Below are 64,474 nucleotides of genomic sequence, written 5' to 3'. Positions count from 1 at the left end.
TAAAAAAAAAAGTGTATGCGTTCGACTAATAATTCCATCGTAAATTTCAATATCTCGGATTTTGACAAAACTACACCACCCAGAGTCTTTGCAGGGTATATTGGTTTAATAAAGTACAATATAATTGTGTAAAAAACGAATTTTAAAAAATCAGTGAGGGCGTCCTCCTCAGCAAATGTTATAATATGGCTTTAATGGTTATTCTCAAAATCAATATTCCTGACATGACATTCAATCATTTTGCTTGATCACATCGCAAATGTGTTTATTGTTGCAGTGCTGCAAATCTAGTTTTCAGTGGCATATTATCGGATGATTTGGTCATGAAAAGGCTGCTCACAGATCAGGATTTAAAGCTAGTTCAGTGTACAAAAAAATAAATAAATAAAACTGGTCCGGAATCCGGATCAGGCCGGCGCGCTGCAAACTACTTGGGTGTAGGAAGAAAAAAGTTGCAAATAAAAATATTTATCCCATACTGAAATCCAAATTGTACTTACCTCAAAATGAAAACCGTTTTTACAGCTAGCAAAGCTATTTTAACTGTTTGGCAGGCACTGATACAGAAATGAATTCTAGAAGGAGCCCAAAATTGTTGTCAAGATACCAATTTCACCAGTACAGTAGTGTACAGCAGGGAAGGGGAGCAATTGCTAATTAATATATTGTCAAAAAGCTTGTGAAGGAGCCCCAAGCTAACAGAAAAACAGGGGGTCTTTAAGGGGGTACTACACCCCTGGCCAATTTTGTGCCTATTTTTTTGCATTTCTCTCAAAAAGTATAGCACATTGGTGACAAGTAAAATATGCATATTATAGGGGCAAGGACTACAACTACTGCACTAAAAATTCAGCAACTCAAGGCAATCAGTTATTGATTTATTGATCAAATATTGGTTTTCCCTCATTTTTGACTGTAACTCCACAACTGTTGTCTGTGCTGAAATAAAAATTTCCGTTGCAGTCCTTGCCCCTATAATATACATATCTTACTTGTCGCCAATGCTCTATAATTTTTGAGAAAAATGCAATAATATGCACAAAATTGGGCAGGGGTGTAGTACAAAGAAAATGGGCTCTCAAATATTCTTCCTAATTGTCGAGCAACCAGTATTCCGGCTTGCAATAAAGCACAAGTTAAATCGTATGTTGTGGTGGATTTTCCATTTGTTGCGGAAGAATTCTGTGTTTTTTTAAAGTGAGAAAAGAAAAAAGTCAACTGGATTCAAGGAAGATAAAAATAAATTTTGGGAAAATAAGGGGGAAAGTCTATAACTGAAGCATAATAAAAATAAAATAAATAAAATAAGTTTGTCTTCCTTAAACCTCAGCTTCAGTTCCAAATCCTTGACTATACTTCCCTAGATGGCCATGCATTTTGAGTTAAGGGTTTTTGCAGGACATTGCATATTTTTGGGAAATCGCATCATTTTGTTTAGAATTAATTATTTCAGTGCCTGAACATGCTACTATTTAGTATTAGGAAAATAATACCGTACATGAAATTTCATGAGGAATCCAAACACGCAGTTGTTGTTGATGTAGGGGAGGGGTGATTCTTAAGGGTAAACATTTAAAAAAATGCCTTTACAACAAAATAGACTCCACACATCAAAAGCTTTCAGAAAATATATAGTTAACTATGCTTCCACCAGGATTTATTTTGTCTTGCCCCTCAGAAAACTTACCATGATGCACAGTTGCACCACTGATATACTTGCACCCCCAATTGGATTTTTACCAAAACCATGTGAATGTAGATATTTAAAAAGGTTATGTTTGTATCTTTAATTATTTAAAACTGACAGTGTTATCAATCAGAAATACAATCCTGATAGGTTTTCGCAAACTTCAGCGGGAAAGAGCATATCATGAGCCCGCATTTCTCGAGCTGGCATATCGTAATCGGACTCCACCCTGGCTAATTGATTTAATTAAATCCCTAAAACTAGGAAGATTACAATTCAGAATACCTAATAGTAATAGTATTCAGGTTTGTTATATTTAGGCCATATATGGTAGGGCTGCTAGGAATACGCGATTTTGGAGGGCAAAAGCTCACCACGATTTCCCCCCAACACAAAAATCCGTCCCCAAAACACAAAAATCCGTAAAAAAAAGTAAAATCTAAAAATAAACAAAATTTGATTTTTTTGGGGGGTAGGGATTTGAGAGTCCCTTGACCTAGTAGTGAAGTACTGTAATCTATCATCCACAAATGATTGCAGTACCTCGCTCTAGGTCATGGGACTCTAACAAATATCCCCAAAATTGGAGCCAAAATACACAAATTGCGCCGCCAATAATGCAATTGCGTATTCCTAGCAGCCCTACCATACAATAATTATTATTATATCACTCATACATAAATTCTAGACAGTTCATTGGTTGATTACCGTTTATCATTTTTACTATCACCCTCTCCGTGTGATAGTCTTTACCATCATGTGCTCTGCCAGTAGTGCGCCTGCGCAAAAGCCGTAAGCGCTGACTCTTGGACTCGCCGATTTAGTTATGGGGTGGACCCCAAAATGTGAAGTATTAAACAAATATTAACTGTCTTAAATTTGTGTAATGGTCAAAATATAATCACTCGGTGAAAGATGTATTGTTCGACCATCACACTCACACAGTGTAATTTACCCATTACCAACTTCAAAGTAATGCGCCATATTGCCTTAGCTCCAAAGCTGCAGCACCCATATTTATCCAACAGTCAAATATGTTGTAAAATCACTCATTAACTTTCATGTTCATTTATTTTTCAGATTCAAATTATTGTTAAATTATTCAAATGCTTATATTTACCCAATAACGTATTTGAGATTAAACATTGACTTTGTTGTATATTTTACACCCTGCTACGATTGGTACACGCAGTCAGCAGTACTAGTGTTTATGCATGCAGCGCGTGCATAGCTGAACCCCGTTCCCACACACACACACACACAGCGGCCATGCGAAAGATGGATTTTTAATGTCACAAAAAACAAAAGATCCGCCAAATTTGCAACGGATCCGCCTTACAAGCTTCAACGCTACGATAATACACGATGTTAATTTGAGATAGACAGTGACATTCATGATTACAAAAATTAAATATTTGCAATTAAAAACTCGTGATTTTGAACGATTCTGAATTTTATCAATGAAAATGCAGCGATGACGTCATTGGGTTAACGATTTTCCAACTGCTGATTGGTTGATTGCGTCACTGTCTGTGATCTGTGCATGCACGGTACGGTCCTTACGGAATGATTTTTCGTATGGGTAAAATACACTGCAACTCGTAGACAGTTAATATTTGTATACTAATTTGGGGCAAATAAGCTACATGTACAATTAGCCTTTATTCTTTGTAAAAACTGGGTCTGACAAATATTCAGTCAGGGAAGAGAGGGAACAAGAAAAGTAAGGAAAAGTACACATGACATCAGGGTCTTAATCAGGATTTGAAGGTTTGGGTGTGTAAATTCAAATCATGTTTTGATGAAGTAGTTTACTGCTGATACATGTAGGGTAAGTCCATATGATATCAAGGAGGTCCCCACCTGACCCCCTCAGATTTGCTTTATATTTTAGTCATATGTTGTACCTGTAAAAATATTAAAACCTGCAAATTTGAGGTCTGTAGCTCTTACGGATTTTCTGTGGCAGCCATTTAAAGTTGGGGTATGGGGCTTGTCGTTTTATATGAAGTCAACCTAGACAATTACTGGGACTTTGCAAAGTTGTAATTTAAGACTAGTAGTCATATAAAAAAAATGTTTTATAAATTTTGAAGGTGGACCACATCGACTTTGGACCCCCTGAAAATGTTGAATTTGCAATAAATTTCATCTTCGTGAGGGCGCTGTTCGAAATGTGAATGAGTTGTGACCTCAATTTTTTGGATACATGTATTGTATTTATCCTATATTTAGCATCAGTGACAACAAAAAATAATGAATCTGACAAAAATGTGAATTTAGAGGGGCTAAACTTGCCAGTTTACAAAAACATTACATTTTTTCTTGCATATTTAATGACCCCGTGACACAACGCGCAATTACAGATTTTTTTTTTTTTTTTTTATTTTTTTACAAATTGGGCATGCAGTTAATGTGTATACAAGGTTTCAGACCTCTCTCTTATTTTGTAAAGAAGTCACAGACTCCCAAAGATGACATTTATTTAAAGGGCAACTTTTGAATCCAAATTTAGACCCCCATACTCCAACTTTAAATGGCTGCCACAGAAAATCCGTAAGAGCTACAGACCTCAAATTTGCAGGTTTTTAATATTTTTACAGGTACAACATATGACTAAAATATAAAGCAAATCTGAGGGGGTCAGGTGGGGACCTCCTTGATATCATATGGACTTACCCTGTATTGATTAACATGTAGATAGCAACCAGCATAAAAAATTTTCCCTGTGGGTCCATTTTTGGGGGATTCCAATTGGAGAAGAATGTGGGTAAGGATGTGACAAAGCGTGGTATGGCGAGGGAATAATATAATTTTGATTTTCTGGAAGAAGAGACACCGCTAAATTTTTTAGTGTCCCGGTGCGGGTGGTGTGGGCCGATATTATTTGGGGAATGCCAAGATTGTTCAGGGTGGAAATCATCTTGCCCCGCAGGGTACACAGTAAACTGAGCTGTAGCATCCATTGGTGACATAGAAAAAAGTTGCTAGAGGCTTTTCCAAATTGGTCCTACATCAATTCTGTTGTCAAAATTCTGCTGTTTTTGTGTGTACATGAATTTGCAGTTTTTATGGTATAACCACCCATGAATCCTGACCTATAATTCTCATTGTTACAAAATTGAAAAGACATTTTTGGGTATGACTCATTGAAATTTGCACGGATCATCGAATCATTAAATGTTGAAATACTTACATTACTGGTGATCATGTGAATATTAGTCATGAAACTTAATGCACCCATCCATAGAAACCATTGAAAATACTGATTTTTACTGTATGTACAAAAAGTGTTAACCAAGAGAAGTAACTCTAGAGGGAAGTAAATGGGGTGCCCTATCCTTTACACCCAAATATGTGTCTGTCCAGGGTAGTAAAACTAAGGCTGGTATTTTTTGGTAGTGGTATTCGGCACCCGCCGAGATTACAATACCCTGCCCGGTACCAAATTTAAAATTTTTTTTTTTTTTTTTCGGTTTTGTAGTGTCCCCGGACCTAGACCTAAACGCTAGGATCATTCATGGTTGATTTAAAAATGTCATATCTATTAATGATTTCAAAATGCATTCAAATTCAATGCATTTTGAAATCATTAATAGAGTATGACATGAATACAAATTATCAATTTTCATATTAAAAATACAAAACATCTTGAAATTTTTTTTTTTTTTTTTCGCCGGGTACCCGGGTACAAAATTAGCCGAAAATGCCAGGCCTAGTAAAAACATAACTCAATTGCTGATGAGCAGAACCCATTATTTAAACATTTTGTCTGCCAAATACACGTTATTTGGGTGTAGGATATTATAGTGTGCAGCCCACGTAAACATAATTACGTAAATTTATTTTAGAAATTTGTCTCGCAAAAATATTTTATATTGTACACCCGGTGTTTACTGTACTCATTATCTAAAGACAACTTATTTTCGGACCGCTATAATAAGTGTGGGGCTCAAACCCCACATACTGCACACTGTGGATAATGCGGCAACCTTCATTTCTTTTCTTTAACCTCAAAAATAGTATGATTTAAATAGAAAATTACACTTTTTCCCCTAATATTTGAAGTAGTTTACATTGAGGTCAGGTGCATGCGTATCCACAGCGCAAGCGACATCGCATATTGGGAGAAAATTGTCCATGTGACCTTGCATGGTTGCTCTGCGCAGAATGTGCTAGATTTATTGCGTTCTATCCAATCAGAGCACAGTGCTTATATCACATGATGTATTTTGACAAATCACAGCACATGATTTTCAATAGAGGGCCGTGATTATCATTCTTGTTTGTCTTTTTGAACTTGAAGCTTTTAAAACTAGATGCAATGACAAAAAGTGTGTGTGTTTCTTTTGCAGCCGCTTTCCTAACACAGACAGTATGTTTGGACGACACAACGGTCAAGTTTGAAATTTGGGACACGGCAGGGCAAGAGCGGTATCACAGTTTGGCACCCATGTATTACAGGGGAGCACAGGCAGCAATTGTAGTCTACGATATCACAAATCAAGTAAGTGGCTGGAAATATCAGTTGAAATTAAGGTGGTACTACACCCCAGATAAATTTGTGACTAATTTTGCATCAAAAATAACAACACACTGGTAACAAAATTATGTACATTATTGGGGCAAGGAATTTCAGTGATTCAAGACAAGTGGTTCATTCAGGCTTCCCGTTAGTGTGCGTCATTGCGTCCAGACGCGTATTTTACAAATTTGGACGCAAGTTCACATGGCTAATCAAGTAGTTTGCATCCATATCACATGCACGTGGACGCAAACAAAACTTCGAAATGTAATCATTAATTGATGATAAAAATAAGACATTTTTATTCTTTTATATTTTTAAGATAATAAAAGCCCCAAAATTTTGACCACCTGCTTAAGAATTGTAGTAAATTCTGCAATATTTGTAAATGCAACGTCAGGAAATCGTGCACTTTTGCAAGCTTTCCGTGACGATCGCTGTTTGATGGGAAAGTCCCCATTGATGCTTTGTTTACAAAGCTTGCTGGACTGATGACGTGCGGCTACCGTGCAGTTGCTGTTTATTTAATTATTTATCACAAGCTGACAATATTCAGTTTTTAATCTTTTAAGTTTATTTTCTCATAAATAATCTACGTTTCCTTTATTAGTATTATTGTTACGATGAATAAAAGCAATTTTAAAGACAAAATCCAAATGATAACCTTTTTGGGGCGCCCGCTACGGCGGCATCCCCCATTATTTGGCTTGACTTTGCAAAAAGCTTCTAATTTCGGTCTTGCTAGATTTACTTCAGAACTGTTTTGCTTAAAAGTATGCTCAGCTTAGAAATAAAACCACAATATGCTTGGATTTTATTTTGTTATTGTTTTCTGATGTGCACGGGATAAAATGTTGTGCGTATATTCTTTGTTTTTAAAAATGGCCCATTTCACGGTTAGGCGCCACTTTTGGTGAAAAAAACTTGAAATTTTCAAAATGGATTAAATTTCATTTAATTGGGGTTTTCTTTTCCACATAAGACCAGATTTTCATAAAAATATCATTTCCCAGCTTAAATCTCTCTACTTCTTGAAGAAAATTATAATTTATTATCTCATGTTATGTAATTTTTTAACAAATTTGATAAATATTGAGTAGTGAATATTTATACTTTTACTGTCCAATACATATATAATAGATATTTAAAATAAACAAGTATGTCATAGGCTCTCTTCTGACCAAATTTGGGCAAATTTTGTTGTGTAATGACAAATTTATGGCCACTTACATGTAATTTTTGTGGTAAAAAAGGGAAATTGACATGAAAAGGTTTACTCAAAATTTTTAATAATCAATGAATGACTCTGATATTTCACAGCTTTGATGGTCATAATATGGGTAGTGTTCACAAATAATATCAGCCAGTTTGAAAGCACAGGTCAAATTCAAGATTCTTATGTTTGTGCAATTTTGATGTGACAGATGTCAATGTGAACGGAAACCACACATTGTAAAGCAGAGTATGTTTCAGAAAATAATGATTCAAAGAGTTTTCACACACTCAGTAAATTAAATGGGATATATTGAAACATATTAACCTGTGTTAGTGTTCATTTTAAAACATTGTTTACAATTTATAGAGGTGGATGTGACATTTTTAATTGTGAACAGAATATTTCATTATTATAAACAGTTTGCTTGTCAAAATATAAGCTTTAAAGCACTTCTAACACATATATTTTGATAGATTCTATTGAATTGAGCAATGCTAAAATGTTTTTCCTGACCCTTTATATTTTTGCCAAGCAAAATGTTTATAATACTGAAATATTCCGTTCACAATTGAAAATGTCACATCCGCTTCTGTAAATTGTATACAAAACTGTCCCCTAAAAGACAACAACAAAGCCATGAAATAATCATATGTGACATGTATGAAATAATAAACCTATTTTAGAAAGTCAAATATCATGTTGTTTAAGTATTTTGGCCTACAAACTACTAATTTTGAGGATGTGACATGTGAACGGAAATTGAAGCTTTTTGAATCTCCTGTCACAATTAAAGAAGGCATGCTGAATTAAAAACTTATTGTGCCTTTTGATCCCCTACAAACCTGTAATGAAATAACTTCAAACTGGCATTCTAGTCCCATTCCTGTCTTAGTTCTTTGAAGAAACTATTTTGGATGTGACAGGTACCATGGATGTGACACATGTGAACGGAAACTTTGAAATGACATCTGCAAGCTAAGTTGATGAAGGAGTTTTCATTAAATGGTGTCATTAGATAGCTTATAGCAGGAGATTTTTAAAATCAAGGAGAACAAATTCTGCCACTTATTTGTTAATAAATTATACTATTTGGAAAATTAATCGGATGTGACAAAATTGTGAACGGAATTTGTTGGCAAAAATTCAAAATATCGCTGTATCTACGTATTAAGAGCAACAAGTGTAATTTGTTCAACAAATAGTAACAAGACTCTGAACTTTACTAAAACACACTAGTTTGCCATTCATGTAAAGTATTAGTCGATCTATTCCACATTGAATAAGGTACATAGATGTGAACGGAAAATGTCACATCCGAATTCAGAAATTTAAATGGTTCTCATGCTAGTTTAACTGACAACTACTACTTTGTTCATGTATGGCTGTATAGTGCAACTTGTTCATTACATAAAAACAACAAAAGCAGCTGGTAGGCTCAACATAGTTAAAAGTGACAGCTTTGGAAAATAAATGTCTCTTTTTAGGTTGCTAGTAAAATGTGGTTTTTGACCACTTCTGACCCCTGTGCGCCCTGAAAGATAAAAGCAGAAAGGCCGATTAAGCTAGTGGAGGTAGGCTATACAGAGACAATGAAAAATCACCAACAGTCAATTCTGTAACCCCATTATTTTTTACACACCAGGCCAGATACGTTGAAAATCAAAAAGTGGCGCCTAACCGTGAAATGGGCCAAATACAAAACTAATGGACTTATAAAAACACCAAATACACCGTGACCTTTGTATGGTAAGGTATGGTTTAAACTGCAGTTTACCGCCTCTTAGAACCCGATAGACGGTGACATTTGACTATTCTAATTATGTATGTTTTGAACATGTTTGCACATAAACTAGTTGTTTACAGTGTGAAGAATCTACAACATGCTCATCTATCAGGGCACAGTTCTTTAACCCCAATACATTTGTGCATTCATTGAATGACCTTTGAAAATGTGAGTACAAAAACTCATACTCTGCAACTTAAGGGCGTACTACACCCATATATATTGGTTTGATTGGTCTAAAAAAATATTTTTTCATTTATAGCGAGGCGATATATGCACGGATCATGTGAAATAAAAAAAAAATTAAAAAAATAAATAAAAAAGGTGCTTTTAAACCATTGTATAGTAAGTCATTTTAGCCCTATATATTTTTTGTTTACCGTATCCTGGTAACTCAGATGCGTGTTTCATAACAAACCATAATTTATTCTTTTCAACATGTTCAAGTAGGGTACATGAATAGAATACATTAAATCCTTTGTTATACTCTCTATAGATAATCTAATGGTGCTTGCAAAATATATAACACTGAATAAATTAAATAAACACTTACACAATAGATGCATAGTCATTAGTCAATTTGATATTGATGTTGTTATTGATGTGTTGTTAGGAGAAGAAAAGGCTATTAGGTCACCGTATGTCAGGTTATAGGTCAATTGGTTCAGGTCAAATTTAAGCATCAATTTTGAATACACATGTGAGAGTCTGTGATACAAAATGTATCATAATGAGGAATAATTTTGATATTCTGTCTTTAACTGGATATATATCGAGAAGTGCAAGGTGGATATACTAATATACCTTGGGATGTAAATGGTGAGTACAATTTAGAATGCCTAGTTGAGATGGATTTCACAAATAAATATAAAATAGTTACCAAAATCACAAAAGATAAGCTTACGGAAAACTAGCCAATATGGTGGTATAGGTGACAAGAAATACAAATTTTTTCAACATTGCTGTAGTATGGTTGTGGTTACCTGTTACCTATGGCTTAATTAAGTTTCAGTGAAATAATGTCGCAAGTTAAAAATACAAAATATAGCTCAACTTTGAAAATAGAAGCATTTTAACCAGTTCCTTTTTGATAGTTGTGGAGCACCAAGTTCATGAAGTCATAAAAGAAATCAGGAACCACTTATTCCCATTTTACATATCAACTTTATTTCCCTAACGTGTTAGCAACACATATCCAAAATTTTAACGAAATCCGTTGATATTAAGCTTTCCAAAATGAAGTGAATTTAAATCATCAGTGATGTACCACCTTTTGGCTTCTACTTTTAAAAGCATGTAAGCTACGTTGATACCGATGCCACCAATAAAACGAGAAGATTTGCCCTTCATTTTGCATACCACTTTGTCCATTTTTTTTTGTAATTTCTTCACAAAATGCAAAAAAAATGCACAAAAAAAAAATCAATGGGTGTAGTACCCCTTAAGGTCAAATTTTGCATTATGATTGTTTAATTGAGGTTATTGATAATATGCCACTGGAATGAGGCCATTGTGATCCATAGTGATTGCAGTAGCAACAGGGCCGTGACCTTTGCACACCTAATCCTTCAACCAAACAAAACCAGGCGCTGGATTCAGGGGGGCCCGGGCCTGGCCCCCCCCTCCTCCCAAAAAAAAAAAAAAAAGAGAGGAAAGGAGAGAAGAGAAGAGAAAGAGGAGAAAAGGAGAAAAAAAAGAAAAAAAGGGAGAAAAGGAGAAGGGAAAAGGTTAAATTGCACGTATAGTAGGCCCATGCCTAAATCGAAGTCGGGTCAGTCTAGTGATTAGTTTGCTTGATGGCGGTCCTCTGCTTAAAAGCATGTGAAAATTACGGCGGGCCCACCGATATGTAGGGCCCGTCACACTTTGTCACCAAAGTCAGTAGGCCTATTAAAACGGACTCCGAGCCGACTTCAATTCAACACCATGCATGCTTTAATTGCGAATCTCAAGTCTTAGGCCCTATAAAGTGTTAGTGTTACATTTAAAATTGTACAAATCGAGTTCGGGCCCTTTTTTGTTTTAAAAGCAATGATAGTGTAAAATGGTCCACCAAATGGCTTCAATTAGGTCTTCATTTTGCAAAAGTTTCTCACTTCTAAGGGGGGGCATATCCCCCTCAGACACCCCCTGTGTGCCCAACTTTATGTTTACATCTAAAGCAATATCGGGTAATTTATTTATAAAGGTTAAAACTTGTCCACGAATGGCTTTAATTGGGCCTTCATTTCATAAATTTTCGCCTTTTGAAACATAAAATTTTACACAATAAATAGTGCAAAATAGTCCACCAAATGGCTTCAATTAGGCCTTCATTTTACAAAATTTTCTCACTTCTGAGGGGGAGAACATCCCCTCAGACACCCCTCTGCGCAACGTCAACTTTATTGGTACATAATTATAAAGCAATAATTCACACAATAAAAGTCAAAACTTGTCCACAAATGGCTTCAATTGGGCTGTTTTTCTCAAATTTTAGGCTTTTTCAAACTAAAATTTTACACAATAATACTGACAAAATGGTCCACCAAATGGCTTCAAATGGGTCTACATTTTCCAAAAGTTTCTAACTTCTGAGGGGGGCACATCCCCCCTCAGACACCCCCCTGCGTCGCGCACGCGCTCCGGGATGCCCGCTTCGCGGCCATTACTTACATTTTTTTTTCAAAAATTGGGCCCCCCCTCTGACTGCTCTGGATCCGCCACTGAACAAAACAACCACTGACCAATCATGAAATCACTAATTGGTTTATGCGCTTCACTGCTAACTGATTGTGACCAAAATATTAGAACACAGCTCAGTATCTTTGTGGTGACTATCTCTGATAAAAAACATTAATTAACAAATTTCAATTCTGCTCAGCAGAGAAAGGAATAAATTCGAAAGACATGATTGTGTTGAAGGTCAGAAGTGTATTTGCAACCCGAGTTGCCAACCCCGCGATATGGTAGCCCAATTAGGCGACTTTTAACTCGTGGTTCACCGTTGTTGGGCAGTTTAAAGCAATAATGTAGCAATAATTTAGGCCTACATCATTTTGTTAGTGTTTACCCAAAATGCTGAATGAAATAATATTTATTGTAATATGCCTAACTGCTGGGAAGGGTTCCTAGCAAGGTAAAGTGAAAGAAACCCCAATGGCTATTTTGTCCGCTTAAAATAGAGTTCTATGGCCGATTTAAAGTCATAATTATGACGTAATTTTGTTATTTATTAATTACTATTTTTAGCAGAATTAATAACATAAAATGGGCTGTGCCCGCTTCATGAAGAATAACGATCGATCTTACCCTTGATTCAGGCCTGTCAATTTCTTGGAATTGTTTGATATGAAAGGAGGGTATGATTTTTTTGTATTAGTTGAAGTATTTCCTAGCCTCTCTTAGCCACAGGGTTGGCTACAAAAGACACAAAGTATACCTTAGGATAAACTGGCATGAGTGCGCTGACCCCAGGTTTTCAACATTTCAGGATTGTTTGTGGACGGAGGTCGGGTGAAAAACGAAATTACGTTTACATGACTTTGTCGAAACTCGTCGTGTGACAAGAATGAGTGTATAGATAACTAGAGGGGAGCTTACTTATTTATATCTTCTATACTATCCATCATATACCCTAGGCCCTGCATAACAAAATTCAACAATATTCAATATCCAAAGCAATATCCTCACTACAATAGGACCGAAAAAAAAAGAACTCTTACCCCACATAATCGCAAATTGACACGAAAGCTTCATTCCATGAAGCATTTCTCTCGTATTTGATCATCATATCCCGTCCAGCTCACATTGGGCGCCCCATTCCTTTTTTAAAGGAATTTTTATTTTGTATTATTTGTGGCAGCGCGTGTTTTAGCTTTTATATCATCAGCAACACGTTTTAAAATTAAAGAAACCCGGAAGTAAAAGTACGAAAATTTGCGCATGTTTTTGCAGCTGTTTCTGACCACGTTTCCGACCAAAACTGACACAGAAATGAGAAAAATTATCATAGCGACTGGAGATGGAATATCACGGCGAAAATGCACTTTTATTTTATTTTACAATCAACATTTGATGAAGTGTAGACCCGGGGTACGGGTACGTGTGTTAGCAACAAGGGGCTGCCGTTCTGATCATGAAATTCCGCGGCGTTTCCCGGTATGATTGATCGTGAATTTCAGATGGACGCACAAAAATATGTCTGGACGCAAGTTTTTCAACCTTGGCAGCAAACTTGCGTCACACATGACGCACATTTTTAAATCCTTAACGGGAACCCTGGGTTCATTATATATGTTAAGAAATGAGGTACATTCTAACAGTACCTCTTTTCTTATCATAAATAACATACCCCTTGTCTTGAGTCACTGAAATTCAAGTGTAGTAACTGGATTCCTTGCCCCTATAATATACATAACTTTTGTTACCTGGTACCAGTGTTATTATTTTTGAGAAAAATGCAAAAATAGTCACAAATTTATCAAGGGGTGCAGTACCACCTTAAATGATGTAATTGCTTATAGAGAAATTCTGTAATTGCATATATTTTACACAGCCAACAACAAAAGCAAAATAGCATGTGGGAGATTGTATACTTTCCTGTATCAGTAGTTACATGTATGATTATGACATTTAATTTGCATCTTGCACAGCTGGTGTGATATTAATTTAACCACAAATATAAAGTGGAACAAAATTTGCTATTTTACAGCACTTTTCAGTTTGATATGCAGGGGTGTGTATTCTTCCAGGAAATCTAAATTATTCCCTCACCCTACCACGGTGTGTCACATCCTTCCCCAGATTCTTCCCTAACTGGAATCCCACAAAAATGGACCCGAAAGGGAACATTTAATATGCTGGTTGCTATCTACATGTACTTTTCCTCATTTTTCTTGTTACCTCCCATAGGCAGTGTTCTAAATCGGTAAGTAAAATAAACCCCTGGTATTTTACCGGGTAATTTTCAGTAAAATACTGTCATTTACCATAAAATTTGGTAAAATAAAAGACACCAAAGGAAAAGATATTGAGTACAAGCCTTAAAACATGATGCATGGTTAGAAATGTGAAGGTTTCCTTCAGAAAATATTCTGTTCAACCATGTTTACTTGGAATGCATATTAATTTATTAAACTAAATAAGATTGATCGCTACTAGTTCTCAAAAACATGATGCGTGGTTAAAAAATCAAAAGGTTTCCTTCAGACAATGCTGTTTTACTTGGAATACATATTATACTAAATGGGATTTATTGCTACAAGTATTTGGAATATATCTTAATGTACCTTTTGTTTTGATCAATATTAATAGTTTGCAATGCAATATGTGAGGCCAAATGGTTCAAAAAGGTCTCAAAAAGAGAAAGGTCTCAAAAACATGATGCATGGGTTAGAAAATCAAAAGGTTTCCTTCAGGAAAAGGTCTTTACGTAGTACTTTTATTCATCAAGTTTTTACAACAAAAGGGTTTAAGGAATCAGATAGGAATGTTTGCACAGTATTTTTTGTAGGACCTGAGAGCACATCAGACATATCGAATTGTATTCTGAATATGAGGAATGTCCTGATGATATCAAATAATTTTGATTTTTCGAAATTCGCGATATAATACAAATTTTATGGCAAATTATTAAAATTTGATATTTTGAATATTTTGAATATTTAACAGTCCTCAAAGACAAAGCAAACTTTATACATCTAATGACATGTACTTAACGTGTATGTAGCTGGGATGAAAAGCCGTCCATCAATTGAAAATTGTGACCTTTCATATTGAAGATATACATTTTTTTTCCCAAAAGACCTACATTTTTTGGTGTTTTGGGAAAAAAATCTTTATATTCAATACAAAAGGTCAACATTTTCATACGATGGACAGCGTTTCATCCCAGCTACATACACTTTAAGTACATATGTATATCATTAGATTTATACAATTTACTTTGAGGACTGTTAAATTTCAAAAATATCAAAACATGTGTATTATATCGCAAATTAAAAAAAAAATTATTTGATATCAGAAGGACATTCCTTGTATTCAAAATGCAATTCGATATGTCTGATGTACTCTCAGGTCCCACAACAAATATGTAAAAACATCGCTATGATACATCATCGCTAGTATGACCACTAGTCACCATTGCCCAGACAGGGAAGCATTACTGACAGGGTTCACAGTTTATCGCGTTTTCGCGTCCAGGACGCTTTTTGAACTCACTGGACCCGGAAAAAGTAAGATTATGTAACCTGAATGGGTCCAGCAGGCTGTTCTTGGACCCGGAAAAAATCCCATCCAAGAAATAGAAAATGTCATCATAGATCGTCATTGTGCGATAACCCAGCTCTCAATCGGCTCACAGCACATTTTTAAACAACTTTTCATTCATAAATTACATACATGTACAATTACAAATATCGCTGCAACATGATACACACCTCATCGCTATTTAATGCACAGATATTTGATCAGTGATACGAGGGGAACTGTGGAAGAGGTTGACTTGCGATATTTTTTCGGATCGTGCAAATATTATGTTACAATAATACTGTCAACAAAACAGGGTCAATTCCTGTGACATCGCAAAAACACGTTTTTGCGGTAGTTGTATATTTCAACCGAGCAAATATAACAAAATAACCAAATAATTAGATGATTAAAGTAGTGCATGTTATTAGGTAGTAATTGTAGTTCTTTATGTGAAAGTCGGCCGATCAAGGAAAGTCTCTTTTACCCAGTAATTTGACTCGACTTTGGTAAGTTTTGGGTGGTGAATTCGCATACTTTCATATTTATCGTTTATGCCAGTACTGAAAATACATTTCCGGTGTTTCTGAAGTTTCGTACATAAGTACAATTTGGACCCACAAAAATCAATTTGGGACCCGCAAATTTCAACTAAATGGGATCTGAATGGGTCCAGCATAAAAAGGTGGACCCGTTTATTTGAGAGCAAACTGTGAACCCTGATTACTGACCCAACTCTTCCCTGTTTTGTTTTGGGCTAAAGCATTCCCTGGTTTCCCTCAAAGTATTTTTGGGGGGATGGGAATAGGTAAAAGGCAAGGTAAAAGGCATAGCTAATGCTATGTATCCATTATAATTCTTCCCCAAATGACACTTGATGAATTCACCTACCCTGTAGACCAGTCACTGCCAGCCAGTGACTATCTATCTCATGCTTCAGTTATATACTTTTTGCCCAAATTAGTTCTCTTTTTAAAAAAATCTTCCTTGAATCCTGTTGATTTCTGTTTTCTTTTCCTCTCCTTTTTTTCTTTTTCAAAACACAAAATTCTTCCCCAAAGGGGTAAGATTATTCCCTCCCCTTTGGGGGCGAATAACGGAAGAATAGACGCCCCTGTTGATATGCAAAGCTTGGTGTATTTGAATGGAAAGCGAAGTAGAATATAGCATTCACAAGTTACAGTTGTTTGATGGCATGTAGAACTATTCATTTGTAAGCAAAGTTAAACAAGCAAATGAGAAACATATAGCAAGGGAATTTTCAAACTACTTTTTATCATGAAAGGAAAGGAATAACTCATTATTCTTGGGCTAAATTAAATTTTAAATATATATTGTGCCCAATTTGCACACAAAATGTACAATTAATAGAAAAAAATTACCACAAAAAGGCAGGAAACGATGACGAATGACGAAAAGTTAAAAATACCGGTAGAATCTAACAAACATATGTACACATATATTAGTGTCATAGCTCTTGGTCTAGAATTGAAAATTATGTAATGTTTTGTTAGAATTAATTGAAATGATCACAATCAAACAACCGTGAATAACATTTTTCAATTTATTTTTTGTTTATTTCTTCTTAGGACACATTCACCAGAGCCAAAAATTGGGTAAAAGAATTGCAAAGACAAGCTAGTCCTAATATTGTTATAGCACTGTCTGGAAACAAGGCTGATTTGGCTAACAAAAGGATGGTGGAATACGAGGTAAGTTGTCGGTGTGATGTGTTGTGTGTGTGAGATTCAAAAAGCATTCCGGAAGAATACACTCCTAATCTATTCTTGTGTAGTGTCTATCGAACTATTGATGAACGTGCACCAAGTCCAGAACTTTTTTTTTTTTTTTTGATTAAGGGGTTGGTTAACCACCTTTTCACAGTATAATTCAAATATTTTTTTTATTTTTTTTTTTTTTTTTTTTTAATCGGATATAATACAAATTTTATGGCAAATTGTTAAAAATTGTTACTTTTTAATATTTAACAGTCCTCAAAGTTTGAATGATATGTACTTAAAGTGTATGTAGCTGGGCGGAAAAGACGTCCATCATATGAAAATTTTGAATTGAAGATTTTCGTTTTGAAGATACACATTTTTTTTTTTTAAAACACCTAAAAATTTTAGGTCTACAGGTGATACTGTGCAAATGTCGCTATTCGAGCCCTTAAAAATATGATTCTGTTTTGCCAGCTGAAACATAGTTAATTGCTTCCTGTTCTAAAATAGTTCACTCTTGAGTTTTAAATAAAATCTGCAAGTACAATCTCGCCTAAATGTAACTCATTTAAATTCAATATCACTGGGAGCCGGGAGTGATATTGCCCACCATTACTCCTAATTTCAGGAAAAAATACAGCACTATTTTTTTGGAATTGAAAAATATTATTTTGTTTTGCCAAATGAATCAAAGCTTAATGGATGGAGTAGGAAGTAGTTGATCCAGTAATGTGATACACTATGGCCTCATCCCAATGGCATAGTTCAATAACCTCAATAAAACAATCATAGTACAAAATTTGACCTCAAGTTGTGAGTTTTTGAACCCAAATTTTCAAAGGTCATTTAATGAATGTACAAATGTGTTGGAGTTATAGGACTTAGCCCTGGTAGATGAGCATAGTGTGGATCCTAGTGATAACGGTCAAGTTGATCCAAAAGTGAAGTGTGAGCCCCAATGGGAGTATATAAACATGACCTTGTCAATGGTTGTTTGTTTTTCAATGTTCTGCACATGGTATGGTCGTGTGTGCCCTTAATTATTTCGATTGCTAATGCAAACATTTGCACACATTATTATCAATTGCATGAAACAAAAGGCCTATTTGAATATTATAGCCTTGATCCGGTTACAAGGTTGTGATGATTGCTGGAGACTTGTACAGGTGTTTGTTATTTTTAATTTTTAGGGATATTTTTTTACCCTCTAAAAATGCTACTGTTTGTGCAGTAAAACATTTCTTTTCTTTCTTTTCATGGGTTTTACAAGATAAGACATGCAGAATCAATTCTACCCGTGAACATAAAATAGTGGCATTTTGAATTACAGGATCCATTTCAAAAGGGCCTTGCAAAAACTGAACTCAAAAAAAGATAAATAATAAAAATTTTAACAATACTCAGCTGTTTACAACCCAAGGTCATCTCTCGACTCATCTGGGAACTTGGAATTTATCAGTGTTATATATATCCGAATCAATTTGTAATTGAATTTTGTTTACTCTTTGGTTAATAATTCTTGTCACTGAACTAGTGATTAATTGAAGTTATTGTCTCTTAAAAGGGCATATCTCTGGTTGGGATAAAGGACAAGTGTTTTAAATAAAATGAAAAATACTTCCATTCTTGAAGCAAAGCCACTTCATTTTAAAAGAACTTGTGAGAAAGTGTTTGTAAAAACAACTTGCATTTTGATTGATATCAGTTGATCAATCATACTCATAAATAGATGAAAATTTCTGCTTGGTCAGTTACCCCTCAAAAGGACCCGATTTTCATGATTACATTTAATCGTCACATTAGAACTATGTCCAAGGAAAAACGGCTGTAGAGGTTGGTCCACTTACTATCAAATGGAATCGGATTGTGTTGTATTTGGATACATACATGTATGGTATTACAAATGAAGAGCATTGCACTTTTCCATTTTCAATGTTAGCAATGGTGACTGACGTAGTGACGTGACCTGATATTGTTTGTTTTTATTGTATTTCAGGAAGCCCAAGCATACGCAGAGGAAAACAGTTTACTCTTTATGGAGACCTCAGCCAAAACTGCAATGAATGTTAATGATATCTTCTTGGCAATAGGTAAGATATATGAGATACTGTCAAATGCAAGCTAACATTGGATACTACCAGTGGCGTGGCCAAAAGGGGCCAGTGCCACCCCCCCATCGAGGATCGGTACATTACAGGTTGTCCAGGAAGAACCATACTACATGTGGCCAAAATCTGTGATTTGCCTCCTCCATTTCTCCTGTTTACATTCAAAATTAACCAAATGAAGGACTAATACCATTGCTATGTTAAATTTGTGTTGAAAAATTCTACATATAGTAACACTAAATTTGGTAACCATCATAGTTGTATTCCCGAGACATTTTGGCTGTATTTGTGAGGCCGTAGGGTGTATTTGACACAATAGAGATGTATTTCCCAAGACATTTTGGGTGTATTTCTGATTTCTGAAACCTTTGGATGTATGTGAGACGTTAAGGTGTATTCCAAAGACAACTAAGGCGTATATTTGAGACCTTCGACTGTATATGAAATTGTTTTTTTATATCTGTTTACAGCCAAGAAGCTTCCAAAGAGTGACCAAGCCAACAACCAAGGCGAGAGAACAGGCAGCAGACCCGGAGTGAAGCTAACAGAAGACCAACAGTCATCATCAGGTGGCTGTTGCAAATGAAGATAGCTAATTCATTGGAGGGGAGGGAGGGGTGGGGCAAACAGGGAGGGAAGGAAGGCAGGGGTAACTAACAGATGTGACTCATTTCCTGCAAAACCCAGAACATGTCGGCGGACGCAAATTTTTCTTTGAGGTACAGCTAATGGACATGGATCATTTAGTTTTCCAATTGGACGCCTAACAATAAAGATGTCACTATATTGATCATTATTCTAGGTAACTTTGTATTGCACTGGTCCATGGTGATGTATTGGCGTTAACATGAAACATGTGATAAAATCGGAAGGAATAGAGGGATTTTACTGCTGAGTTGCATGTTGTTCAAAATAATACAATTTTGACAAAAAAACATTTTATGCTGGTGGGCAAATGATAACTTACGATTCATTTTTATTAGCCTAAAGGCCTTTAAGAACACTGTCAAATTGGGTCCTTAAGACCTTTTCAAAAGTTGCCCCGCAATAATGAAGTATTTTAAGGCCTGCATGGACCATTACATTCAAATGTATGCATGGTACAAAAACAAATTTGGTTTCATTTTAGATCTTAATTTCTAATCATAACAGCTACATCAAAATCTCAAAAAGTGAAATCTTGACATGTTTCGGATTTTGTGGGACCATGTCACGTATATATATGGAAAGCTTCAATGCAGATGTATTAATTGGACGTGTACATGTGACTGGCTTATTTGAACTCATTTGAATCACTTCATGGCCAAAAGGCTTCCAAAAGTGACCAGCATCAGTCATAGAAGCACCGGACTCCCGATCACAACCAATGGGAACGTTAATTATTGTGGCTAAATTGTGGGTCACAGGGGGAGGGGAAGGAAATAGGAAACTAAAAACAAACAAAAAAATGTGTAAAATAAGAAATGTAATTATATATATATAGGAGCAGGAATGCTCCATCTCGTAACTCTATAACCAAGACTTTGGATTAAAAAAACAAATGGCATGTCTTGTATTATATTTAATATATATCGCACACTATAAAAAATGTACATTCAATGATGGTACAGCAAGGGGGTTGGCCCGTATATACGACCATAAAAATATTTGTTTCCTGTAGGTGTACCAAGAACAAAGATGCTTGGTGCGTTTTTCCCCACGGACTACTACAGACCATGTATCAACAGTCAAAGTCTCATTGTATGCTGTGAATTCTCACATATTCATGAAGGCCGATTGTTTGATCGCGTCGTGTCTATCAATCACGCCAGCATTATGTGCCTAATCGTGATGGACTGTAAAAGTATGCGGTATAAGTGCGTAGCAGTTTTGCCTGTCGCATTTCATGGAACAATAGGCCCTCATTATCGGGTGATGCTGAGACTTTGATTGCTTGTACGCGGTTGTTATCTTTTTTGTCCATGGTTTTCCCACAATGGTAAATTGTGCTTCAAATCGCACCCATTACAAAGTGGAATAGGTACGAAATTCAGAACTTTTCAAAAACAATAGATATTTTTAATAATGAGTTATCCAAGGAACAGTGAGATTTTTAGTTGGATGCAATAAGTGTTACGAACTTACGATGGATTCTTGAAATGAAGCTAGGAAATGTAATAAGTAAAATCGTTCCCACGAAAATTCACACAGCCAACAGGAAACACATTTTTTTATTGTAGCTGAACTATAATGTATCCAAGGAGTATCATTTCTATTGAAATATGTATCTGTGTGTGTGTCTGTATTAAGGTCAAAGAGCTATTGACTTCAAAAACACTAGGATCCACAGCATGCTCATCTGCAGGGCACAATTCATTGACCCCAATATATTTGTACATTCATTGAATGACCTATAAAAATTCCGGTACAAAAACTCATACTCTACAACTTGAGGTCAAATTTTGCACTATGAGTGTTTAATTGAGGTTATTGAACTATGCCATTGGGATGAGGCTATTGTGGACCTTGGTGAAAGTCTGGATTCCACAATGTTTGTGTGTCACTCATGGAGGAAAATATAGTGTACCTCAGGATGATTTTGACCACTTAGTGTGTACTTGTTCTGCTTGCGATGCACGGTACCGATATTGCAAGCGCAGACCTTTGTAACACTGAAACTGACAAGACGCCAATTATCGGTCTATTTCGGGCTTTTGTCAATCAATTTCAAACGTTACGATATTTTAGTCTCCATGGATGACAGTCCAATAGGGTGTTTACCATAGCATTACACATGGGATATTCTGAATCCAGACTTCTTTTTGTCCAATATCTCTTTGATTTAGGTAGACTAACAGTGTATCTTACAGAACAAAATGTCCTGTGTAAAAATGCAAAGGTTCCTGTAAGGGCATTGTATATTTCCTATTCTTGCTTTAATGAGTTTTGATCCAGTGTATATGGATCTATGCTTAATATCTGTATACAATACGCCAAGACCAGATCCAGGAGCTCAAATATAATTATAAATGTATAAATATACCCGGAACTGGATATGATTTGGTTGGTCCAGAATGGATCGTGTTAATCGGTGTGGTGATTTGCGCAAGAATGTCCCATTATTTTCTTCCTTTTAAAGATGTTATGTTATGGAGCTCAAGAGTTTTATTTTGGTAAATAACAAAAGAATGTTTCGGTATACATGCATGCGTGTCTTTGATCATTGTTTATACCTGTAGCTTCTCTACATGTGTAAAAACAAGACAAAGATCAACAACAGGCCATCATTTGTTATCCCTATGAGAACTACCTGCCTATTGGTCAAAAAGAAGTTTTCATTATCAATTGGACCAATCAGCAACATTGTTAGAATAATTTCACCATGCAAAAAAATTTCACCATGCAAAAAACTATTTGCAAAACTCCATTCTAATTGGTGATTAAAATGAAAATATCATGAAAAATAGCGGGAAACCCAAGTCCTACTCCTCTTATTTCTTGCAACTTGGCTGTATACTATCTGTATGTTAAGAATATAGGGAGTGTAACTAAATTGACATCTGGATTATTATCTACATTGAATTTCAAGTGTTTCTATGTTTTTTGAGTGTGGGAAAGTTGTGAGTTCGATTACTAAATAATAGATGAATAGGGATACCATAAAAATTTGTCAGATTCTAGGAATTCGGAGTGTATTTTGTGGTACCTTACACAAACAGTGTATCAAAACACACGAGTATGCATCGCACTATTTCTCATAATTGCATCTACACTATACATCACAGGAACTCTTGGCAAATTGTATTATATCTTAGCATGGTTCCAAAACAGATTTTTTCAGTTTAGGAAAAATGTAACAGCCTTGTCAACATTTTTAAGAAGCAACATTTTGATATGTGTGTTTTGGAAACGAATCGCAAAATGGACACTGCTATTTTGGCACGGCTACATTTGTGATGAAAATGAGGGTTTTGTAGTAACCCAAGAAATATTGTTCCTGATGAATAAACATGAAAAGACATGACAGCAAAGTGACGTGATTCTGACATCTGATATGTAATATAATCATTCTACTCTTGGATACATATTGGGCATTTCCATTTTAACCGCTCCCCCCAATAGTTTCGCCATATCATAACCAGCCATTTTCATGCAAAAACAGTGTAAACGGTGCGATAAATTATGGAATTCCTAACAAAATAGCCTCGGGGCCCAAATTGGATTTCAAAATTTTCAGTCCGTTTTTCAGCGGGATTTTAATACAAACTGCACAAAATTAGTCAACTTGGATTGCCCATCAGCTGTCCACAGGGGTGTGGAGCACAAATGGAACAGCCCATTAAGAGTTGACCTGCTCATGACACGGGAGGGGGGGGTAAACCACTTTAAATGGTCATGTATCGTACATATAGTTAAATGCCTATTTGTGTACTTTATGATCAAGTAGTAAAAAAGAAGTTGGGTTTTCATGAACAGAGTTCATCCACAAACCTTGTAAATTAAAAAGTCGATGAATTGTTTGATGGAAACCGAACCTCTTTCATCATCATGCATCCATTGTTGTTATAAATGTGATTTATATACATGTATGTATAAAATGATTTTTTTTTTCATAAATATCTGCAAGATTCACTTTGTGCTTGTACTGTTTAACCCCACGTCAATTTTGTGAGGCCAAGTTTGTTCACCTAATAGTGAGCAGTATTATACATTGTGTATAATATACATGTACTCTAAAAATCTCAAGTTTAACTACAGAGCAAGATATGTACAGCTCGGAAGCCAACGTCCAAGTGTACTGTACAATCGGAAATGTTCGCACTACATTTCGCGTTCTGAGCAGCGAGCGCGAAAAATAAGCAACACATAAATACATTATCCTTGTGTAATGATCGCAGCTGCAGCCTTACGAATCTCGAATTTAAAATCAAGCGAAATGGTTTACAATTCATTGGCAAAGCGCGAAAAATTTAATCGCGCAAATATCCATCGTTTCAGTACAGTGTATATAATATGAATCACAGGGTACAAAACTGCGTCCCACGGTGATTTGATTATTGCGGACATAGCAGCCACAGGGATAGAAGTTTGTGACATGTTGCGAGAATCTAAATGGATTCTTGTGACAGAATCTTGCGAGAATCTTTGGATTCTCCTCCCATTTACTTTGCACTCAGTTCTAAGAATTTCAGGAGAATCTGTTTGGATTCTCCCAAATTTATTTACGAGAATCCCTGCGAAAATGGATTCTCGGATTCTCCTCGAACTTTTAACCCTGCAGCTATCTAGGGCAATCTCTATGTTCTTTATATACAAAATGTTGTGCACCATACCATGTTACTTAATCAGTCAAATGAAACGAACATTTTGATCGATCATGTTTGAGAGTTGCATCACATATTTGCATTTTGTTGCATTTATATATGCTGATATGATGTGAATTGCTTATTTAGTACCTGCAGACGTGACAAGAGTTTGATAACATCTCTTCGGAGGTGTTGAGTGACCGGGGCAGGGGCTTTCTTGTATTCTGGGATGGATATCATGCTTAAACAGACCCTAAAGTATTTTCCCGCAGCGGTCATAATAATACCCTGATCAAGTTTTATAGTCGTGTTTTACTAGCCAAAATTGTGGAAAAACTTGTTTTGCCATTTTGTTTTGCAAGGTCTTTTTGACGTATTTGACACGTGAAATAATGTACTTTGTGAAAACTACCTGTTTTACATGTTTTTTGAAAGAGTACGATATCCACCTTAGAATACAAGTGGAACATCTGAGCCATTCCGAGGTTGTTGAGTAACTGGCCACTACCAGATGCATTACTATGCCAAGTGAAAACAATTGACCCTTAAAATTCAACAGGATCAGGTTTGCCAACACCGTGACTTCATGTGATGAAGCAAAATGAATGAATATTAAATTCCACATTTTATATTTCTAATATTTAGTAACTTTGTAGCTTGGTTTCATTACAAATCCCACGTTTATACAACTTTTTAGAAAAGTTAATTATATTATTGTCATCAAAAAAGCAGAGGGATTACATAAAAAATATAGATACAGATATTCTCCCCGTATCTACTAGAATTTCCCAACTATTTGACTAACATTAACTTTTTGTGTTCAATACAGCTACCACGAAAAATAAACATTTGCAAATGTTCTTTTATGTCTATGTATAAAAACTTAAAACGCTAATTTTGAAAAGAGCGAAATAGTTAAAAATTGGCAAAGCAAGGAAATTGATCACTGTTACAGGATGTTGGAGAAGATTTCTTATACTTCCCATAATGCATTTCTCCCACTTCCCATAATGCATTACTCCCGTTTCATTTGTCTGTGCTGATTTGCTATCAGTGCAACATGGGTCGATAGTGACAAAATGTACCGCAAGCAGTAATGAACAGAGCAGATCTTGCAAAATGTGTTATTTCTTGTGCAACGTGGGTCGATAGTGACGAAATGTACCGCGAAATCTTGCAAAATGTGTTTATTATTTCTTGATTATTGACCCAGTCTATTCTCGACATGAAAACACACAGAAATAAGGAGTGTCAACTCATTTTTTTTATCGGTGAAATGAGGTGATGTATCATGTTGCAAAGGATGCTTGGAATCAGAAAGTTGAGAATTCTCAGTTCTTGTTTATTTCATAATTTTCCATACTGCTAACAACCCATATTTATTTTTAAAAAAAACTTTGAAAAAATGAAACAATTAATTTCTATGATAATGTAATGTTTAATTTGTCTGTAAATAAAAGGATGTCGATATTTGCTTTGCTAGAATTTCAAACATGGTCATCTGTCCGGGCACAGTCTTTAACCCCAATATGCATGTACACGCATAAAATGACCTTTGAATGTGTAGGGGACAGAAACTCATCCTCGGTAATGTGAGCAGCGTTAAAAATAAGCCCTATTGCAGTGCAATTTGTGCCCCAAAATTTGCCTGTTGCGATACAAAAGTGTGGGGTCAGATTGCGATACCACATTGTACTGGCTTAACGTGTTGATTGTCCGAGACTGCACGCTGCATCAAATGAAATTGCATCACAACTGGGGTGCAAAAATGCACCCAAGGTAAAAAACAAAACAATTTGAACTGAATGTGAGGTCAATTTTTGAGGTAAATGGAGGTTCTAAAACCAATGCCTTTTGGGATGAGGTCATTTTGGATTATAGTCACAGACTAATACAGACTATCCATCAACAGTGCAGTGTTTTGTATGCTGTGAATTCTCACATATTCATGAGGGCTGTTTCTAATTATCATACACGTCTTTGGGGTTTTGCCAAAGACGAAAAATATGCGGTATGTGCGTAGCAGTTTCGTCTGTCGCACGTTGTGGAACGACCGGCCCTTGTTATCGGGTGATGCTGTGACTTTTGTGGTTAGTCTGTTTAGTAGTCTGTGGGTCTAGTGCTTGCCACATTGTATGTCCCCTCACGACAAGGTTCAAATGTCACCCGATTTGACTGACAAATTTATAAAAAGCGTTTTTCATAAAAAATGACCCAAAATCTTTTATTTTTCTCAAAAACTATACTAGATACAAGATTGTTTGGTAAAATTAGAAACTACAGACAATTTTACTCCAGAAATGACCTAGCTATAAGCATATGTTTTATTGTTATTTTCACCCTTGAATATTTTTTTCACACTCGTGTCAGTCAAATCGGGGCAAGTTTTTGAATGCTGTCCTACAACTCTGTGTACAGTGGAATCATTGAGGTTTTTTTTTAAAAATTGTTATTATTATTGGAACAATGCTTAGATATATATTATATGTGTATTTAAGTAGTTATATCATGTGCAAGCTCAGAAATTATTTTGCAAAGCATGGGAGAAGTATCACTAATGACAAAATAAATTGCAAGTTTTGTGCGTTGTTTTGAACATGTATAACAAAATGTTAAATCTGGTTAGGCCAATAAAAGTTTGTTCCCCCGTAGGTGGCTAGAGTTTTTCCCAGGATTTATGTATAGTAACATTCCTCAAATCATAAATATAATCAGTGCAGAGTAGGTTAGATATGCAAATTATTAATTTTAGGACAATTGAATGATGATTTTCATAGGATTTTATTGATTTCATATTGTTTGTGAAACAAAATGTATGAGAAACAAATCTATTGAACAATTTTGTCATTTTCTGTGAATTGCTCAACTGAATAAAAAATATGGTAAACTGCCCCCAAAATGAATTTATGCGGCCAACGGGAAACAAACTTTAATTGCTTGTTTTTTTCAAAGCCTTAAAAAGATTTTGCATTTGCAGTATTTTATTTTATCTGCAAATCTGTTATTATATGGAACTTGCTTTGTTTAAACTTGTGAAGCCAATAAAAATTCCCTGTATTATTTGAATGTATAACTTGTGTACAGTGTAGTAGGTCTGAGGTTTATAAGCAGTTCTTTCTGTAAGGCCACTGTATGCAGTATATAAATAAATGTGTCATGTCATGACAAAATTTAAAAGTAGCTTTTGCTGTTTCAACCAAATGTTTTATTTTATTTGATGTTTCCAATAATGTGATATGTTGATAAAAATGAACTTGTACTTCAATGGCTGGAGTTGAGTGGCCAACCAGTATTTGCTACTTGCGTGGTTCCGCTATTATGCACTCTGTGCGGGGAGAGTCTTGAACTGGCAGCATACATGAATGGGAATTGAACCAGTCATAAGGTTACGTAATTCTTCCTTGAATGTATGATGCCAGTTTGAGGCTCTCCCCGCACATAGTGCATAATGGCAGAACCATGGAAGTTTTTCACAACTTTGAAAAAATACAGGACTACCCCAACCAGGTATATTTTGAATCCCAGGGTCAGAAATTTGGTGGGAATACGAGAATCCATTCTCGCAAAGATTCTTGTCAACAAAATTGCAAGAATCTAAATGGGATTCTTGTAAATATTTCAGTTTATCATGGCGAGAATCCATGGATTCTTGCAAAATTCCATGGTGAGAATCCAAAAGGATTCTCGCACTTGGGTGGCGAATTTCTGACCCTGAATCCCCTTCCCCCGTTTCAAAAACCTGGATCCACACCTGCACCATAGAAGCTCTTTTATTAAAATCCTTGACTTATTTAGAAAAAGAAATGTCACATGAATTCTCTGGAATTGGAATTGAAATAATAACCGTTACAGCCACCACAATTTTAGTGCCAGGTAATTTTAGTAGCTGAGTGTGTGTAAGGAGGGAGATTAAGATGAATTTGTCTGTGGTGTAGCTGTTCTCGCTCCTTGCATGCAGCCACAACACGGACAAATTCATCTCTTAAACTCCCTACGTGGACAAATTCATCTTTTTCAGGTGAAAAACACAACATCTTGGTTGTAACTTATGCATTTTCTGAGACTTCAAAGATTTTTTGTGCCGGTCCGTGACCACTATATTCAAGCTTAATGCCGATCAGGAAGACTGTGCTGGATATTCCTGACTGTTGTGGCTACACTTGCACTCATTTACAGTCTGTATCAAAATGATTGTTACCCATCAGTTTCTGGTGATTATGGACAGAGATGTCACAGACTGACCAAAACAAATCCTGAACTTACAGCGCGGGGTCCAGGGGCCTGCTTAACCCTAACCCGCCAGGGCTTTTTGGCGACGGGAAAGAAGGAAGGAATAAAGAGAGAAAACAAAGAAAGAAGTTGTTTGCTCTGTGTGGGATGCGAACCTGAGACCCCTCGCATGCCAAGGTCTTGGGCTTCGCTGGCCAGCGAAACCGTGCCTATATATCACTTAAGGTGATTGTGTCATCACACCACATGGGATGCATGCACAAACAGTGCATATATCAAGTAGTATTTTGTAGTACTCAGGTGTGTTAGGGTTAAGGGCCCCTGTTGGGGTCGAGGGTCAATGCCCCGGTGGGCGTCGAAGGGGCGGAGCCACCTGAAGCTCATGGGTTTCTACACAGAAAAACCTCAGGCGGAAAAACATTAAAATTATGACAGAATATGCATGAGTTTTATCAGTTTTATAACACATTTAATATTTATAATATTCCTACTTTTTAACTTCTTTGTTTGCGTTTGTGCATTGGTATCTACACCTGAGTGATAGCATAGTGTGAATGGTATAGTGTGTGTTGCTATCTACCCCTGATAACACTGTATGCACTGTACAGTGTGTATTGCTTTCTACACCTGATAGCACAGTATGTATGGTATAGTGTGTGTTGCTATCTACCGCTGATAAGGCAAAAAAAAATAATGGTTCGTCTCAAAGCTCACAAGTTGTTTGAAAACAAATGCGATTTTTTTTCTTCGATTTTTCCGATTTTCGCCGAATTTTTCTGGAAAAAGTAAAACAAAATTTGTTTTTGAAATAAAAAACAAATTCTGCATTTCTTTTTTTCCAAATCTCATGATTTTACAAATGCGCGCGCGAGCTTTGAGACAAACCTTTTTTTTTTTGGCCTAACACAGTATGCACTGTACAATGTGTATTGGTATCTACACCTGATAGCACAGTATGTATGGTATAGTGTGTGTTGCTATCTGCCCCTGATAACATGGCTGCACTATACAGTGTGTATTGGTATCTATACCTGATAGCACAGTATGTATGGTATAGTGTGTGTATCTACACTGTACAGTGTGTATGTACTATTGGTATCTACACTTGATAGCACAGTATGTATGGTATAGTGTGTGTTGCTATCTACCCCTGATAACACGGTATGCACTGTACAGCAGTGTTGTAGTCAAGACCTCTATGTCCGAGACCGAGACCAAGACCTGCCCGTCCGAGATCGAGACCGAGACCGTGACCAAACCTTCTGAGACCAAGACCACCCCTTCCGAGACCGAGTCCTCTAAGTTCCGAGACCGAGACCAAGACCTTGGTTTAATTCCGGGGGATACTCAAGTTTGGTTTGGGTAGGGGTACTGGTGTGCCGCTGAGAATTTGAAAGAGAACCAATCATTGTTCAACTTTTCAAGAAATTTGGACCCTCAGTTTAACACTATTTGTCTTAATTTTTAAAAATTTTTCCTCCAAATTTTGAGAAAATTTCATAAATGTTGGCTACAGTTGAGGCAAAATTAGGCTAGTGTGTAAAGGGCAAGTGCTTGAAGCAATTGAGCAATTTTACCATATTTGGGCCCAAAACACAGTGTTTTTTCGTGCTGAAAAGAAGATGCACACTGCACAGGGCAACTATTTGTTCATCTTTTATGCTTTTGTGGAGAATATTCCCCTTGCAAAAGTTTAGTGGGATCCTCGCTTCCGCCATCTGCCCACCTATGTTTAATCACGAACTGAAATTGGAAGCTCACATACTAACATGCTCACTTATGATTCATTTATAACTTTTTATAACTTTATAAAATGATTTCTGCATCTTTATTCTTAACATTAATTGAAATTTAGGGTAAGGAATAAAATAATGAACAACAATAGAAAATCATATCTTTTCTTCAGGTCTCGACAGGTCTCGACCAAAAAAAACGTTCGAGACCAAGACTTTTGAGGTCCGAGACCGAGACTTTTGAGTTCCGAGACCAAGACCTTGACATCCGAGACCGAGACACTGCAAAACCAGGTCTCGAGATGGTCTCGAGACCGAGACCTGGTCTCGAGACCTACAACACTGCTGTACAGTGTGTATTGGTATCTACACCTGATAGCACACCCCGTATGGTATAGTGTGTGTTGCTATCTACCCCTGATAACACAGTATACACTGTACTGTGTGTATTGGAATCTACATCTGATAGCACATTATGTTTGGTATAGTGTGTGTTGCTATCTACCCCTAATAACACTGTATGCAGTGTACAGTGTGTATTGGTATCTACACCTGATAGCACAGTATGCATGGTATAGTGTACACTGTACAGTGTGTATTGGTATCTACACCTGATAGCACAGTATGTATTGTATGGTATAGTGTGTGTTGCTATCTACCCCTGATAACATGGTATGCACTGTACAATGTGTATTGGTATCTACACCTGATAGCACAGCGTGTATGGTACGAGGGCGGTCAATAAGTTCAAGAACAAGGTACTTCAAAGAGCACTAGCCAAATTCTTTCTATCTCACTCTTGAGCGTGGTCACTACAAACCTTAATGCACCTGTCGCAATTTTTCTTGAAACCTATGTCAACAAAATGGAAGTCTTCCGATAGCTCCTTGAGCCACTCTTCAGTGAAGGCTCACCAGCATTGATCACCAGCAAACCTGATATTATGAAGCTAGGACTTAAAATTCTAAAACAGGTTTCACTAACTGGACGCCATGCCTGAACCACAATGTGGTTACTTGAGTTAACTGACCAATCTGTTGTGAATGGCAGCTTGACAAACTAAGAATAGCGTACAGGACACAATCCGAGAACAGTCACATTCCTACCATCAACCTTCAGTCTTCACATGATGGCCGGCTTGCCTCAATTTTGCTATCAAATTTGTATGATATATGCCTATGATTGTACTTTCATTTGGCAAATGATCTGTCATCAAGACTCTCCCTGGATCTCAGAAACAGCGATGAAGACCTTGCACTATGGTGACCGAGTGATGATCTTCTTAGGTGTGGGAGATCCAGGTGCTTCCACTAAATGCTCTCGTAATTCCAGTGATTAATGTATGTTTTATCACCTTTAGCCACATATAGATTAAACTTGCCTCTGTCCTCATTCTAAGTGTATAGAAGGTGTGGACCTGAATATGTCAATTGGTATCAAATTTGTACATTAAGATTCTGGGATCCCATCTAGAATACACCCTGGAATACCTAATGTTAATGGATTAATGTTGAAAACACATTCAACAGAGTTGTCATATTTTGTGGCTATCTCATCTTTCTTTTTGGCTCTTTATCCATTATCAATGCCACTGTACCAGCACGTACATATCGTTAGTGGTGACGCCAGCAAGTCTTTTGGACCTTGGATGATCTTCAAGGACGCCCATTCCATTCTTGAACTCTAAGAACCATTTCGTTGCTGTTGAATATCAAGGACTTCATTACCATTTACAGACACTGTACATTGTTAAATTTTATTTGAGTTTCACCGCCGTTCGGAGAAATTTCCATAATGACCCTGTATTCACTTCTGGTAGTACCTGTGAATTCATGGAGGTAGGCTTCCTCTGAAGAATGTCCTGCCCACATACAGTGATGCAAAACATGGTACAGAATAGTGTGTGGCTATCTACCCCTGATAACACGGTATGCACTGTACAGTGTGTATTGGTATCTACACCTGATAGCACAGTATGTATGGTATAGTGAGTGTTGCTATCTACCCCTGATAACACAGTATGCACTGTACAGTGTGTATTGGTATCTACACCTGATAGCACAGTATGTATGGTATAGTGTGTGTTGCTATCTACCCCTGATAACACATGCACTGTACAGTGTGTATTGTATCTACACCTGATAGCACAGTATGTATGGTATAGTGTGTGTTGCTATCTACCCCTGATAACACGGTATGCACTGTACAGTGTGTATTGGTATCTACACCTGATAGCACAGTATGTATGGTATAGTGTGTGTTGCTATCTACCCTGGTAACACTGTACAGTGTGTATTGGTATCTACACCTGATAGCACATTATGCATGGTATAGTGTGTGTTGCTATCTACCCCTGATAACACGGTATGCACTGTACAGTGTGTATTGGTATCTACCCCTGATAACACAGTATGTATGGTACACAATAGTGTGTGTTGCTATCTACCCCTGATAACACGGTATGCACATTTTCAGATTTTGCAAGCTTTTTGTGATTTTTTAAGGTCATTTAAAAAACTGTGAAAATTAATTTGAAAAATTCTAACAGACCAACAGAACACAAATCTGTAGAACAGAGTTTTATTTTATTGCCTAATGTGACAAATTGGCATTCTACCAAAACCATAACAATATTATTAGTTAAAGGAGTATTTCGTTATCCTAGCTAGCATCCTCTTTTTATGATATTTTCCAGTAGATATCCACGAAAAAAGCTTATTCCCAAATTTCAGTTGATTCTGATTTTGCGTTTGCGAGTTATGCATGATTACAGGCAATTATGTGTTGTAATTTTATTCTGGTATACCAGAACGAAATTCAAATTTCACGATACCAGAACGAAATTCAAATTTCACGATACCAGAACGATATCTTTGCTGAACGAATTAATCTGCAAGAAATTTTTGAACATAAACATTATGTAGCCAGAGGTTTCCAGTGATATATATATGATGCTGTGGATCAGGAAATGCCCTTTTAATGCATACTTTGTGCAGAATTGGCTCGGACTGTGACACCCTGTATCTCGAATGTAATTTATACAGTGGCCAACTTTTGTTTTCCATGCCTGATTTTTCTTGATGCAAAACCAACAACTACCGGTATAATCAAATGCAGCAAACCTTTGACGATCGAGACTACCGCAATGTTGCAAATTCGGAGCTAACAACGCGTACGGCGCACAGTTCATTCATTGATAAATTACCACTCGGCAACAGCAGATTGCCTCAGCAGCCAATCAGAGACAAGTGCGTCCAATGCAGTAAATACGCAATGTATACTTAAAATACGCGCTCGTCAAAGGTTTTGCTGAATTTGATTATACCTTAGTTATGTGGAGGATAACATAACAACATAATGATCACACTGTAAACTACTTCCAATCTGGCTTGTGCATTTCATTTTTAATCAACTGCATGGCAAAATCACATTAATTTTTATGTACATGTATTCTCAAACTACAAGTGAATTATCCACAATTTGCAGCAGAGAAGAACAGTAGTTTACATTTTGAGAGTGTGCACAGCGTAAACACAGAGGTGGGGTTGATTGGCTGATTCAATCATCTGACAATCATAACAACAGACTGATGGCTGATTACGTTGGTCAGCGCTCTTGAAGGGAACACAAAGCATAGCATAGCATATGTCGGTCATTAACAGGGCGCTCAAGTCGATCTGAGCTATGGACTGCCGTTCTTCTCTGAAACCAAGTGTAGTGACTAGTGCATGTGTTTGAATAAGTACATCTTAACTATAACGGATGGGGCTCTTGGATCGTGACCAGGCTAATGAGGCTATTCCAGTTGAAAACCATACACCCCTTATGGGAAACACAACCTTAATCTTCCACACTGAATTTTAAATGGGGTTACAAATGGGCGACTCCATTTCATATCTACACCCCCATGTGTGTGGGATATTATTAGGTTGTGTCTTCCACAGGGGGTGTATGGATTTTAAGTGGAATAGCCAATTGGTTCTAGTGCCTAAATGGAACTAAAACATTTGGTGAAAATGACCATGACTATAGATGACCAAATCAAATGATGCTCTTTCTGGACCTTGCATAGAAATCTTTTGAAACTTTGCTCTTTGATGCCCTTTCTGGGACTTAAATCTTTTTTTTTTCTGCCCATTCTGTCTTAGTCCTGCACTAAACTAAACTGGCCTCAAAAAGAAACTTATAATTTTTCACAAGGTCATATCTTAAAATCCTCTCCATAAAAATGAACAAAAATTGCACACAGGATTACTACAAGACTCTACTCTAAACACATGTCAGTAACCAAGCAGTTGTCCAACTGACACAACAGCAAACTGCACTGACATGGAACACCTTCCTGGACCAAAATTCACAGCCCAACAGATTTCATTTGTTGGGTTCCAATTATTCGCTCTACATTAACAAAATTACACACAGGATAACTTCAATATCTACTCTAAACACATGTCAGTAACCAAGCAGTTGTCAACTGACACAACAGTAAAATGCACTGACACGGAACAGCTTCCGGACCACATTCACAGGCAATAATTGGAACCCAACAAAAGAAATCTGTTGGGCTGTGAATGTTGGTTCAGGGAGGTGTTCCATGTCAGTGCATTTTGCTGTTGTGTCAGTTGGACAACTGCTTGGTTACTGACATGCTTAGAGTAGAGTATTGAAGTAATCCTGTGTGTAATTTTTGTTCATTTTTATAGACAGGATTTTAAGATATGACCTTGTGAAAAATTATAAGTTTCTTTATGAGGCCAGTTTATGTTCCGGAGGAGCAGGGGGACTTTTAATTTAAGTTGTATATCACCCACCTACAAGGACTTTCAAAAGGATTCATTTTCATTGGTGTAAAATGGACCCAAAGCAAATATTATATGGTTTTTTTCTACAAGTTTTTATGAGTTGCAATGAACACACCTAAAACCACCAGTAGCAATAAGACCTGAAAAAAAAGTGGACAAGCACACATTTTGAGGAGTTTATGAGTAAAATTTTACCCAGAATTTAACCTTTTTAACTGATTTTTGTCAGCATCTTGCTATCCTCTTTACTTGCTTTTTTGTATGCAGATGACTTCAACCTATCGATGACAATACTCATAACATTGTGGACCTACATTAAATGTGCTTTCCGTAATGTGTGACTAGAGTATGACGTCCCTATAAGTTTGGACTTCCATTGACGCATGCAGCAACAAAAATCAAATAATTGCAATTATAGGTTGAACAAAGAATAGCCTGGGAGGCATACCAACATCCAAGACACCTCTGAGCTATAAATCACCTCATCTAAAATGCAATGAACAAACTATAACAGCATGACACCTGGGGCAGTGGCATAGCATTATAGGGGCACATTGACTGCAAAATTTAGAAAATCCCATAGAAAAATTGCCAAAAATGTCTCGAGCCCCCCCAATCATGGTTGGTGCCCCAATATGATGACCTCGCTACGCCACTGACCTGGGGACAATTTTTTTGCAATCAATCTTTATGTTTGATTCACTAAATGTAACACCAGTGGCGTAGCATGGGTCATCATACTGGGGGTATACCGACCATGATTGGGGGAACCAGGTCTGATAGGGAGGGCACAAGCCAGTTTTTGGCGATTTTCATATGGGATTTCCTAAATTTTGCAATTAGGGGGGATGTGCCCCCATGCCGATTGCCCATGCCACCCCCACCCTGTGCCCCTGTTTATTCAAAGGCAGTGGCGGCTGGTCCATTAGGGCACTTGGGGCTGTGACCCTGTGGCCTTATCCCATCAAAAATAAAATTTAAGTAGTTGTGATAATGTTCCATACATCACCTGTTTTATTTCATAAATAACAGTATGTTTACACATCACACCACACTTCACAATGCATTAAAACCATCTGTAGCAGTGATTTTCTATTCAATAAGGCAACAGTAGCTGTTTTAAAATATGGCAACTCCAAACAGGGCATGCCCCAAATGTACTTTATTTATACCATTAAAATAGCCTCATGCTCACTGCAAATGTGCTTAGAAGCTAGGGTCTCATTGAAAACCACTGCGCCTCTGAAGGTACACACTGGGCTGACCTTTGACTGCCCACTTACCATATAAGGTAAATGACTTAATGTCTCAAACTTATGCTGCTTGTCACCAGTGCTCATTGATACTTTGTACACAAAAAACAGATGAGCTGATAGACTTTAACTAAATCTTTCCTGCAAAGTGCATATTGTTAAGTTATACACATGCATGTGGTTAGGGGCAGAATAAGTAAAACTTTAAGACTGGTGCAAGTCCATGCAAAGTTTTAGTTTATGCTGAGGTTTATGATTGAATACTTTAGAATTGAAGGTTGTATACAGGGTTTGTCATATTCATCATATATAAGAAGCTGCATGAGTAAATAAAATCATGTGCATTGATCTTCCTTTTGTTGATAAATATGAAGAAAATTTAAATAGCCAAGAAGTATCCAAGATTTAAGAGTTTGTTCATTATTATTATGATCTATTGTTATTCACTTCTAACTGAGTATTCAACAAATATAGTGAATTAACCTAAAAAGTATGCACCAAATCGCAACCATTTGACTGTCGTTTTTTTAAAAATTTCCAAAGCTGAGGGGGCACATCCCCTCAGACAACCCTTGCTTTCGCAGAAGCTGCTGCTTGAGCGCTTATGCGCCTATTTTGCCCCACCAAAAAATTAACCACCAGCCGCCACTGTTCAAAGGTAACATTGATTGTTAGCAAAGTCTTTAAACAGGGCACACACTAACATCAGCAGTATAAGTGACAGTCTCTAAAATAAGAGTGCTAAACTGATGCGCATCAATCATGATGATACCAAGGTTCCTGCTACAAGTCTTGAATAAACTTATAGCGAAGTACATACCTCTGGATTATTTCACCCCGGTTGTCTTTGATCTAAATTATGTGCTTGTTTGCCTTCTGTGTGTAAAGCGCTGTGCCTGATAATCAAACGTAAGTGTTTCAGTAAAGGAGGAAAAGAAAAGATTAAAGGGATCCCTCCTGAAGTCTAACCTCCATAGTTAAACCAGGTCTGAAGTTAGAACTTATTTTGTGCATACGGACTTCAAGTTCCAAATTATCATTCGATGTCGAGTTTTTGCCAATAAATTCAGACAGTACACACACTATTTTGTTCTCCATGCCGTGCGTGACACACCAAGATTGGCAGATTTGTAGTAGCATTATCGCTATGTACCACAATAGCCTCATCCCAGTGGCATAGTTTAATAACCTCAATTAAACACTCATAGTGGAAAATTTGACTTCATGTTGCAGAGTATGAGTTTTTGTACTCAAATTTTCTAAGGTCATTCAATGACTGTACAAATGTATTGGGGTCAAAGAACTGTGCCCTGATAGAGGAACATGATGAATTTGTTCTCTTTGGGTTTTATCTCATTTGGCGGACCTATATATTGTTAACCCCCTGAGCACTACCTGCTGATCTAACATTGCCTCTGATTGGCCAATAACATGATATCTTCATTTTAATTACCAATCAGAATGGAGCTTTGCAAATAATTCACCCCATTTTTTTGTGTGTGGTGAAATTATTCTAACAATGTTGCTGATTGGTCCAATTGATAATGAAAACTTCTGTTTGGCCAATCGGCAGGTAGTTCACATGGGGTTAATTGTACAGATTATGGAATCCACATGGAACCCATTATTTGAGACCTAGAAATTGATATAATTTTGCAGATTATGAGGTGATGCATGTGGAGCCCATAATTTGAAAACTAACAGGAACCTTGATTAATATATTGTACAATTGAATACCTGAGTGGAAGAAGGGCCCAACTCCAATTTTTTACAAAAATGAGTGAGATCCAGCATTTTATTGCCAGCAGACTGTTCTTCCTTGTGTGTGAAAGATGAGCCAAAATCCACTCTCTAAATAGTCTTCCACGCATACACTTAATCATGAGCTTTTCATGGAAGAAAGGCCCAACTCCATGGAGTTGGGCCCTTCTTCCACAAATATAGGGTTAAACAGGAATTTTGTTCATCCATGAAATCTGCTTTTCACTACAATAAACTTTCTTGCTAACATATTACATGGTTTCTACTTGTGCATAATGGTGATTACCTTTTTCTGTAGCTATTTATAACACAGAACTGGCACTTGCAGTATATTAGTGGAAGGAGGGCCCAACTCCAGCTCGTATTAAGACCTGTACCGTTGTCATGGAAACATCATATATAATTTTGAATGTATGTGATATTGTATGTTCATGTATTAAAGGTCCCCTGAAGACGAAAACATTCTGTCTATAAAACTTTTCCAAATATCTCAAAAACAGTTTTGATGGAGTTGGGCCCTTCTTCCACTCAGGTATTCAATTTTTTATGATTCTTTGATTTTAATACCAAATACAGAGTGAACTAGAATTTTGTGGTTCTCTGGTTGTGTGATTCTCAACGCAAAGCGTCGGCCGATATGCCTCCACCTTGACACACATCATTTTAACCAAGGCAATTTCACTTGGAGCTGGCAGGAAAAAAAAAAAATCCACACACAAAAAAAAAATGGAACAAAACAAAAATTATGCAAATGAACTTCCAAATTAGCATACTAGTATTTTTTGACAAAAACCTAATGGAATTTGAAGACAGCTAATTGCTACCCCTCCACCAAATCACATCACTATACGCCTTACCAGTTCAAAGAAATTGCACTCGCAACCTCGGACGGACGGATAACCAGAAAACACAATACTTCTGATGGAGGAATAAAATATTACTTGCCAAATATAATCTATATATACATCTAAATATTTAAATATCATGTAAAGCATTTTCCACCCTGATGTGGCAGTGACTTAATGCGCATTTCACTGTTCGCTCAAAGCGCTGGCGTACGCACGCACATGCTTAAAGACACCAAGAAATTGCACTAGTAACCTCGGACGGACGGAATGATGGACGGATTTCCAGAAAACATAATACCTCAGATGGAGGCATAAAAATAACACTTGCCAAATATAATCTACATACATCTTATTTAAACCTATATATATGTGCATGTAAAGCATTTTCCACCCTGATGTGGCAGTGACGTCAGTGCGCATTTCACTGTTCGCTCAAAGCGCTGGCGTACGCACGCACATGCTTAAAGACACCGCATAGATGCGTGCACAACAGCTGCCTCAACGCTTTGACGTCACTGAGGGTGGAAAATGCTTTAAATTCAGTTCATAACTTGCAACCAGGTAGCAAAATGACCATAGCAGTTATATTATCCCTTGATCCAGCCAAGAGAGCACACTGTACAAGTCTCTCACACATAGCCTGTGCAAGACTATGATACATCTCTGGTCTAGTTGGGCATCCGGACAACCTGGAATGGGCATAGATGCTTTGTAATTCCGTCAGCGTCTCCACATCCGCTTCGTTCCCTTCATCGTTCTCTAAGATGGCCGAGATTATGCTTTCAAAATCGGCTAATTGCTACCCCTCCACCAAATCACATCATTATACACCTTACCAGTTCAAAGAAATTGCACTCGTAAACCTCGGACGGACGGAATGACGGACGGATTTCCAAAAACCAAAATACCTCAGATGGAGGCATAAAAGTAACACTTGTCAAGTATAATCTATATACATCTTATTTAAACCTATTATGCATGTAAAGCATTTTCCACCCTGATACGGCAGTGACGCCAGTGCGCATTTCACTGTTCACTCAAAGCGCTGGCATACGCACGCACACGCTTAAAGACGACGCATAGATGTGAGCGACGAGCGTGTAACAGCTGCCTCAACGCTTTGACGTTACTGCCACATCTGGGTGGAAAATGCTTTCAATTCAATTCATAACTTGCAACCAGGTAGCAAAATGACCATAGCAGTTATATTATCCCTTGATCCAGCCAAGAGAGCACACTGTACAAGTCTCTCACACATAGCCTGAGCAAGACTACGATACATCTCTGGTCTAGTTGGACATCCAGACAACCTGGAATGCGATAGATGCTTTGTAATTCCGTCCAGCGCCTCCACATCCGCTTGCTCCCGTCATCGTTCTCTAAGATGGCCGAGATCATGCTTTCAAAATCGGTCTTCTCGCTACCTGCATCTGACTGTTCGTCTTCGTTTACACCTATATCAGTGGTAAGCCCAGCAGTCTCCTCATATTCCATTTCTTTGCTGCTTTTAACAGATGCTGACTTATGCCTTTCCTCCGCCTCACTTTCTTTAGTATCAGATTGAATCCCTTCCATTCCTCCATCTAACTGATGAGTGCTTCCATATTCTTCATACACCTTTCCATTCTCATTAACAATTGGTTCCGGTAAATCCTCTTTTGAACTAGCTGTGCCCACTAAGTCTTGATTATGTCCAATTTCTCCTGCCTCCTGGTTTTCTTCATCTTTCTTGCTGCTGGAAGGTCTGGAAGACTGCTTACCCTCTGGTGAGATCACCACCTGCTCTGAAGCTTGTTTTTCTGTTACGTCGTTTACGCCATTTTCAACTACAGTATCCATATCAGGGTTGGTATGAATGCCTAATTCACCAAGATCATCTGCTGCTACATGTAGTTCAGCAACCTGGAGGAACACGGATGAATATGGATATGAAAGTCTTTATCAGAAATGACAAAAGATACAAATGTTTCCTGTCCATGAGTGGGATGGATGAACTACATGTATTGTTCTATCCCATTTAAATCCTCACTCCCCCTGTAGAAGATTTTGGAAATATCTTCCACAGAGGGAGTCTGAATTTCAAATGGAATGAGCACATTAGGCAGCTCCATTTGAATTTCATACCCTCTCTGAGAAAGATTCAACATGAACCTTCCCCTGAGGGAGAGTGATCTGCAAATGTGTTAATTCCATTTGAAATTCATACTCCCTCTGTGGAAGATATTTCCAACATTTTCTACAGCGGGAGTGTGGATTTTAAGTGGAATAGCCAGAGAAGTGAAGTTAACAGTGGTGTGCATGATTTCATGAGCTGGGAGGCAGATGCAGCATTATTCCCCTTCCAGAAAAATACAGCACTAATTTGTTGAGATTTAAAAAAATATTGCCAACATCTGCCGAAACAAAACACAGCTCAATGCTAATTATTCATTTAGTAATAACTGGCAATAAAAGTTAAGTTTCGCTATTTTGCCAAATTTCTGAATTAAGGGCTAAAAACATGCATTTGTACGGTGTTTTCACATTTTGACAATCAACTTGAACTTGAACAAAGTCTAATTTCAATTTATGCATTTTAATTTGTAAGAAATACAAGTGCACCCTTCTGATATGGATGTACACATTTTGTCTATGCATTTCAAGCTTGGTAATCACACGACACTGTCCTCAGCTTTATGATCGGAGTGTTGACTGCAGCCTATCACTGTTTAAATTCCGAGGATTGACATGCTTGAATTCCTTACCTGATCTTTGCTATGCCCTTTGATCATTCTCAAGTAATCATCTTCCCCAGGTGCTGTCATTGGTGGTACATCTCTTCCCGGAAGCATCTGCTCCAACAAAGACACTGCTTCACTGTCTGTTAGTACCTGTATACAAGACAGAGAATGGGAATATATAGTGTAGTTTGTTTAGAAACAAGAGATTCTGTAGTAGTGGAAGCATCTTCTACAAGGGACTAACAGAGACACTGTGCCACTGTCTGTTAGTACCTGTACAGGGTGTCTCAATAAAAATAGGCCCTGTGGATCGTGGAACATAACTTAAAATATCAGCAGTAAAATTAAAACTTTCTTGCAGTTTCAAAATCCACAAAGTGTCTTCTATGGATTGGTGCAAAAATCATCAAAATCCGTTCACGGGTCACTGAGATAATTGGGAAACTATAAATAGACTCATTTTAGGACCTTTCCAATGGGACAATACACATTAACAATAATGTGCTGCATTGTAGTTAACAATTGAAGAAATCAATGAAGTTACGGGTGGACAAGTATTGTTGGTCGAAACAGCCAAAAAGATCGATTTTCATTATCTAAATCAATATATTATTGAAAAATAACACCTTGATGTTTTGCAAAACTTCATATTTTGAAAACTGGCTTGATTTATTGTTCTTAATGAGTTATGTACGTTTTACAAAAGTGATGCTGTTTCATCCCTCTTTACAACATAACTCGAGAACCACAGGACCTACAAAGGTATATCCATCAATACTATCACTTGGACATTTCATTTTGAGCAAACCAATTTCTTTTGAATCAAATATTTCAGCCACTTCAATATAAAGTTCAGTCCTACTGTTGATTGACAAATGTATGAACAGCAACATTTTTGGTGGGACCTGAGAGCACACCAGACACATCAAATTGCATTTCGAAAACGAGGAATGTCCTTCTGATATCATTTTTTTTAAATCCGGCGATATAATGCCATTTTATAGCAAATTATTAAAGATTGATATTTTTGAAAATAAATATGAATATAAAAATTTTGACCTTTCATATTGAAGATAAAGATTTTCCCCCTCAAAACACAAAACAACAACAACAAAATGGGTCTCTTTGGGAAAAAACTTGATATCTTTAATAACATTTTTAATTGATGATCAGCTTTTCATCCCAGCTACATACACTAAGTACATATTATTAGATTTATGAAGTTTACTTCGAGGACGGTTAACACTTCCTACGACAAAGTGATTCAGAAGTGAATCACTTGGGTCACGTGACGTTAAAACGATATTGCCTGCCTTATGTCGCCAGTCATTGTTCGTGAAACAATGAAAAAATCGAAAAAATCGCGATCAAAAAGCACCTAATTTGCAATTGCTCTTCCGTCGTCATTTTTAGGTGTTTTTATCTCAAATCTAAAAATTTAAATTCAGACAAATTTTATTTTATAATATTTATGACCTTTAGCCTCTAGATAGCCTAAGTCCCTTGAAAATCAGTGGTAAAGTAAGGCATGTCAACAGCTAAAGACTCACGTTTACCGAAGCTGCTAAAATGTTTTTAGGAAAACAATCTAGAAACGCCGCCGTCTTTTGGAAAATTCAACAATGTGATCTCGAAATGGCGAAGCGATGTGCAAACGCTGATTTTGTAGTAGTGGAAGCATCTGCTATAAGGGACTAACAGAGACACTGCTTCACTGTCTGTTAGTACCTGTATACAAGATATAGGATTTGTTTACAAGCAGGTAAGAGGAGATTTTGTAGTGGAAGTATCGGGGAACTATCTGCAGCAAGAGACAGAGTTTCATTGTCTATTAGTACAGGTCTGTATTCAATATAAAGGATGGGATCGTCTGATGAATAGTTTGCTTATAAACAGGTTAGGGGGCTATCATTTTCTTCGGAAGGGGGTCCCAAATATAAGGGGGGTGTCATAAATTTTTGGAAACAAAAAAATAGAGGGGTCATAAAATTTTTGATGACCAAAATGTAGGGAGTCACAAGATTACCACAGATAGTGTGTTTATTTTATTCAAAAAGACTGATTTCAATACAATTTTAGCATGTTTAGGGGGTAAGGTGCCAAAATAGGGAGTCACAATTTTATTGATGCCAACTTTTTGTAAATTTGGGACCCCCCTTCCAAAGAAAATGATAGCCCCTTAGATTTTGCAGTGCAAGGATCTGCTCTAATAGAGATGCCAAGTGTAACTGCCTGTATGCAAGATATAGGATAGGATAATCTGGTAAAGATTCATAATCAGGTTTGTTTTGTACACCAGAAACATCTGCTCTAATATGCTAATTCATTTCAAATCCATGACCTTAATTTTCCACACAGGGAGTGTTAATTAGGAAAAAAAAGATTGTTTGCTTGTCCTCCACAAAATTTTCCACACAGGGAGTGTTAATTAGGAAAAAAAAGATTGTTTGCTTGTCCTCCACAACTTTTTCAGAATTGGGTCGGTTGGTCAAGATTTTTTTTTTAAAGTCATAGCCAAAACATGACTGTATGCCTTTAATTAGCTTAATAAATAGCCCAAATAGTTATGAATTAGGATATTTCTCTACTGTATACCACTTCATTCATATTTTTAAAACAGTTTAGAAGTGTGTAGAAACTGGAAAAAAAAACTTTTGAGGATGCCAAAAATGGTGAAAGAAAAAAACCTTTTTCTGTAATTTCCCAAATTAGGGTCGGTATTCATTTGTACAGTAAAAAAAAAACACACTTTTTTCCAGATTTTCCAGATTAGGGTCGGTCGGTGGAGGACAAGTAAACAATCTTTTTTCTTTGCCTTACCAATGGGGTTTACCTGAATGGGTGATTCCATTTAAAATATACACCCCTGTGTGCAAGATTATGGTCATGTCTTCCATAGGGGGTGTAAGGATTTCAAAAGGAATAGCCCAACAGACACATAGCTTCACTGTTTGTTAATTAGTACCTGTGTACAAGATAAAGGATGGGAACATATGTGATGCGATCAAGCAAAATCAGTCGAAACTCGGAAATATTGATTTTGAGATAATAGCCAAACATGAACAAAGGATATATTTCCTTTTTTTCCTATAGTTTTGGAAACTCTTTAATTGCTCATATCTTTGGAACTGGTTGTTCAATTTTAATGGGGTTTTCTGCAAAATCCAGCTTTGTAAATGGTTTATACTATCCTATAAGAAACTAAAAATTAATATCTCCGAGTTCCGACTGATTTTGCTCGATCGGATCACATATGGTGAAGTTGGTTTAGAAACAGGTTTGTTTTGACATCATATTTAGGGTCGTTTTGTTTTGTACTATATCAAGAATCTGCTCCAACAGACACACTGCTTCACTGTTTGTACCTGCATACATGTAGGAAGAAGTGGGGTCTCCTCGTCAGTCCTAAACACTGTCAGTCCGAATTTTAAGGGCTATGGTATAGGGTTATGTTTAGAGTTAGTGTCAGGCTTAGGGTTAGCATTAGGAACCCTAACCCTAAAAATTTGGACTAACGGTGGTTCGGACTGATGGTGTTTCGGACTGACGGTGTGTACCTAGAAGTTATAACACATTCACACAAACATTATGCTACAGTGTATTTCAGTTCTAATTCATACACCCTATGGAAGAGTAAGACATACCCTTAATGTCCAGTAACAGGAATTGTGAACTTCCAATTAATGGAATTACATGAATGAGTGATTCTATTTGAACTCTACCCACCCTGTGTGGAAGTTTAAAGTCATGTCTTCCACATGGGGGTGTATAGAATAGCTCCAAAAATTACCTCCCAAATTCCTTGAGTTGCCAAGATCAGAAACTCTGTCTCAGAATTGATTTCCACACTGGTTGTATATGGCTCCGCTGCCACCGCTGCCTTTAACTGGGGATCACCATGGTTTCCTAGACCTCTGGTGGTATCCAAGACACCATTGACACGGTAAGCCTTCCTGTCTCCCTGTACTGATGCCCCTGTCTTCTTCACTCTGGACTTCTCGTAGTTGTTGGAGAGGGTGTGGTTTCTGGTCAGCCGTTCAGCTTTTCCGTTTCGACAAAGTACGGCATGGCAATTACCTGTAGGGGCCAAAACATATAAGTTGACACTTAGCTACATGTATAATTTGGCTTCCTCGAGTGAGTGACGCCAGTACTTTGTTGCAACACTATGCATGTGTACAATGCCCACCTTCGATCATGTGTACGAGGGGGTATCCAAAAGTTTTTGACATCGCCCAGAAGTGAACAAGCTATACCGATGAAATTTTGTCAGTGCAATCACTGGTCCTTATGTACATTATGGTCCAAAAATGGTCTCATAAGTATGTTTACTTTTTTACAGGTGGCGCTTAGATGGGCAGTAGGCGCATAACCTGCAAGATGGTGAAAATTGAGGCACGCAGCGTGATTAAGTTCATGCATTTGAAGGGTTAGGCCTACAATGCTCAGAAAATCTATGATGAAATGAAAGCAATCTACGGTGATGATTGCCCATCATATGGCACTATTGCTTTTTGAAAAAGGAATTTCCAAACTGGCCACATGTCCCTCACAGATGAGCCAAGAAGTGGACGTCCATCACTTACGGATGATGCGGCCACAGTGAAAAAACTCAAGAAAGTGGAGGATCTTATCATGAAAAGGTTATGCGCCTACTTCCCATCTAGCACCACCTGTGAAGAAAGTAAACATACTTATGAGACCATTTTTGGACCATAATGTACATAAGGACCAGTGATTACACTGACAAAATTTCATCGGTATAGCTCTTTCACTTCTGGGTGATGTCAAAAACTTTTGGATACCCCCTCGTAGTTGTGTTTTCAGTGAGATCCGAAAAGGCCTACATTGTGCTGTGTGACAGAGCTAGAATGCAAAATCTTACCCAAATATTTGAGCACTTTAGCCCTATATATTGCCTTTGTATTCTATCCAAAAAGAAATGCAAAAGTTACAATGCTTGGGACAATTCTGATGCGTATAATCATGTCACACAATTTCTTCGTTGGATCATTCATGATTTTTGATGAAAATAGTAACAAAAACCAAAAGGCCTACATTGTGGCGTGTGACAAGAGCTAGAATGCAAAATATTACCCAGATATTTGAGCACTTTATTGAATTCAAGCCCAACAAATATGTTGCCTTTGTAAATTATCTATCCAAAAATCCAAAACGAAATGCTTGGAACAATTCTGGGGCCCATTTCACTGTACTTTTAACCCTTTGTAACTCAAGTGACCAATAAGTACCATTCGTAAAGTTATGAATACCTAATACTAGACTTTATGAAGGGTCCCTGTAGTAAATCCCTATTACTTACAAAGGGTACCGTTCGTTTAAGTAAGTTTAGTGAAATGGATTACGAACAAATTCAAGATATACAAAGCTTCGTAAAGTTTAGTGAAATGGACCCCAATGCATATAAAAGTCCCCTCAAAAGTCGTTTGCTGGAAAGTTTGGGACGGTTGATCAGACAAGTACAAGTAAACAATCTCTTCTTTTTTGCCTTATGTTCAAAGGTGGTCACTGTTCTTTCAAACTTTGTTCTATTGTGGCTTGTGATCATCCTTCCACTTCATTAATTAATCACGTAAATTGCGCTTTGCTTTTATTAATGGGGAAAAAATGGAAATAAAACCTTTGGCTCTACATGGTATATACATGTACCACTAATTACCTGCATTTGCTAAATACAATATTCCATGCTGTTTATCTCCATCAGATATCACAGAAGACACACTGGCGCTATCATCCTCCCTATCTGCATCCTCTTTGCCTTGCTTCTCTTTCTCCATCTTATTCTCTGCTTCTTCATCAGGTCCAAGGTTATGAATGATGCAGGTGACAGCTGAACAACCACTCCACCTAACGCGCGATATTTCATCAATACCGTACGACAGCACATAATCTGTCATCCTATACGATTGTCGCAGAGCGTCTTCAACATTTTGGTGATACAAATTATGTTGCTCAACAGATTGGGCGGGTGTTATTTTGTTGATTTCGATTGAATGAGAACTTTTTACGTCATCGGTAACATTGCTTTTGTTTAGCTGTGCAATGTTCTCTTCGCAGGTGTACATAATCTGCTTGATGATGTTACGGCTCTCTTCGTGAAGTATGTGACGGATGCTCTCTTTGCGGACGATAGGTCTGGGTCGGTCAAGCTTGTAGTCTGTTAAATCGTGGTAACCAGCAAGATTAATAGTGCAAGTGCACTTGGTCGAATCATCAAATTTTGCCATCTCATTAAGTAGATAATGATGCAGATCATTGGCGGAAACATCCGCTGCGAAACGTCCACTGTATCCATCATAGATAGCAAAGAAGCACTTGTTACTATCGTTGCCAAAGTAATCTTGGAATACTCTGGTGTCTTCCATGCTAGGTTTCCATCTTTCGTTAGCGTCAGAACAAATGCCTACTGCATGTGCGCAGGCAGCACTGCAATTCAAGGCAAGACCATTACATTCTACAGCCATACCGTCTTGCCCTTGTATCAAATCTTTGTAAGTATCTTCAAGATAAGCTTTCAGCAACTCAAGGCATCGTTGACTTCTTGTACCGCACTCACGGACATACCGGATTTGGTTAGCTTGCTCAAGACATGTTGTCTGCGTTTGGTTAAAGCTTTGACACTCTCCGGTCTTAGGTCATCGCTGTACTCTAGTTTCACTAGGGCATTATGGTATGACCTGTGGGATTGGAGTAACCTTACTGCTACAAAGCTCTGGCATTTCTCGCACAATATGGAGATGTCCGGATGATGTGGGTGCTCGGTTAATTCGGTCTCGGGCGTAGCAGGCCGCTGCTGAATGTTCTGCACAAGTTGTTTGTGCGCAAGTGCCGTTGGCAGACGCACGTCGTGATCGGAGACGGACGATGTATCACTGCTCATCTTGTCTTATTACACTGCCCTATGAATAAGAATAGAAGAAAACACCTGTTATTAGTTACACAAATTTCATTACGTTTCACTACCTGAAGGGAATTGATCAAACATTCCCTCCTGAGGTTGGTATCTGTCAATGAGTTGACCAGTTCACTGGGCTGTCATTATAGCTAGAGGTAGTATATGAGACACAAGGAGTTACATAAAAATGACCTTGTGTGGTATAAGTTCCAAGGAAGTGAGTTTTGCCGGAGGCAATTTGTGGTTAAATGTTCATTCCTATCACTATAAAAGTTATTACCGTTGATTTGGTTGAAAAAGGAGGTGAAACAGGATCAATTCTGTTCAGGCAGTGAAACCTAATGTGATGTATTGCATACATGTAGTTGCTGACTGCTGCTGCCATAATATGTACACAATATTCAACCTATTTAGCACACCTCCCTAATAAGCGCCCCAACAGAATTTGTTTTAACAAATCAAAAGTGACAACTGTCTAAGCGCCCTTTTCAAAACAATTGTATGTCCGACTAAATTTCCATCAGAATGAGATAAACTCAACCCATTAAGTATCAAAACGATTATAGATGGTCAGATATATATCGGGAACTGAAATATATAGCAAAAACTTATTTAATGTATATAAAGTGCAGCTTTTGTTGCTCTAAGATATCATTTGGTCAAGTTATGGGCGCTTGAGCCTTGAGTGGTTTCAAGTTCAAGTCGGATTTTGAAAGTTGCACTTAGCTCCTATTCAAGCCAAATGTGACGAGGAGGTTTTCCAGACATTAATTGGGAAAACTATTCAGTTAAACCCAATGCCCAGTACGGCGTTTTGTCTAGACATTTTTTGGACATTGTTGATGACTTTGGTTTTACCCAGATAGTCACCAAACCCACCAGGATTAACAACATCCTTGACATTTTTCTTACCAACAACCAATCCCTGGTTGAGAGTACCTCAATGACACCAGGAATCAGTGATCATGACAGTATACCGGTTATATCCATTAATGTCAAGCCCAAGCTTTGTAAACAGAAACCTCGTAAGGTTCGGTCATGCAGGTCGCGCAATCGTGTTATTCTATGAAAAGTACGCTGACGCAGAAGGTAGGGGAGATGGGGGTTAGTTGAAACATTTTTCACAAAATCGTCTTTTTAACGCAAACCGATTACTTTCAAGAAATACTAACCATATCAGTATAAACATATACATACATGCTACAAATACAGCCTTAAACTTTATTGGACCTGCTTATGATTATTCATATAATCCAATTTGAAAATTTGAAAAAACGTGTTTCAACTAACCCCACCCCTGGGGTAAGGTGAAACATAGGGTGGGGTTAGTTGAAACACGGCTTGTAAAAATTTCAAAATAATTATTATTGTGTTGTTAGGGTTATACTTCCCTTGAAGGCACCCTTTAACATACAATCAGTGTGAAAAAATGAATAAATACAAGGGGGTATCCAAAAGTTTTTGACATCACCCAGAAGTGAAAGAGCTATACCGATGAAATTTTGTCAGTGTAATCACTGGTCCTTATGTACATTATGGTCCAAAAATGGTCTCATAAGTATGTTTACTTTTTTTACAGGTGGCGCTAGATGGGCAGTAGGCGCATAACCTGAGGCAATTGAAAATTGAGGCACGCAGCATGATTAAGTTCATGCATTTGAAGGGTTAGGCCTACAATGCTCAGAAAATCTATGATGAAATGAAAGCAATCTCACGGTGATGATTGCCCATCATATGGCACTATTGCTTTTTGAAAAGGAATTTCCAAACTGGCCACATGTCCCTCACAGATGAGCCAAGAAGTGGACGTCCATCACTTATGGATGATGCGGCCACAGTGAAAAAACTCAAGAAAGTGGAGGATCTTATCATGAAAAGGTTATGCGCCTACTTCCCATCTAGCGCCACATGTGAAGAAAGTAAACATACTTATGAGACCATTTTGGACCATAATGTACATAAGGACCAGTGATTACACTGACAAAATTTCATCGGTATAGCTCTTTCACTTCTGGGTGATGTCAAAAACTTTTGGATACCCCCTCGTAAATATGTGGGAGTGCGGGTTCAAATACTTTGGACACAAGGTGACGAGTGTCACGATGGACCAAAATATGAGAAGCCTAAAATATTATAAAATGTACTTTCTGTGTGCACTTTTTGCTTGTATTATTGCTTTTTAACCATATTAAAGCAATATTGAAGAAATGGTACATGTTACAAATTTTTAAAAAGTCAAATTTTAACCATATATTTTTCTATGCGATTTTCGCGTGTCAAATAACCCCACCTCAAAAGTTTCATTTCAACTAACCCGATGCCTATTTTTACATTTCAAAGTTCATTACACAAAATAAGAAATACAATAAAACTTTTATTTAACATTATTCTGGGACTTACTACTACCGTAGTGCTTATGATACTCAAAAAATAATTCCCTGAATCTTCAAACAACATGGAGATAATGCATCTTTTCTGAGGGGCATAAAAATTAGTCAGTAAGTCAAAAAACAGATATTCCTTTCCCAAGCCAACACTGGTGGGGCATCAGTGCTGTTGCTAATTTGGTGGATGACCCTTACTAATACCTATTACTAGGTGCCAGTATTTTACCAAATTAATTTTTTGTGTCAGAAAAAAATACAATGTTTCAACTTACCCCGCGTTCCAACTAAGTATAACCCCAATCTCCCCTACATCCTCTCATGGTCGAGAATTTGTTATTTTGGCTATAAGTAGTACGGTATAGTAGTACATGACCATGAGTGTCAGGCCTGAATTAAACCTGAATTCAGCTAGAAATCAGGCCTGAAATAATGACTAAATTCAGGCCTGATTCTAACCTGAAAAAGGGCCGAAATATTTAAATGAGATAAGCCAGAAATTTAATATCAGGCCTGAAATTTTAGCCAGAAAAATTTAACCAGAAATGATAAGCCAGAATTTTAGCTAGAATTATTAAACAGAATTATTAGCCAGAAATATTAACCAGAAATGAAATCAGGCCTGATTCTAACCTGAAAAAGGGCCAAATATTTAAATGAGATTAGCCAGAAATGTTAGGGCTGAAATTTTAGCCAGAAAGATTTAAACAGAAAAAATTAGCCAGAATTTTAGCTAGAATTATTAAACAGAATTATTAGCCAGAAATAGGGCCTATTAACCAGAAATGAAATCAGGCCTGATTCTAACCTGAAAAAGGGCCGAAATATTTAAATGAGATTAGCCAGAAATTTTATAAGGCCTGAAATTTTAGCCAGAACAAATTAGCCAGAATTTTAGCTAGAATTATTTAAACAGAATATTAGCCAGAAATATTAACCAGACTTTTCACTCTTCTCAACTTCAGCCTCATACATGTGTAGATTGAAATTCCCACAATTGCCATGATCAGAATGCACCAGTGGCATAGCGTCATAGGGGCATGTGCCCCCAATCGATTGCAAAATTTAGAAAATCTGATAGGAAAATTGCCAAAAAACAGCTTGTGCCCCCCCCCCCATCCAGACCCGGTGCCCCAATCATGGTTGGTGCCCCCCCCCCCATCGGATGACCCATGCTTCGCCACTGGAATGCACCTTTTATAGGATTGTGTTATCAGAACTTGCTGGATAACATCAGTTTATTTGAACTCCAAACCTGAAAGAAGTTTGATATTCATACTGTGCACTTGACCCTCTTTACAAATTAATGCTCTCCTTTCTCAAATGTTGGTCACAACCTTGTCAGTTTTGCAGTCTTTAACCCAGGTGAAAAGTGTTACTGATGTTCTTGGGGTATTATGAAGTGGGGAAGGGTTATTTGGAGAGTTCAAATATGGTGAGTTGTCATTTGGAGAGTTCTGATATGGCGAGTTGTCAATTGCAGAGTTCAACTATGGTGAGTCGTCATTTGGAGTTTCCAAAGTGGCAATTTGTCACCTTGAGCATATTGGAAAAGTTTTGTTTGTATAGTTGGGATGTGGTGTGCTATGTCAATGTAATGGGAAGTTTCTATTTTGAAGTGAGGAGGGTAATTTAGAGAGTTCAAATATTCAGAGCTACCTAATAGCATATTGGAAGAGTTTATGTTTACAAAGCACATCCTAACGGTACTACACAACTCTCCCAATATGCAGAAGGTGACAACTCACCATATTTGAACTCTCCAAATGACCCTTCCCCCACATTAAAGTACAAACATTCCCAAGACATCAACATGACAGACCACATTGCAACTTTTACAAAATGTAATTCCCGGATATAACTCTTTCAATTCGGTGTAGGTGATAACTTGCTCATCCTGGTGCATTGAATTCTCCAAATGACCCTCCTCCCACTTCAAAGTACAAACACTCCCAATAAATGCATCAACAGAACACACCACACCCCAAGTTTACCAAATACAACACTTCAAATTTGGTGAAGGTGAAAACTCACCATATTTAAACTCTCCAATGACCCTCCCCCCACTTCAAAGTAGAAACATCCCCAATATATCAACATTGCCCACCAAATCATCCCAACTTTAAAACCAATACAAACGTACCACTATGATGTGACAACCTTATTTGAACTCTCCCAATGACAACTCGCCATATTTGAACTCGCTAAATAACCCTCCCCGCTACAAAGTACAACCTCCCCAAGACATCAGCATAATTAACACCCCAACAACATCAGTAACACATTTCACCTGGGTCAGCTAACATCAACCTGCAGTATACCCACATAATTATTATAAATAAATGATACATGCATAATGCATGCATGTCTGCTGAATTCAACAACTTTCTACAATCTCAGAAAATATTGTTCGAACACTTTAAAGGCCTTATTGGAAATAGTCCCCCTTCTACCCCCGTACAATGTTGGCATACCCAATATGCTCATCTTCACATATCTTCTCCCAACATTGATTGGTGGGGAAAGGGAGGATATGCTTAAGATGAACATTGAGAGAACTTTATTATAAATCTTAGTTTCCAGTGACTCATATAGCGTATGCACTATACTAAAATGAACATGGGGATTACAGTGGGTGTTCGAACACATTTTTCCGGGATTGTCTACAAAATTGCTTAGCAAAATCATCTGATTTTAGTTTTTGGACAATAACTCTGCAGTTACGCCATCGATTTTAATGCAATTTGGCACACATGTTAGAAACATAATTTGCTATCATCCACAAAATATGGAGGAAATCAATGAATATTTTGATAGCGCTCTGTTAGTATAGATTTAACATAGCGTTTTGTACACACAAATACAGGCCTAAATTATTTATGTGCCATGTTTATTGAGCATATGTACATGTGGTATAATTAATTTAGAGAAGGTGTTAAAATTTTATATTAAGCTAAAAACAGACATTACGCGGAAATTTAATGTTATGTATTTAATGTCACAAATTTACCACTGTGTGATAAATCGGAGGGGGGGGGGACGAGAGAGAGAGAGCGAGTGATAGGAAGGGAGAGATACACACAGGCTATCCACATTTATTGTTTTTAAAAACATTACTTGGCCAACATTTAAGAAAATCAGCCTAATGTGTGAAATTGTGTTCATTAAACATTTTACATACACCATGGTTAGGATGGTCAAATGGTGAATCATAACAATTTACACACATAGACAGGCACGCATTTCCAACGATTCACCATATAATAGAAAAGTAAATCCTATTATTCTTTATGTTTTGTGGTCAACCGTGCATAATGTGTGTTTTCAATGGGGAGATGTGGAATGATTTACCTTTACCATGAATAGGCTTTCACACTTTCAGTGTACACACCCCCTCTTGTAAATGCCGCCAAGTGTGGAGGTGTGTGTATATTCCAACTGGGGAGATTCACACACCCACATTCAAACTGGGGAGATTTTTTTACACAAATCTCACAGCAACCGCCATACTGTGGAGGTTGCTCTAATCAGAAAATGACAGGTGGTATACCCCTCTATGGCTCAAAAACCCCATTTTGAGCTTATCTTCAACTGTGGAGCTCCACGGTTGTTAGCAGACTCCACAGTGTGAATGTGACAAAGCACACACACCTCCACAGTTGGAGGCATTTACAAACGCAGTTATACCCACTGAAGAGACAACGCAAATCATGTTTAATGAAATGTGCCAATTTGAGATTGCATAGGCCTAATAATAAAGGTCATTATCTATAATGCTCATAATGATCGGTATTTGTTTAACTGAAAAACAACATTTTTGAATTGTTTATATTTTCTTTTTTTTTTTTTTTTTCAAAAATAATGACAATCATGAAATAACCCTGAACTTGCACACCAATCATTGACTATGTTAGTTAAAATATTATTGAATGATGTGTCCTATACATTGCGCATGTGTCTTTTAATGTGAAATTGGACTTGAACTTGAAACATATTGAACAGCAAGTGACATTTGCACTTTTTATTCTTCCTTCTTTTTTAATGCATTATTTTCCTTTTACTTAGATTTTTTGTTTTATCTTCTTTTATTTAATTTTGGCATTTTCTTTCCTATTTTGTTTGGTTTCGTTTTTTTGTTTCTTATATCTTTTATTGTTATTTTTTGTGGGGGGGTCTTTAATGACTTCTTTTTCTTTTTATTTGCTTGAAATCTTTGAAGTTTACTTTTGTGGGGTCAGGAATTACTGGTTTGGAAGGAGAAGTTTGGCAATGCATTGGACATAGGGTGGTAGATGTCGTTGCATTATTTTGCTATCTACTGCAGATAGCATTGTCCAATTTGCATCCCACATCCGTGTGATGTTTAATTGACGGTGCCCTTAGTGTTATAGCAAATATAAAAGATGGTCCATGATTGTCCAAAAACATTGTCAACTTTTTAGCTATTCAAATTGCTATGTTTTAAACTGTTTGGGGATATGTATCAGGTATTTTACGTCTTATTCGACTTAAATTATTCAAAATTTGATGAAAATATATGTTTAAAGTGACCGATCCCTGAAATATTTGTGGATGTAATGTAATATTTTTTATTGCATGTGTTCCTTATTATATATAAACTAACATGTCCAAGTTTCATTTAAATCGCTCTACTGGATCTGAAGTTATGATCCCAAATGTGAAAAAGCAAACACTGATTTTAGAATTCCTCAGACATGTCTACAAAATTGCTTAGCAAAATCATCTGATTTTAGTTTTTGGACAATAACTCTGCAGTTACGCCATCGATTTTAATGCAATTTGGCACACATGTTAGAAACATAATTTGCTATCATTCCACAAAATATGGAGGAAATCAATGAATATTTTGATAGCGTTCTGTTAGTATAGATTTAACATAGCGTTTTGTACACGCAAATACAGGCCTAAATTATTTATGTGCCATGTTTATTGAGCATATGTACATGTGGTATAATTAATTTAGAGAAGGTGTTAAAATTTTATATTCAGCTAAAAACAGACATTACTCAGAATTTAATGTTATGTATTTAAATGTCACAAATTTACCACTGTGTGATAAATCGGAGGGGGGGGACGAGAGAGAGAGAGCGAGTGATAGGAAGGGAGAGATACACACAGGCTATCCACATTTATTGTTTTTAAAAACATTACTTGGCCAACATTTAAGAAAATCAGCCTAATGTGTGAAATTGTGTTCATTAAACATTTTACATACACCATGGTTAGGATGGTCAAATGGTGAATCATAACAATTTACACACATAGACAGGCACGCATTTCCAACGATTCACCATATAATAGAAAAGTAAATCCTATTATTCTTTATGTTTTGTGGTCAACCGTGCATAATGTGTGTTTTCAATGGGGAGATGTGGAATGATTTACCTTTACCATGAATAGGCTTTCACACTTTCAGTGTACACAGTTATACCCACTGAAGAGACAATGCAAATCATGTTTAATGAAATGTGCCAATTTGAGATTGCATAGGCCTAATAATAAAGGTCATTATCTATAATGCTCATAATGATCGGTATTTGTTTAACTGAAAAACAACATTTTTGAATTGTTTATATTTTCTTTCTTTTTTCGATCAAAAATAATGACAATCATGAAATAACCCTGAACTTGCACACCAATCATTGACCATGTTAGTTAAAATATTATTGAATGATGTGTCCTATACATTGCGCATGTGTCTTTTAATGTGAAATTGAACTTGAACTTGAAACATATTGAACAGCAAGTGACATTTGCACTTTTTATTCTTCCTTCTTTTTTAATGCATTATTTTCCTTTTACTTAGATTTTTTGTTTTATCTTCTTTTATTTAATTTTGGCATTTTCTTTCCTATTTTGTTTTGTTTCGTTTCTTTGTTTCTTATATCTTTTATTGTTATTTTTTGTGGGGGGTCTTTAATGACTTCTTTTTCTTTTTATTTGCTTGAAATCTTTGAAGTTTACTTTTGTGGGGTCAGGAATTACTGGTTTGGAAGGAGAAGTTTGGCAATGCATTGGACATAGGGTGGTAGATGTCGTTGCATTATTTTGCTATCTACTGCAGATAGCATTGACAAATTTGCATCCCACATCCGTGTGATGTTTAATTGACGGTGCCCTTAGTGTTATAGCAAATATAAAAGATGGTCCATGATTGTCCAAAAACATTGTCAACTTTTTAGCTATTCAAATTGCTATGTTTTAAACTGTTTGGGGATATGTATCAGGTATTTTACGTCTTATTCGACTTAAATTATTCAAAATTTGATGAAAATATATGTTTAAAGTGACCGATCCCTGAAATATTTGTGGATGTAATGTAATATTTTTTATTGCATGTGTTCCTTATTATATATAAACTAACATGTCCAAGTTTCATTTAAATCGCTCTACTGGATCTGAAGTTATGATCCCAAATGTGAAAAAGCAAACACTGATTTTAGAATTCCTCAGACAATCTCAGAAAATATTGTTCGAACACTTTAAAGGCCTTATTGGAAATAGTCCCCTTCTACCCCCTGCACAATGTTGGCATACCCAATATGCTCATCTTCACATATCTTCTCCCAACATTGATTGGTGGGGAAAGGGAGGGATATGCTTAAGATGAACATTGAGAGAACTTTATTATAAATCTTAGTTTCCAGTGACTCATATAGCGTGCGCAATATACTAAAATGAACATGGGGATTACAGTGGGTGTTCGAACACATTTTTTCCGGGATTGTAGGCAATGTTTCCTGGGGAAAAAGAATGACAAAATTTAGGCTTTGAAACTTACGAACAGCTGATCTTCCTTCCACAGACATAGCTGGTATGTTCCCCATCAACTACACAATGTTAAAAGACCCTAAAATACCCTTTAAACTGTTAATTTTTCAAAAAGTTGTGGCAGTTTCTGAGCCTTATCAGTAGCCTGCTTCCTTACAGTTGGTGACCTCTGACCTAATATCATGTGACCATAATTAGCCTGAAAAATAATTAGCCAGAATACCAAATCTAATATATAGCCATATTTTTTATTCTGGTTAATGTTTTAACCAGAATACAAAATCTGGCTAAATATCTTAGCCAGAAAACTTTTCAAGTTAAGATTTTAGCCTGAAATTGGATTCAGTTTATGATTTCTGTTTATTAAATAACCAGAATTGATATTCTGGTTAATTTGTTAACCAGAAATTGATATTCTGGTTAATTTATTGGTCTTAGAATAATTTCTGTTTAGATTCAGGCTAAATTAACCAGAATGTTTGGTAAGGGACAGGCGATTTGCGCGGAAAAAAATGGCAAATTGCGCGGAATTGCGCGGAACTCTTTTTTCAGTGCAAATCATGTATCCCTGCCCATAGGAAAAAAATAGCAAATTGCGCGGAATTGCGCGGAAAAAAAGTTCCGCGCAAATCGCCTGTCCCTGTACATGACTCACTAGCATGCTAGATAGACTTTACATTATCTTGCTGTATTTCAGCTAGAGCTCTAAACGACAAGCTTCCGGGTTTTTTGGGAGAACAATACTGTTACGTAAGATGAAGAAGAAACGGAGGATATGAAGGACACGCCGATTGCTAATTGTCAATCATGAATTGCCGCAACGTTTTTTGTAACCAGGGCTTGTTCAAGCCTATACGTCGAACAACTGAATACATGCACAACGTACGTACCAATATATTTTTGTAAACATTTTAGGCCTATAACAAAATGTATATTTTCATACAATTGTACAACTATCGCTTTCTACCCTATGACCTATAAAAGTTACCTGTTATCAAAGTGTCCGCAAAAAACTGGTCATCGCAAGTATCTTTGATGCTGAAAAGTAACGATATTCACGCAGGGACAGGCCGAAAACCTTACCTCGATCGTAAAATCCAGCCCATGCATGTCATAAATAATTCATTATTGCATTGTGTAAATGTCACTGATTGTGTCCACGTATTGTTATTGCACCTGTTAAAGCAGAAGTCATGCTGAATGAGTGAATTTATACTCGATCGCTGGATCACCATGTGAATTCGCCTATTAAAAAAAAAAACCTCTACGACCAGGTTGTTAAGCATCGAGCACGCTGACTGGCTTAGCAAATATCCAATTATTTTTGTAAACCAATCAGGTTAGACGTACTTTACTGGCGGGTCACATTAATTCATACCGTAAAGGCCGTCGCCTTCATTGATTGGCTTACGATTGCGATGAATGGTGTTTGCAACCAATCACAAAACGGGTTACAAATAAATAAGGCGCCCATCGGAAATTTTGTACACGTGACGTCATGCCACGAGGTAGCCGGAGGCTTCGCTTTTCTGCTAGCTTTAAAAGTGAGCGAGTGGTATAAAGTCAGTTTCACACCTGTGATTTATGGAGCATATCATAAAATCTCTGAGCACATACACAGCGGATTTGACAGATAAAAATGACATTTGCAATTCTGAGCAACGGGATTCCATGAAATTGAAGATTATGTAAGTTATTCTACAGAATCGGTAATAATTAACAGCTGGTCTGCTGTATTTGAAGTGCATATTGAAGTTTGTAAGTTTGTGACTTTGTACGTTATGTGCAATAGATATTACAGGAAGCTTAAATTGGCACGCTTTCCTGCAATTTGTCTGTCGCTTACGAAAGTTTTTGGGAGTTCAGGGCATGTCACACCGAGTGTGACGTGACCTCGCTGGGCATAGTTCAAGCCCTGGAATGGGACACTCTTCACCACAGACGTATGTTAAACCAGGCCACAATGTTCTACAAAATCCAGTTTAACTTGGTCTACATTCAGCTGCCATCATATCTCCAAATATCCACTACAGCAAGTCGCACCCAACATGGTTTCAATTACCAGCAGCCATCCTCCAACGTTGATGTCTATGGGTATTCATATTACCCAAGAGCAGCCCGCATTTGGAACAAGCTACCCATCTCAGCAGTGAGTGTTCCATCCGCTGAGATGTTCAAGACAGCAGCTCTTCCAGCCATCAGGGAGATGCGGACGCCACCAACCCTAAAAAGTCTCTAAGCATCACGTCTCACCAGCACCAGCACAACTTATAATATACACCTTCTTTGGCACCTTTTTGAGTTCATCGTTTTAATTGATCGTCTTGCACCCTGAGTTTCCACCGCACCGGATGAAAAGGTCATCGATCACCACTCCTACTTTAGCCAGAATGGCTGCTAAAGGAAGAAACTACTGAAGACTTTAATATTTTACTGCATGGCATTCCGCAAGCACCAATACAAATTATGCCCTATTTTTCCAAAGATCATGACTAGGTGCTAGGTGAATTCAAATTTGCAATCAAACTGCATCATTTTACATATCAAATTAAAGCCCTTGAGTAAAGAAAGCCAAAACTGAAAACATTTTTGTCATAGCACTTTCCGTAACAAAGTTAAAAAAATTCCCCAAAACGGCATTTAGGGGTGTTTCTAGATCTTATTCTCATGGCGATAGTAGCTTTTTTTAATGGAACTGCTATCAAAATCCCTCTAAAATTCCATGTGCGACTTGATTCCATGTACGACAACAATCCAGAACTCGTATCCGGGAACTAAGTTTCTTCCCATGGACAACCAAGGCCTGGAACGACTTGCCCCATGGCATATTGGATTCAACTAAACTCACAAGCTTCAAGACAGAACTTGTCAAACTCCTGGACTCAAATTTCATAGCCCTCAACAAACCCAGTCACTCCAACAATTAGGTCATTTATAGGTCAAACCCTCTGATGTGATGTAGGCTTGTCCTGCTTAATCGGAGTACAGCATCCAGATCCAGATCCAGAGAACCAGATTATCACCATAAAAAAATCATATATTTGGGTCAAGTGAAGTATAGAAAACATATTTATGTAGGTTTCCTTCACCGACCTATTCTCGAAAAAATTCAAATTTCTATGTAAATATGCATTGTGTTTGGGCCCCGGGCTCGGCGAATTTCGCTGACTAGCAAATGTGTTAACTAAGGTTTGCCTGGGATACCTAGATGATCATCTCATATGCATAGGGTATATTGCTGATCCATTAATTATCCTTTTCTGGTGCATTGTGGGATAGAAAAGGGAGCAAATTAGCGATCGATTTGCCCCCTTTTCAATCCCACAATGCACCAGAAAAGGATAATTAATGGATCAGCAATATACCCTATGTATGAAGTAAGCTGAATGCATGAATGCAATGAATGAATGCGATCTGTACTTTTGAGTTTTGTATTAAACATTCGGTTCCAATCGCTTTCGATCACCTATTTATCGGCGAATTTGCTTGAAAACATGTGAGTTCATGTTGTGTAAACATAATTAGCATAGACACTGTCATGTGGTAATGTTATCAATGCGCGATTAATTGCAATATGCGCTCAAACTAGTACGCAAGCGTGGCGCCGCTATGTCCGCAGAGATTTGCGTAGCGCCATGATTGCGAATGTATTTTATTATTGTAATTGACTTTTGAATGTAATGTCCGACCGTGATGTCGTAAAACTATGGAATGGGAAAAAAGAGGAGAGAGGATGGAGAGAGGAATAAAAGGACTCTAACTAGTCTAAGAATTATGGTAAAACTTCGCCTGATGGTGTGATTTCATAGTTTTATTAAGAAGATAAGCCGGCAGTGAACGTAACATGGTGGCAGCGGAAAAAGTAAATCTACAGGTACGCCATTTTCAAGAAATAGCCTAAGAAAGACTCAAAGAAATCACAAAGAAAACATCAACGAAGTTTTCAAGAAAGAAACTGAAAATTACCAAAGAAAACATCAACAAAGTTTTCAAGAAAGAAACTGGAAAATTACCAAAGAAAACATCAACAAAGTTTTCAAGAACGATACTTGAAAATCGACAAAGAAGGTATCAAAGTCGATAAAGAAGCTTAAAGACTAGTTCAGCTTTGAAGAAGAAACCTTCAGTGAGCTAGCCATAAGAAGAAAGAAGAGGACGCCGAACTGATCAACTGTTGTATTGGAAGCCCGGATTGGAAGAAAGAAGAGAGCGTCACAGTACCAGATAGGTTCGCTACAGAAGAAAGAAGAGAAGAAAACAGACAGCTTGTGACTGTATCATCATCAATTCCGTTCAAATACCAGAATTGTGAGATTTGATGCATTTTCATCGTTGGAATATATTGCTGATTTGTGTTCTTCTGGAAAAAGACAGGTGAATCGTGTTTTCATCAGTGGCAGTGTTGTCTACATGATCTACGCATCGGTGTGGCAGAGTGATGTGGAAAATGGATTACGAGAGGCTGTCTTCAGGTTCTAGCCTGCTTGGATTCCTTGCTAAATGACCAGACATTTGGTATGATATTTTGACTGTTGGCCTTTTTACTTGAAGACAATCAAGAGATGTTCATATTTTCACAGATGAAAATGATCAGTAATATATTATACAATTTAAATGAAGATTGTGCGATAGTGAAGCAAGTATTATAAATATTGCAAATGTACGTGCACAAATGAAAGGTATGCATAAATCGAAATGTGTATGCACATATCAAAATTAAATGTTGTATACATCATGCGTAGTAGAAATGTAGGCCTAACCTAAGCTTACATAATGCACGCCAATCTTTGTGGCATTCAAAAATGTTTTGTTGTGTAAAGCATAATTGCGTTTGAAAACAAAGATAAACAGCAATAAAACATTATATTGTTTTAATTTAGTATTATCATGCACATGGACAAATGTGTGCATTATTTCACATGCAAAAACTCCAGCCAGAGTACAAAAATGTGTGTAAGATTTTTTATTGGATTGTTGTAATAAGCGACGGCGTTTGGGATTGCAGCAGTAGTCATAAGTCAATCGAGTCGACATTTCTTTAAAAATTGAAATGAAGGGATAAAGTAATATAATAAAGAAAAAAAAAAACTGTTGTGTTTAAAATAAGATTTTATCACAAAATGTGCGTATTGATCAGGATTTCATGATGAATTTAAATTTCTGGACAAGCGTTTGGTATTGCAGCTATAGTGCGCAATTAGTCAAGCGACATTTCATATAAACATGGACATGTATAACTTAATTCATTATGTTTTGGAGAGATGGAAACTTGTGTGAGATTATCATTGGAGAAGAAATTTATCACATAAATTTTATTTGTATTTATGGCAAATGTACGTTTGGAGAATATTTTATAAAATGAATTAAAACGTGCATTAAAAACAAATGTATGCATGAAATTATATTTATGCACACAAAAGATGTAAATTTAACGCGATTTAAATGTGCATTTTGAGATGATTGACACAATCATATAGGAGTTCGGGAGTGTCATGTGGTAATGTTATCAATGCGCGATTAATTGCAATATGCGCTCAAACTAGTATCGGCGTGCGTATGCGCTATGTCCGCAGATTTGCGTAGCGCCATGATTGCGAATGTATTTTATTATTGTAATTGACTTTTGAATGTAATGTCCGACCGTGATGTCGTAAAACTATGGAATGGGAAAAAAGAGGAGAGAGGATGGAGAGAGGAATAAAAGGACTCTAACTAGTCTAAGAATTATGGTAAAACTTCGCCTGATGGTGTGATTTCATAGTTTTATTAAGAAGATAAGCCGGCAGTGAACGTAACAGACACAAATGAAATTACGATGCAATACAATGCAATTTGAATGCGCAGCAGATCTATAGAAATAAGGCTGCCCGGTGCCCGGTTTTATGCAGAATTAGACCTAGTCCGAGGTGCTCTGACGATAACACTCCGATCGCCAGGCAATCTACGTTAGTAGTAGGCCAGTGGGACAACGAAAACGCTACGTGAACGAGCTAAATTAAACCACGTCTCATGGTCTGACTTACCCTTTTTTTTACGGCCCTGTCATTCATGCATTTGTCAAAGTATCATCAAGTTTATAATGTCATGAATGTATTATAATCATCATTCGTAAATTTGCGACAAAACACGTTTTTCTTGGATAAGAAAAAATCTTCAGTTTATCAGTACCATCAGGCATTAGAGCTTAAAAATATAATTTTCAGAGCCCAAAAATGACGATTCCAAAAAGGTCATGGAGGCTGACATTTTAGAATGTGTTTCTAGAAAGTGATAGGTCTGAATTAAAACATTTAAAATACAGCGATGTAATTATTTTTGTTTGCCTTCTTTACTTGAAACGCTAAAGTTTCTGCAAAGTTTGTTTCATCAATTTAAAGGATATTTCCTTTTCCTTCTGTTTATTGTAAAATATTGAGATATTTTAGACAATGTTTATCAAGTTTAGAACCAAGGGAGCCTAAAGAGGGCGCAGAGTTGTTCGT

At 37.0% G+C, this 64,474-nt stretch overlaps 2 protein-coding genes across 2 annotated transcripts in view; one reads left to right on the top strand and one right to left on the bottom strand.

Annotated features, from left to right (window-relative positions):
* The window catches only part of LOC140155549 (ras-related protein Rab-5B-like), a 28,782-nt gene extending 6,285 nt beyond the window's left edge, over nt 1-22,497 (top strand). The window contains exons 3-6 of the mRNA XM_072178429.1: nt 6,043-6,194; nt 17,029-17,151; nt 19,157-19,250; nt 19,739-22,497. Coding sequence (XP_072034530.1) covers nt 6,043-6,194; nt 17,029-17,151; nt 19,157-19,250; nt 19,739-19,854 — 485 coding nt within the window. The 3' untranslated portion in view covers nt 19,855-22,497. The remainder of the gene's footprint in view (nt 1-6,042; nt 6,195-17,028; nt 17,152-19,156; nt 19,251-19,738) is intronic.
* A 15,967-nt stretch (nt 22,498-38,464) lies between these two features.
* Nucleotides 38,465-64,232, bottom strand: LOC140155555 (protein phosphatase 2C-like domain-containing protein 1). Its single transcript, XM_072178438.1, is given in 7 exon segments — nt 38,465-39,927; nt 40,545-41,082; nt 41,925-42,050; nt 45,691-45,977; nt 47,581-48,447; nt 48,450-48,820; nt 64,016-64,232. Coding segments are annotated over 6 exon segments (2,373 nt in total). The 5' UTR covers nt 48,802-48,820; nt 64,016-64,232; the 3' UTR covers nt 38,465-39,724.
* Between the last annotated feature and the right edge of the window lie 242 nt (nt 64,233-64,474).

Source organism: Amphiura filiformis, chromosome 6, assembly GCF_039555335.1.
Source record: "Amphiura filiformis chromosome 6, Afil_fr2py, whole genome shotgun sequence".
Lineage (NCBI taxonomy): Eukaryota > Metazoa > Echinodermata > Ophiuroidea > Amphilepidida > Amphiuridae > Amphiura > Amphiura filiformis.
Note: the sequence above shows the minus strand (reverse complement) of the source record. Positions and strands in the feature narration are given on the sequence as shown.